General features: G+C 41.3%; 4 protein-coding genes, 1 non-coding gene and 1 pseudogene across 5 annotated transcripts; 4 read left to right on the top strand and 2 right to left on the bottom strand.

Moving 5' to 3' along the window:
* The first annotated feature begins 9,702 nt into the window (after positions 1–9,702).
* Positions 9,703–10,565, top strand: LOC149401744 (uncharacterized). The gene is made up of 2 exons (XM_089610865.1): positions 9,703–9,837; positions 9,900–10,565. Exons 1-2 carry the CDS (start codon positions 9,703–9,705, stop codon positions 10,563–10,565), a joined length of 801 nt encoding a protein of 266 aa, XP_089466991.1.
* Positions 10,566–28,572: 18,007 nt separating this feature from the next.
* On the top strand, positions 28,573–31,522 carry CPFTSY (signal recognition particle receptor protein, chloroplast (FTSY)). The gene is made up of 12 exons (XM_089613020.1): positions 28,573–28,955; positions 29,038–29,142; positions 29,244–29,317; positions 29,405–29,463; positions 29,577–29,614; positions 29,758–29,878; positions 29,979–30,047; positions 30,144–30,226; positions 30,460–30,528; positions 30,628–30,690; positions 30,776–30,923; positions 31,234–31,522. Exons 1-11 carry the CDS (start codon positions 28,671–28,673, stop codon positions 30,887–30,889), a joined length of 1,080 nt encoding a protein of 359 aa, XP_089469146.1. The 5' UTR covers positions 28,573–28,670; the 3' UTR covers positions 30,890–30,923; positions 31,234–31,522.
* A 775-nt stretch (positions 31,523–32,297) lies between these two features.
* On the bottom strand, positions 32,298–35,666 carry LOC149401742 (uncharacterized). The gene is made up of 8 exons (XM_089610864.1): positions 35,612–35,666; positions 35,371–35,427; positions 35,078–35,285; positions 34,771–34,837; positions 34,515–34,568; positions 33,484–33,630; positions 33,379–33,384; positions 32,298–32,441 (listed from the first exon to the last, which is right to left on the bottom strand). The coding sequence occupies exons 1-8, from the start codon at positions 35,664–35,666 to the stop codon at positions 32,298–32,300; spliced, it is 738 nt and encodes a 245-aa protein (XP_089466990.1).
* Positions 35,667–37,835: 2,169 nt separating this feature from the next.
* On the top strand, positions 37,836–40,149 carry LOC149401740 (uncharacterized; annotated as a pseudogene).
* Positions 38,337–38,440, bottom strand: LOC149401741 (small nucleolar RNA R71). Its single transcript, XR_016296869.1, has one exon. It is a non-coding gene; the product is annotated as a small nucleolar RNA R71 (small nucleolar RNA).
* Positions 40,150–40,175: 26 nt separating the features above from the next.
* LOC149401739 (uncharacterized) lies at positions 40,176–45,563 on the top strand. The gene is made up of 5 exons (XM_089610863.1): positions 40,176–40,358; positions 40,806–41,067; positions 41,623–41,685; positions 42,076–43,130; positions 44,241–45,563. The coding sequence occupies exons 1-5, from the start codon at positions 40,176–40,178 to the stop codon at positions 45,561–45,563; spliced, it is 2,886 nt and encodes a 961-aa protein (XP_089466989.1).
* The last annotated feature ends 25,615 nt before the right edge of the window (positions 45,564–71,178 follow it).

Here is a 71,178-nt window from a genome sequence, read left to right as displayed (position 1 = left end):
ACTATATCGTCCACATACACACTAAGAATGGTGTGCTTGCCTTGTGTGGAGATTTTTTAGAAGAGTGTTGGATCGGCTTGACTCTGCTCATAGTCACAACGTTTGAGCACATTGGTGAATTTTCCGAACCATGCTCGAGGGGACTGTTTTAGTCCATATAGTGACTTCTTGAGTTTGCAGACTTTGTTGGCTCCTTGATCTTTGTCAAATCCTGGTGGGAGTTGCATGTAGACTTCCTCTTCCAGTTCGCCGTTAAGAAAAGCATTCTTCACATCGAGCTGGATGAGAGGCCAATCTAAGTTGGCTGCTAGTGAAAAGAGGATTCTGATGGTATTGAACTTTGCAACTGGAGCGAATGTTTCTTGATAGTCAATGCTATACGCCTGCGTGTATCCTTTTGCGACAAGTCGGGCTTTGTATCTCTCCACTGTCCCATCTGGATTGTGTTTGATGGTGAAGAGCCATCTACATCCAACAGTTCGCTTGCCTGGTGGTAGCTCGACGATATCCCACGTATCATTCATTTCGAGGGCTTGGATCTCAGCATGACTTGCGTCTCGCCACTCGGAACTTTGAAGGGCTTCCTCGATGGAGTTCGACACTTTTCCTTCATCTAACTTCGCCACATAGGCTTGGTAGCTCGTAGATAAATTCCCATAGTACACGTAATCTGCCATCCTATATTGAGCACACGACCGAGGAGGTTTTCTCAATGCAATGGGTAAGTCTAGAGATTCGATGTTACCTTGTTCAATAGTGTCGTGGTTCAGGTTCGGAGAGACATCTTGGTCGCGAGCTTGTACCGGACTCTGGGTGATATTTAGTTCGCATGGAGAGGGTTCAGAGGCTTGCGAGCTGGGAATTTCTTGAACAGGTGAGCTAGGACTTTCTGGAACATGTGAGGTCGGATTTTGAGGCGAGCTGGGCGAGCTGGGAATTTCTGAGACAGGTGAGGTCGGATTTTTAGAGGTCGGATTTTGAGGCGAGCTGAATTATGGGTTTATGATGAGCCAATTTGGGAAGTCATTTTCGTCATTCTCCCCCTGACGAGCTGAATTGGCAAAGTAAGGACTGAACTCATGAAAAGATACATCCATTGAGACTATGAATTTTTGTGATCGGGGTTCATAGCATTTGTAGCCTTTCTGGGTTGCTGAATAGCCAAGGAAGATGCATTTGAGCGATTTTGGTTCAAGTTTACCTTGGCCATAAGAATGGGTGAAGACTGAACAGCCGAACACTTTTGCAGGTAGGGTTGAGATGAGTCGACAGTGAGGGTATGTCTCTAGAAGGACTTGAGATGGGATTTTATAGCCAAGGACACGAGATGGCATTCTGTTTATGAGGTAGGTGGCTGTGAGGACAGCTTCTCCCCAAAAATGAGATGAGACGTTTGAGGAGAACATGATGGCTCGGGCGACCTCGAGAATGTGTCGATTTTTCCGCTCGGCTACCCCATTTTGTTGCGGGGTATGAACACACGAGCTGGAGTGAATTATGCCATGTGTTTTGAAGAAATCGCCGAGCTCAGAATTAAAGTAATCTCGAGCGTTGTCAGTGTGGATAATTTGAATAGATGTGTCGAATTGTGTTTGGATCATTTTGTGAAAGGTTTTGAATAGATTGGATGTTTCAGATTTTTGTTTCATCATGTATATCCAACTGAGTCTAGTGTGGTCGTCAACAAAGAGAAGGAACCATCGAACTCCAGTGATATTGGAAACTTTTGAGGGCCCCCATATATCACTGTGAATTGTGGCAAAAGGGCGAGATGGTTTGTATGAGGTGGGGTGATACGAGCTTCGAGAATGTTTGGCGAACTCACACATGTCACACTGAATGGAATTGATATTTTTATTGATAAACAAAGAAGGAAACATTCGTTTGAGATACATGAAATTTGGATGCCCTAGTCTAAGGTGATTGAGCATGATCTCTTTGTACTGGGGTGAATGTTGGGCGAGCTGACATATGGCGGGCTGATCTGGCTTGATGACATAGAGTCCGGTGCTTACCTCGACATTACCAATCTGTCTCCCCGTGACCTGCTCCTGAAACACACGTGAACTTCCATCAAAAATAGTTCGGCACTTGGAGTCTTGGTTGATCTTATGCACAGATAAGAGATTGCGTTGTAGTTGAGGCACAAAGAACACCGAGTCTAACCTCATGGACTTCGTCAAGACAACGGTACCAATACCAGTGACTTGAGTTTTGGCTCCGTTGGCGATGGTGACTGATATGCTTTTATTGCAAGCGGAGTAAGTTGTGAACAGATTTCTATTACCAGTCATGTGATCAGTAGCACCGGAGTCGACAATCCATGCTGTGGGATTCTCTGAGCTTACATTGAGGGCTCTAAGAGAGTTACCTAGAGGGCCAATGCCCGAGTGTTCTCCACTGAGTTGGACTTGTTGAAGAAGCTTCTGGAGAATAGCGAGCTGGTCGTTGCTGAAGGGAGAGGTCGAGGTCGAGGTCGAGGCAGCGGACGAGGTGGATACTAAGTTTCCGAATGAGTTAGGATCCTTAGTATCTTGGGTAGACTTCGAGCTCGGTGGTTTCCCATGCAGTTTCCAGCAAGTTTCTCGGAGGTGTCCAGGTCGTCTGCAATGATCGCAGTAGGGGCGAGGTTTGCGAGGTTTCTCTATTGAGACGCGGGCTGCAAGAACTTCGTCTCCATGTGTGGTGAGGGCGGACGAGTCTGAGGATGAGCCCGGAAGTGAGCTCGATTTGATAACTCCCAGCATGAGTTTCCTCCTGCTTTCCTCGTGTCTGACCGCGGAGAAGGCTTCACGGAGAGATGGTAGTGGTTTTGTACTAAGTATCCGACCTCTGACCTCATCAAGGTCTTGGTTGAGGCCGGATAGTAGTTTAAACCAAGGATCGAAATACCGTTACCGTTACCGTTCCGAGCTTTCGAATTTACTGGTAACCCCCCGTACCGTAAAGGAATACCGGGGGAAGCAGGAAAAAAAAGGAAACCGGTACCGTTGAACTTACCGTTACCGTAGAGGAATACCGTCAAATACCGTATTTACCGAGGGGAATTCAGAAAAAAAAATATTCAAAAAAACATACAAAGTACGTAGATTATATAATTATGTGAAAAGATTTAATTGTAATAAAAGTTAATGATTATTTTTCAAAATTAACAAAATCTTTGTTATTTAGCAAAACACAAATTTGTTCATGACCAACCCAAATTAATTGGGCCCATGGGCCAAAGACATAAAAGAAAAACTAAACCTAGTTGCTTCCTACTCTCTCTCTCTCTTTCCTCTGCGCTCTCCCTCTCCTCTGCTCTCTCCCTCTCCTCTACTCGCTCTCTCTCCTCATCCAGATCCTGTCACCACCACTCACTCCCTCTCGCCGCTCCCTCTCTTCTCCTCTCCTGCGCGAGCGCCGAGAGCCCAGCCGCGCCGAGACCCCGCGAGCGCCGAGCGCCGAGAGCCCAGCCGCGCCGAGACCCCGCGAGCGCCGAGCGTCGAGACCCCACGAGCGCAGAGCGCCGAGCTCCTCTCTCCTGTGCCGAGCGCCGAGCGCTAGACCCCGCGCGCGCGCCTCGGCTGGTTCGCGCGACCAGCCGCCGCCGGTCCGGTTTCCCCGGAACCACCGGAAAGTTCCGGTTTTGGTGGTTCCGGTGCCGGGGAGCTCCAAAAAGGGGGAACCGGACCGGTTCCCGTCCGGTTCCCCCGGTTTTTAAATCCTTGGTTTAAACACACGTTTGGTCTCCACTATCCTGCGGTAGATTTTTGAGTCTTCGGAGCTGGTCCACTGGTGCTGTTCGTAGAGGTCGATCTTCTGCCACAGATGTGTGAGCGAGCTGAAGAACTGAGTAACAGACATCTCTCCTTGACGTAGGTCGTGGAGAGTCTTCTCAGTTTCAAACAGCTCGGACATATCTTCTGAGTTGGAGAAGATTTCTCTAGCTTCTTGCCAGATTTCTGCTGCCGTTCGGTAAAGGAGGAAGGTTTCTCCGATTTCGGGGAGCATAGAGTTTATGAGCCAGGACATCACCATGCTATTTTCGGCCTTCCAACTCTTGAACGTCGGATCTTCGATCACAGGAGATGTGGCCACGCCTGTGAGGTAGTCATCTTTACCTCGTCCCGATATGAACAGGAGCACAGATTGGGACCACTGTAGGAAGTTGTGGCTATTGAGTTTGTGGCTCGTGATATGTTGGGAGAAGGATTCAGATTGCGACTGAGTGGGCGTGGTCTAAGTGGTGTTCATGATGGTTGATTTTCCCTGCTCTGATACCATGTTGAAGTTTAGAGATAGAAGGTAAAGAAAGAGAGAATCGGAGAAGAGATAGAGTGTTCCGAGACTTTGAATATTTCTTGTATTTAATATTAATTTGTATCACCTATTTATACATAAGGTGGGTACAAGAGAGAGTGTAATAAATACATGTGTAAAAACTACTTCTAGGAAAGAGAGAATAATAAATATACACAGAGAGCAAGACATCGGAAATAGCATGAGAAATAAATGCGACGATTTCCCATGAGGAATGAGTTCCAAGGAGAGGACTTCCGAGGCAAGCTCGACACGGAAGGGCGAGCTGACGAGCTCGACGCGGAAGGGCGAGCTGACGAGCTCGATTTCAACAAATACCTTGCACACCAAATAGGTTGAGGAATCCCAGATTCTAGACAAACAGAGTGCTCTTATTCTTTCCCTGACAGAAGATAAGGCAAGGCTCCTAGAGACGATTGTGGATCTGAAGAAGGAAGTCAGTCGGCTAAATGGCGAACTCGATCACATGACAAAAACTGTCAGAATGCTGAACTATGGGACTGACAGCCTTGACAAAATCCTCACCATTGGCAAACCTGCGACGTACATGAAGGGGCTTGGATATACCCATGGAGCTTCATCATCCCAGACTACGTTCGTTCCCCAAAAGCAGACTAGCCAGATGTCGCGAAACATGCCTCAACCATCTGGTAACAACAATTCTCATGATCTTTCTCGGCATCATCTCTCTGGATCAACCAGGTCTCATGTCAACAGACCTCGTTGGGTATGCCATTATTGTGGTAGGAAGGGCCATATCCGTCCTTTTTGCTATCGGTTGTATGTGAGAAATTTCCGTCAGCAAAGGTCCATCCACAGGAATATCCCATCTCGTCAACAACCTACTACTCGGCTGGAATTGAGAGTGAAAAATGCCTCCTATCGTGCCAATATTGCCTACACATCTCTGAGTGCATCCACCGGGAATGACTGATATTTCGACAGTGGTTGCTCTCGCCACATGACTGGTGATCACACCTTCCTGACCAACGTGAAACCTTATTCTAACTGTCATGTTACCTTTGGAGATGGAGTAAAAGCCAAAATTGTGGGTAAAGGTCAATTAAACTATCCTGGTATGTCTTGCTTGACTGAGGCTTTGTTGGTAGAAGGACTTACTGTTAACCTTATCAGTATTAGTCAGCTTTGTGATCTAAATTTGCATGTCAACTTTACTTGTGATAAGTGTGTTGTGATTAATGAGGAACAGGATGAACTTATGCGAGGAAACAGATCTCGTGACAACTGCTATATGTGGTCTCCCGTACCAAACAGCAATTGCCTCTTGACCAAAGTTGACGAAACCAAACTCTGGCACCAAAAGCTTGGTCACCTGAATCTAAGAAGCATGCAGAAAATTGTCTCTGAGAAAGCCATCATCGGTGTCCCAAACCTGAAGATTGTAGAAGGAAAAATTTGTGGTGAGTGCCAGATTGGGAAACAGGTCAAGAAGTCTCAGAAGATGGTGCAACATCTTACCACATCTCGTGTTCTGGAACTTCTTCACATGAACCTGATGGGACCGATGCAGGTCGAGAGTCTTGGAGGGAAGAGATACGTGTTCGTGTGTGTGGATAACTACTCCAGGTACACTTGGGTTGATTTTATTCGTGAGAAATCTGACACTTTTGCTGTTTTTGAAGCTCTATGTAAGAAGGTTCAGAGAGAAAAAGGAGAGCGCATAGGCAAAGTGATCAGAATCCGGAGTGATCATGGAAGAGAATTTGAGAACATGAGCTTTGCTAAGTTTTGTACTGCAGAAGGGATAGCCCATGAGTTCTCTGCTCCAATCACACCACAACAAAATGGAATTGTTGAAAGGAAAAATCGAACCCTCCAAGAGATGGCTAGAGTGATGATGTTGGCCAAAGATATTCCACCACATTTCTGGGCTGAAGCTCTCAATACTGCCTGCCATATTCACAATAGAGTTACTATTCGTCTAGGTACTTCCAGCACTCATTATGAAATATGGAGGGGGAGAAAGCCGAATGTGAAATACTTTCATGTCTTTGGTTCTGTTTGTTATATACTTGCTGACAGAGATCCTCGGCGTAAATTTGACCCGAAAAGTGATGAAGGTATATTTCTTGGATATTCTAGAAATAGTCGTGCCTACCGTGTTTTTAACAAACGCACTAAGACTATGATGGAATCTATAAATGTGGTGGTAAACGATGATCATGATGTTACTAACAGTACTAATGATGAAGATGAAGTTTTTCCTAGTAACACAGATGTCAGGACAGATGCTGAAAACTCTTTGGACGACATCTCTACTGGAAATCCAAATGGCAGGACTGATGCTGATGACAAAGTAAGCGACATTGTTCAAGATGAAGGATCTCTTCCTGAGACTGAACAGAGAATTCCTTCCCAAAGAATTCAGAAAAATCATCCGGTTCATGAGGTGATTGGCGAAATCAGTGAAGGAATAAAGACTCGTCCAAAACCTCATGTTAACTACCGGGAGATGATTGGTAATCTCTGTTTTGTCTCTAAGATTGAACCTAAGAATGTTAATGAGGCTATTGATGATGAATACTGGGTTAATGCTATGCAAGAAGAACTTGTTCAATTTGAAAGAAATGAAGTCTGGGAGCTGGTTCCTAAACCTGACAATGTGAATGTCATTGGAACTAAGTGGATTTTTAAGAATAAATCTGATGAACATGGTAATATAACTCGGAACAAAGCTAGACTTGTGGCGCAGGGCTATTCTCAGGTGGAAGGCGTAGACTTTGATGAAACCTTTGCCCCTGTTGCGAGACTTGAAGCCATCAGACTCCTGCTTGGCATCTCTTGTCACCTGCACTTCAAGCTTTACCAGATGGATGTTAAGAGTGCTTTTCTCAATGGGTACCTGAACGAGGAAGTCTATGTAGCACAACCAAAAGGGTTTACAGATCCTGGCTCTCCACAGCATGTCTACAAACTCAGAAAAGCTCTCTACGGCCTTAAGCAGGCTCCTCGTGCATGGTATGAGAGACTGACCCAGTTTCTTGTGCAGAATGGTTATACCCGAGGTAGAGTTGACAAGACCTTGTTCGTGAAAAAAGAGAATGGCAATCTCATGATAGCTCAGATCTATGTTGACGATATCGTTTTTGGAGGAATGTCAAACAAGATGGTGGATCTTTTTGTTCGACAAATGCAGTCTGAATTTGAGATGAGTATGGTCGGTGAGTTAAACTACTTTCTGGGCTTTCAGATCAAACAAATGAGTGATGGTATCTTCATCTCCCAAAGTAAGTATGCCAAAAACTTGGTGAAGAAGTTTGGCTTGGAAAAATCTTCTCACAAGCGGACCCCTGCCGCTACTCACATCAAACTCACTAAGGATGAGCATGGAGAATCTGTTGATCAAAGCCTCTACAGGAGTATTATTGGCAGCCTTCTTTACCTCACCGCCAGCCGACCAGACATAGCCTACTCGGTAGGTGTATGTGCGCGCCATCTGGCTCAAGCTAAGCGAATCATAAGGACATCTCAGGAACTGCTGATTTTGGTTTACTGTATACCTATGATACTTCCTCTACGCTTGTGGGATACTGTGATGCTGACTGGGCAGGTAGCACGGTTGATAGAAAAAGTACTTCAGGTGGATGTTTCTATCTTGGAAACAATCTCATCTCATGGTTCAGCAAGAAGCAAAACTGTGTATCCTTATCCACAGCTGAGGCTGAATATATCGCCGCTGGGAGTAGTTGCATTCAACTCCTCTGGATGAAGCAGATGCTCGCTGAATATGATGTTGGACAAGATGTCATGACATTGTTCTGCGACAACATTAGTGCCATCAACATCTCAAAGAATCCTGTTCAACACAGTAAGACCAAGCACATTGAGATCAGACATCATTTCATTCGAAATCTTGTAGAAGAAAAGAAGATCAAACTCGAATACATTCACACCGAGAAACAGCTTGCAGATATTTTCACCAAGGCTTTGGATGCTAACCGGTTTGAAAATCTCAGATCCTCTCTTGGTTTATGCGTTATTAATCAATAGCAATTACTGTTTATCGGAGGAATTTTTGGTTTTAACTTCTGTGCTAATCCTTCGCTGATTCTTGTTGTGAAATTTCTCTCATGGGCCCATGTATCTGGTTGGCCCATTCGACTGGTTTGCCGGGCTAAAATGCCAATTATTGTCTCTCTGGGCCTAAGACCGATCAAGGCCCACTTTAACTTTAAGTCACGACGTCGTTTTACTCACTGCACGGTTACATTCTCGAGAAAGAAGGGGAAGTTACTTCTTGTTTGAACTTTGAAATTTCCCGTTTTTCTTCGGTATTCTTAAGCTTTGTTTCCCATATTTGCTCACTTACCCTCTTTGACAGTTACCTGTGTGGCAGTTTCCTTAAAATTCTTTTCAAAATGGTTGGCACAAGAAGCGGGATCAGTACCACCACTCCCTCTGAAAAGGTGAAAGCGACAATGAAGAAGAAAAATGTCGTGACAAGAAAGCTAGGCGCTGAAAGCAACATGCACGGAGTTAGGGTTCGAGGTCTTCGACCCAGTGTACGCGCCGATGGTCAGGCCGGAGGTGCGATCGCTGGGTCATCGGTTCCTCCTGAGAATCCATCTCTCTCCGCCGCCAGAAGCGCAATCCTCAAGAAATCTGCTCTTTCCATCACTGAAATCACAGGAGAAGCAAGTTCCAGCAGTTCGTCTGAGGAAGAAAGAAAAGGTGACGATGCTCCAGAAGAGGAAACCGTCACCGGTAGATCCCCTATCGAAAGCCCTCACAAGGTTGTGCTAGGTATTCATGTTGCCTCTGTCTCTCCTATTGTCAATCCTAGGGATAGGGATTCGCTGCCCCATACTCAAGAGCCTACTCCTGAGGATGCCATTGGAGGCATGTTGGGCTTGAGTAAAGAAGTCGCGAAAGATGTGCCTACATCTTCTCAGGGGCAAGAAAGAACGACTGACCCTGTCCAGGATGTTGGAGAGGATATCCTTGCTTCTTTGAAAGAGAAGGTTCAGAAAGATGACGACATGTGCCTAGCCACTCTTCTGCCAGAGAAGAGAAAGAAGAAAAGAAAGCTGGTGGAAGAAGCTGCTCCCACTACCATCCCTGCTAAAAAAGAAGATGAAGAAACCGGTGAAGATGGGCTTGAACAAGAAGAAGCTTAAGGGAAAGTCTGTTGAAGAGACGATCCCAGATGTCCTGAAGGATTTGGAAGAGGAAGAGGATGTTGCCCGTCCTGAGGCCGTGCCTCTCATCTCCAGGAAATCTGTCGGAGGCCAAAAGTTTCCCAAGGATGTCCTCGCCGCTCCTCTGGATAATGTCTCCTTCCATAAGGAAGATCGTGTCAGAAAATAGAGGTATGTCTATCACAGATCTATTTTTCCGGAAAAGGAACTGTCTAAAGAGGCCCTGAAGATTGATGTGATCATGGAACTTTTGTTCGATGCTCAACTTGGGAAAACTGTCTCTGGGATCGAGCCTTATTATCCTAGACTGGTGAAAGAGTGCATTGTGAATTTATCCTCTGAGATTGACCAGCCTCATCACCCTGAGTTTGGGAAGGTCTTTGTTCGTGGACATTGCTTTGATATTTCGTCCACTGCCATCAACGAGTTTCTGGGAAGAGGAAAAAAATTGTCACTGCTGATCGGCTTCCATCCTTGGATGAGGTTGCCAAAGAGCTCACTAACGATGAGAAGAAGACTTGGCCCACCAAGGGTTCTCTGCCTTCCTCAGATCTCTCGACGAAGTATTCTGTTCTGTACAGAATTAGGATTGCGAATTGGGCCCCTTCCTCTCACGGCTCAAGCATCAACTCCGACCTGGCATGCCTCATTTATCAGATTGGTACTCGGGCGTCCTTCGACTTTGGGGAGTTTATTTTCAGCCACCCGGCAAAGCATGCTAAGTCCTATGCAGTGAAGCTTCCTATTGGCTTCCCTTCTCTCCTGTCAGGCATGTTGGTAGCTCAGAAGAGGGATCTGCTCAGGGCTGACGACATTGCAGGTAAACCTCCCAGTGAACTCTCCTTCAATCCTAAGTTGTTTGAAGGGAAACATGCCAGGGATCTTGTCATGCCATCTGTCGCAACATCTGTCTCACTTGGTGGTACCATCAAAGTGGCTCCCCTGTCAGAAAGTGCCAAGAGCGATATTCTCAAGGGTTTGATGGAAGAAGTTGCTGCTCTTAAGGAAGTCATTGCTATCTCTACTCGAAGAAAGACTGCTTGTGAGCGTCGTATCTCTGTCATGACTCTCTCCTCTACCACGCATGGTGCTTCCACATCTTAACCAAGTCCCTCTGCGTGTCCTGATGAACAAGAGACATAGGATGGTGTCAGTAGCGATTCTCAGGGTTCTCATGCCAACAATGTCTCTGATCCCTCTGGTTGATGTTTATTTGTTCTGGTCTGTAACATCTAACATCTTTTTAGACATCGTTTTGGTTTCTCGCTACTTTTCTCTCTGGATGGTTTGTAAGACAGCTTTCTCGTATTTTTTTCTGATGAATGTCATGCTGTTATTCTAGTTCTCATTCCTTTACAGGCTGTTGTTTCCTCCCTCTGTGTTGGTCGATCCTTGCCTTTGGTATTATTTTGAGGCAATCAGGGGGAGAGGCGTCATGAGGTCATTTATTTTGACTCTCTTCTCTGGTCATGACGCTTGTATGAGAACTGGTCCTGGAAGTGCTTGCCTAAAAAATTAGCCAAAGGGGGAGATTGTTGTTACGTTGTTTTGTTGGCTTTATTTTTTAGTGCAAGTTGTGTGGAAAGATGTCGGTCGTTTTGTTTTCACTTCTGGTATGACATCTTTCCTCCTCTGTGCAGACTCTTTTTCTGGCAAGTTTCCAGTTTTGACAGATTGTTTCGCTGGTGACTTATTGCTGAGTTATTGCCTCGCTGCTGTCTTCATTGCGAGATATCTGCCTCGCTGGTGCCTTCATTGCAAGATATCTCTCGCTGCTGTCTTCATTGCACGATATTCGCCTTGATGGAGTCTTTACTTTGTGATATTCGCTTGAGGCCGGGTAAGGAAACCCGAGATAACTTCCAGGATTGTTAAGCTGCTATAAAAGCCATGCGTTCCCCCTTAGCAGCGTTGACACTTTTTTATCAAACACTCAGAGCTCTTAGACGTGCAAGACCGGCGGACTGGGAGGCTGTGTGTTTTGGTTATAAGTGGTGTATTCTCTCAAACACCTTTCCACAAAGATTGAGTGTATGTGAGAGTTGGGTTTTGTGTTCTCGTGATTGAAGGCTCACGTACTGTTGAAGACTAAAGGTCATCCGAGCCAGGAGGTTGTCCCTGTCTTATTCACGGAGCTCAAATTCAGGGGGAGTCCCTGTCTAGGTGATCACTGGTAGTAATAGTCTCTAGGTTTTATTGATTTGTTGATTGTAATCAGATATAAACCTTGTGTGTACTATTGACTACAAGATAGTGAAAATCCTTTCCACTGGCAGCGTGCCCCCAGATGTAGGTGTGTTTCACCGAACTGGGTAACCATATCGTGTGTACTTTGTTTTCTGTACTGTTTTGTTGTTTATCCATATCTGTGTTCAAGCAAGTTGTCAGACACATTGTCAACACATTGTGTGCGACATCTTGAGCTAAATACTTGGACTCAAAAGTTCACAAACCTTTTCCAAGTTTAGCTTAATGTCAACTGACTCCACTAAAGAGTTGACACTGAAAATCTCTCGGTTCAAATGAATTTATTTTCTACTCAAGAATTCAACCTAATTGTAATGAGTGGATCCAAAGAATATTATCAGTGTTTACCCTTCATGAATATCATCAGCTAGTCGGGATTTACAAAATTACCATTTTACCCTTCTAGCTGTTATTTCCTCAACTCCTTTGTCGCTTGTGAATAAGTTAGAAACAATGTATTGACGAGGAGCTAACAAGTCACATTGTTTCATCCAAAAGAGTCAAGACTCAATTTGGACATTGGCCAGTTCATTTATTCACACTCCAAGGAACAAAGCATGATGCGATATACATTGCATTTCAGCAATCTTTGTACACGAATTCCATATCTATGAGAACTTCACAAAGTTACTCATGACATTCTCACAACTTAGTACTTCATCAATAGGCCTTGTTCGGAATCACATAGTGAGTCCGAACTCTGAATTTCTCAAATGAGAATACGTAAGGTGTGAAATGGCATGTCTCATTTCAGGATTAAGGTAAGCACGCTGCAATTCATACGTAGTGATTTTGAGAAATACGAGGTTAAATAGTTTGTTCTTATCTTGTCTCTAGAAGTGCACTAGTCAATTCAGTACCTTCGGAAGATACCTAGAAGAACTATAGAGTCTCCAACTCTCAATGCCTCATAACCAGACATCATAGATTCTTCTAACAATCATACTGAGGTCAATAGTCATTTGACCCTTAGATTGCGAATATATCGTTTTAAGCAAACTACGAAGAGTTTGTTCATGCAAATCTACATTTGTCTCTTCGTAAGTTATTTAGTTTGTTTATGGACTAAAGACTATGTTTTATCATAAAGCTTCGAACAGACAAGGAAGAATGAATGAACGTTTCAACTTTTTACTAATGAATAAGCAATTACAAGCAAGAGTCTTCATGAGACTTTATTACATCAAATGTACAATATAAAGACTACAACTCTTCTTGTGGGCACCATTGACAACATGTGTCTGGTTCACGTGGGCTAGGAGTGACACCAAGTGGATGATGTGACACAGTGAAAACTTTGGGCTTATAAATTCTAGACGTAGACCTAGTATGCATGTAGGTGGGGAGAGTGGGAGAAACTTGGCTTGGCTGTTCAGTTGACATCTGGTTGATTGACTTGGGTTGAAATTTCAGGATTGGGCAAAAATTCAGTCTTTGGTTGGTTGGTCATTTTGAGTTGAAGTTGCAGGAATGATAGAGATGAGGTTATAGGAATGGGTAATGTAGCAGTGGGACCAGATAACGTGCCAGGGTCTTGGCATGCTTCGTGAGGGGATGTGGGACCACATCTGGTGTCAATTTGTGGTATAATAGCTATTTCTAACTCACTTTGAGGTGAAGTTGGCGGTATTACACTAGGGACATGTTCAGAGTAAGGTAATACTATTGTTGTTGACTCATCAATGAGGTATGGCTCATCTGAGAAAAAGGCTAGTATAAGGAAAATCAAATTCATCAAATTTTGCATTCCTAGTGATGTAGACTCTACCAGAATGGTGAAGGAATTTGTACCCTTTGTGTACAACACTATATCCTAGGAAAAGACATTTTGCATACCTAAACTTAATTTTGTGATGGCTATATGGATATAGATGAGAATAGACACTATAACCAAACACCTTGAGAAACTTATAGTCTGGGACTCTATTGTACATTTTCTGAAAAGGACTAAGATTCTCTAACACAAGTGTAGGAAGAGTATTGATAATGAAAATAGCTATAGTGAATGAGTTCCACCAGAAACTGAGTGGTATGTTTGCATGTGCTAGCATTGCAAGACCAAGCTGTATGATATGGCGATGCTTTCTCTCCGTTCTTCCATTATGTGTGTGCACCTGAGGGCATGGGTGACGTATTTCTATCCCATGTTTTGCCAAAAATGGATCCAGTGGTTGATACTCCCATCCCCAATCGCATTGCACACAACAGATTTTGGCATTGAGAGATTTCTCAACAAAATTTCTGAAGCTCTTGAACACAACCAAACAGTTCTGACTTTCCCTTAAGGGGATAGATCCATGTAAACCTGGTATAGTCATCAATGAAATAAATATAGTACTTATGTCTCTGACTTGAGACTATTGGCGATGGTCCCCATACATCTATGTGAATAAGTTGTAGAGCTCGTGTGGACTTTGTCTGAGATAAGCTAGATGGTAGTACATGACTCCTAGCATATTGACAAGCAGAGAAAAAATCTGTTGCAATTCTTTTTCAGCCAGAAATTTTACACTTATTCAAGACATTGTATACAACATTTTCAGAGGCATGTCCTAGTCTTTTATGCCATAGTTGTCACTTATTACTACTATCAACTGTAAAACAGGAATGTAGATTACTGTCTTGATCAATTGAGTTGCTAAGATGACACTCTCGACCAAAATATGTTTGTATTTGAGTTGATTTGGGAGAGACGCCTATAGATTGAGGCTTGCAGCTTGTGACAGTAAGACTGAGAGGAGTAGATTTAGCGCTATTGCCATATTTGGAGCTTTTGAGCAAGTAGAGATCATTCTCAATTGTTCCTCAAAGAAGAGGCACTCATGTCGTCTTGTCCTTAACAACGCAATAATCAGTATAAAATTCCATAAAGACATCATTATCTGTGGTTAACTGAGATATGCTTACTAATCTCTTCTTAATCTCAGGCACTCTTAGGATATTTTCAGCCTTATCTCACGAGTTTTGTTTTGAACACTTTCACTAGGTTTTCCAGTTATGTTTGAATGTCTTAGATGAGTAATGGTTAGAAAATTACCATTCCCAACCGTGAGCTTCTCTTTTCCTTTTTAGTTTGAGCTTACTTGCAGATTTTCCATCTCCGACGTGACCTGGTTTGTTGCTGCAGAGTCTTCATACCACGATGTACCATACACTGTCTCTGGCCATGCATAGAACGCTGATGGTGTTGAAGCATCTCCCTACTGAGTTGGTGCTGCTTACTGTGGTGGTGAGGCCTGGAACGGCTCATCAAGATGATACCAAAACGCAATCGATGTGTGGCCTTGTTTATTGCAGATCTGACATGTCGGTCTTGAGTTTTTGTTAGATCGTTCCATTAGTCCTGCCTCTTCCACATCCACAAGTACTTCCTCGTCATCGAATTTCAACATGATTGACCATAGTTGCATGAACATGATTGTCCACACTGCTCGCCAAATGTTCGATCCTTGTTTCTTGAGAAAGAGCCATGGCTAAAACCTCTTGAACTGAGATCTTCGTGTTGTTCAACTCATGAACTTGTATTTTTTTGTTGACCATGGCCACGAGAATGTCGTACTCCGATGGTGATCCCATCAGAATAGCCAAGATCAACTCATCATCATCATTTGTAATTTCACTACCAGCAAGAAACAGAGAGTCTGAAATACTCTCCACTTTGGAAAAGAAATCAGAGATGGATTGTATTTCAGACTCTCCACTTTGTAATTTCTCCATCCATCTCTGATTTCTTTTCCAAAGTAGAGTCGTTGAGGAGAATTCCTCGCCTTTCACGGCTCAGATATTGGCCGAGGTTTGTACGAAAAATTTCAAACTCCCGAACCTCGCTCCCTATGATGGAAAAGCGGATCCTGCTTACCACATCCAACACTATGAAACCTGGATGACAATGTAGAGTGTCTCTCCAGGTGCCATGTTCCAAGCCCTTAGTCTTACCCTCGCCGGACCCGGTTTCGAGTGGTTCAAGAACTTAAGGCCGGGAAGCATCCACTCATTCAAAGACCTGAATGACATATTCCTAGCACGGTTCGCCACATCTATGGTCCAAAAGAAGACCAAGATGTACTTGTGGTCAATCAGGCAAGAAAGTGGCGAGTCTCTTAGGCGATACCTCGCCCGATTCACCGAAGAGTCGAACAAGGTCGACCGCTTTGACGACGGTGACGCAATTTCCGCTATCATTGAAGGCTTGCGCACAAATGACTTCCTCAAGTCAGTCGTTGGCCGTGTACCTTCTACCATGACCGAGTTGATGACTCGAGCTAAGACTTTCATGTGAATCGAAGATTACCTCGACGGCCGTAAGAGCAACAATCCAAGCTCTCGTCGTCGAAACGAACCTAGCCACGAACAAGGCGAATCTCGTAAAAGACGAAATAAGGGGAATCAGGCTTCCAACAGCCAACCCCTTGCACCCCAGAAGCAGCGACTTGCGGAAGACTTTAAAGGGTATTCGTCGTTCACACCATTGAACACGATGTTAGGAATCCTTGCCCACGAGAAGATACTTATGTAAATTCTCGTTGAAATTATTAATAAAATAAAGTTTGACATTTATTATCTATTTGAATTGAAAGCGTTATTTCTTATTTAATGAGATTTATTAAACATTCATTATTCCATAGCCTCCGTATCTAACTGAGTCACGTGTTGGGCACCTGAGTTCGGGCGGTGTGCTAAAACATGGTCGATGACTGATATACGCCTGGAAAACTATATCTAAAGTCATATATGTGGAACACATAGGTGAAGGCTGATCACTATATGTGGGAGCATTCTACACTTGTGGTAAGTGTACGACTTGGACAAGTCTTGGTGTAGATGTGTCGTTTAAGGACCGTTACGACACACTAACCGAGGCCACTATGATGGTCACAGTGAGACTTGATCTAAATCTTGAAGTGATCATGGACACTGGGTTATGTTTCTAAAAGGTTATTCATGCTAATCATAACTTATGTCTTGGGAGTTTTCTCAGAGCATAATTCGAGTAGGAAATGATTTACAGATACGGAATCCAGCCTTCCTGAAAGAAGGTTAATGTTCTCTCACCTAAGGGTTGATTCCAGAACCGATAGATTGCGTGCACTTTCGAAGTAAGTAACGTTCGAAAGAATCTTACGCTAGGGAAGCAACAATGCTTAGGGCTGATATGTATCAAGGGAAGTATAACGGAATAAATTGACTTCTCTCGATACGGGTTGAACCTGGAGGATCTTGATCACGAACTGACTATATCAGTGGACACTCGTCACGATGAGTAAATATAATTATAGTATTAAATGAGAGTTCAGTCTTGGCTTACAAAGTGGAGTATTTGACCAAGATTAGACGAATCGATGGAAAAAGATAAAGGACTATTTCGTCTTTTTCATCGGATTTGTTAAGCTTCTATTACTAGGTCCATAATCCCCGATTTGGCTCTGATAAAGGCGGATAAGAACTTTCGTATAATAATGTTTATCATTATTCATCTCACTTGCTGTAATTATGATTGACAGCATTAATTCTGGAAAACAGGTATTCGCAGAATTAAATAAATATTTATGGTAGAATTGTTTATTTATTGTTTGATCAAGTAAATAAACAATTATTAATTATTTGTTTATTGTTGGACCAAGTAAATAAATGATTAATTGAGTTTTAAGCAATTGGGCCTTGCACACATGGAAAAGTCGAAATAGGGTTTATGGCACTAGGATTTGTGCACATCTCCTTGGCCGTGTGCCATCATGTTCGACAATTTCAAATTGGTATTTACCAATATTTTCTCTTTAGTTGTTTAAATAAAGGAGAGAGAATAATATAAGATATTGTCCTATATTCTCTCCTTATTTAAAGGAAAGTATTTAGGAGAATATATGAGAATATATTTAAAGGGAAATAATATATTATCCTTTATTATCTCACTAAATAAAATATTATCTATTTAAATAGAGAATAATATCTCATAGATATTGATATGATGGATGAGAGAAAAAGTAGGATTCACTTGTTGAGATCCAAGGGCCTAGATTAAATCCTCTAGTGTGAACACAATAAAAAGAAATAAAATATTCTGGAATGTTCCATGAATATCTCCTTTTACTACTATAAATAGGGGTACATGAGAAGGAAAAAAAAAGCAATTAATTTGAGAAAAATTCGTGCATTCTAGCCTTCCTTGGCCGTGCACTTCTGCTTCTCATCCCCTCGGAAATTCGTTTCCATTCTGAGTAAAATAAGAGCGAGATCTCGAAACACCTAGTTTCGTGATCTAGTGAGATAAAGACTGTGCCCACTCATCTTTCTTATTCGTCTCGGAGATAACGTTTCGGAAGACTGAAGTGTCATCATCGAGTCCTTCATCAAGACGACGCAAGGAGTACGCGATTGGTTTAGGAGCGTTCTGTAGCTGAACCGAAAATCAATGTAAGTATTCGTTTACTCTTAAATCGGTTGCTTGACATATATGCTCTCGTATAAAATTAATTAACGTAAATCTAGATCTTGTCATATAATCAATGAATTAATTAGCTCATGATTAGCGTAATTAATTATTTTTCCGCATTAATATGGTTATATGGGGGAATCATCCCCAACACACGACGCCGGAACGGATCCTCGCAATTAATTTCAAAATACCAGAAATATCGCAATTATTTTAGTAAATACCGCATATATCCTACAAATTAATTTAGTTATTTATGTAACACCTCGTGATAAACTTTCGACACTTACCACAGTATATCACAGAAAGTAAGCGGTAAACCAATTAAATAGAAGTCGCGGTACGGTAATTGTAAGTAATGTAATAAACTTGATAATATTAACATAAATAAATGCTAACATCCATCCGCAAACTCACTATACTACAACAATGAACATCGAGAGTTATGTCCGATAAAAAATAGAAGCACAAAGTAGTGTGAGCCTCATGAACAAATGAACAATCTGTATAGAAGAAAGAACAAAATATAGTGCACTTGTGCGGAGCTGTAGATGGTGGCGAGTGATCTGACAATCATTATCAATATGTTTGAGCATCTCATAATAAACTGAATTGCGTGTGATGACAAATTTTTCGCTTTAAAGAAAACTATCACGATGCAAGCGCACATGTCGTCATATGATAAAGCGTGCTAGAGCAAGAGTATCAAATCCCACAAGAAACACATTCTATTTATAATGTAAACTAATACAGAATGTCTTTGAGCTGTGTAAAATTAAAAAATAGGGGTTTTTTATTTACAACTAATTAAAATGCAAAAGTGAACAAAAGCAAACAAACAAGGATTTTACAAACGATAATGAGAGCTATAACAAACAAGAGCTACCTTATTATAGCTCATTAAGTTTTTAAACATTTTTATTTAGTTAATTTATTAAAAAAAAAAAAAAAACACATTTCACCAGTTTGTTTACTTACAAATGGTCATCTTTATCTACCCCAGTTTATTTTAAAAATAATTTCTCAAATTTTTCATTTATTTAAAAATAGCAATAAACGTTGGTGCTTTTTAAATGAAAATAATTATTTTTTGGTTTGTTTTGATTTACAAATAATTTCTAAATTATGTCGCGTTTTAAAATAAAATCAGTGTGTAATTGCTAGTTTTGTTTAAAAAAAAATAATTTGTGTGTATTGAATTTTTATTTTTCCACATAAAAATTTTCAAATCAATTGAATTTATTTTTAAGAAATTATTTTCGAATTTATTTGAAAATTTAAAATAAACATGTAAGTAAAAAAAAACGTATAAATAGACTTCCATAAGCTATTTCTGAACTAATTAATAATATCTCTTTCAAATTATTTAGATACATAGTGATTTTGAATTTTATTTTTTATCTAAATCAATTCTTACTCTAAAATCTTAAGAAATCTTAAGAGCAAATTAGACAAATTATCGTAATTGCTCACTGTCCTTAATTATATTAGCGGTGATAGCTAATTATATGTACTGTGAAATTTAGAACAGAGTCTTGGATTACAATACCATTACTTTGTCCTAAAGCCAGTTATATGTTGTGTATCGTTGGGGAACGCTTTCGTGGATCGATACGTTGACGAGGTTGGTGTTGTCAATGGCGCCCACAAGAAGAGTAGTAGTGTCTATTTATGTACATTTGATGTCATGTAGTCTTACGAAGACTCTTGCTTGTAACTGCTGAATAATCAATAAAAGTTGAAACGTTCATTCATTCTTCCTTGTCTGAAACTTTATGATAAAACCTTAGTCTTTAGTCCTTAAACAAACCTAACAACACATGAAGAGACAAATGTAGATTTGCATGAACAAACTCTTCATGGTTTGCTTAAAACAATATATTCGCAATCTAAGGATCAAAGGACTATTGATCTCAGTACGATTGTTAGGAGAATATATGATGTCTGGCTATGAGACATTGAGAGTTGGAGACTCTATAGTTCTTCTAGGTATCTTTCGAAGGTACTGAATTAACCAGTGCACTTCTAGAGACAGAATAAGAACAAACCATTTAACCTCTTATGTCTCGAAGTCACTACGTATGAATTGCATCATGCTTACCTCAATCCAGAAATGAGACATGTCATTTCATAGCTTACGTATTCTCATTTGAGAAAGTTAGAGTTCGGATTCACTATGTGATTCTTAACAGAATCTATTGGTGAAGTACTAAGTTATGAAGATGTCATGAGTAACTTTGTGAAGATCTCATAGATATGGAATTCATGCACAAGATTGCTGAAATGCAATGTACATCACCTCATGTTTTGTTCCTTGAAATGTGACTAAATGAACTGGCCAGTGTCCAAATTGAGCCATGACTCTTTTGGATGAATCAATGTGACTTGTTAGCTCCTCGTCAATACATTGTTTCTAACTTATTCACAAGCGACAAATGAGTTGAGGAAATAACAGCTAGAAGGGTAAAATGGTAATTTTATAAATCCCGACTAGCCGATGATATTCATGAAGGGTAAACATAGATAACATTCAGTGGATCCACTCAACAAAATTAAGTTGAATTCTTGAGTAGAAAATAAATTCATTTGAACCGAGAGATTCTCAGTGTCAACTCTTTAGTGGAGTCAGTTGACATTAAGCTAAACTTGGAAAAGGTTTGTGAACTTTGAGTCCAAGTATTTTATGACAAGCTTTGTTCATTTGGATCCATGAGGTCACTATCACAAATCATATCGAGTAGGAATAGCTAAACTAGAAGCTAAGTCAAAACAAGAACGAGACAAGTTTTACGAAAATTGTCAAAATGGTATTTTTGTCTTTTTGGACATAGGATGAAATGAATGTCAATAAATTTTTTTGACATTGTCATATGATGACATATTATCACTCGGCCATAACAAGTTCATTGGGCCTTGTGGATTAATTTCATTTCATGGAATTTTACTTGAAAAGTCTTAATGGGCTTTTCTTATGTTGTCATGAGCAAATAAAAAAGCATCTAGAAGCCCACTCTAGATGACTTGGCCGCCCAACATAGCTAGAAAAAAAGAGATTATTTTGTGCATTGATGTATGAAGATATTTGCCAAAAGAAAAAGAGGAAACAAATTTCCTCCATGAGGAAAGAGGGAATTCGGCCAACAAGGCTAAGGGAGAACAAAAGAGGAAACAAATTCAAGGCTTCTAGAAGGAAGCTTGGCCGTGTGACTCTAAGGAAATAAGGGTAATATTTTGCTCATGAATATGTGATATTCTATAGAAGAGGAAACTACCTTATTGAAGGTAAACCATCTCCTATAAATAGAGCCCTCATTCCCTTCATTCTATTCATTCCACATAAGTTAGAGATTGAGAGCTTTTCTCTCTAGACATTGGGGTGGTCGCCCTCTCCCTCTTTCTCTCTACGTTCTTTTCGTTTTTGTTTTGGCACGTAGGTCCACATTTGACCTAGTGGTTTAGCTCTTCGACTTTAAGACTTGTTCTTGAGTTTTCGTGTTTAAAAGTGCCCACACACTAATTCCTTTATTTCTCGAGTGATTCATGTGATAGAAACTTTCGTGGTTGCTCGAGTTCCCGAAGAAAGAAGAAAGACGAGCTGCGTGGGGAGACGAACATTTCAACCTTCCTAAGGCTTCTCGACGTTCAAGCTTCACAAAAGTTAGTAAACAAGTAATTCTTGTAATAGTGTTAATATGAACATGTACTTGCTCTTTGTCTAGGTTAGTAAAATCATTTTACTTGTTTGAAAGAAATTTTTAAATTCTACCGCTTGCTCGAAGCGTTAAATCTTTTCTTAACCCATCAATTCCAACAGTTGGTTCAACTCTTGCCGCTAGTGACCGAACGGCGGAGCTCGAGAAGCAACTCCTTTTGAGCTTTGACGAGAAGCAACTCCCATCAAGATTAATGTTTGAAGATCGAAGAGGAATCGCATATCAGAGGAAGCAGGGACCGAAGGAGGATCTATGTAGTCTTGTGATAGTTAATTTTACAGTTAGAAAAAGCTTTTAATAAAAAAATGTTTTCATTTTATAAATGATAACTTTTTTTATCGATATTAATAGACGAAATAGTGTGTTGTGGATGAGAGAAATGTAAGCGGGAAAGAGTCTCGCATGGAACAAACACCAACCAATTGACCTCCTCATATATGTTCTAATTAACTAATAACCTTATTAAATGCTACAGAGCTTAGAGAGTGTCACTTGTCACTCTCTCGTGTGCGCAAACAAGCATGGACGCGATGTCGCCGTTGGGCTCGAGCGTAGGGGCTTTAGTGGCTCTTTGTAGGCACAATTAGGCACTTCAGCACAACGCCATATAGGCATCGTGGCGAAACGACACGGTTCGCAGGCTTTCTCGCTGGAATTTTCGCTGGAATTCTCGCCGTGGCGATTGCCTTACCAACGGTCGCGTCCTCTGACATGGTGATTATTTTTTACTATCCGTTTGAATGAACAGTTGTGTCGTTTGGAAACTAACAGTCCTTTGACCAACGGTCGTGTCGTTTGCGACTATGACTATTGTTCAAACGAACATGTACGACTATTCGTCGTTACCTTTCGGGAACATATACGAATTCTTATATAAACACACTAGATTTTTAGAATTCGTCACTTGGTTTTGATTTATCTCTCTCCAAAACACGTTCTCCAAAAAATCGTTCTTGTTTACATTCGGATTTCATTGCATCTTGCTACAGTCCGAATTCAGGCTTGGCATATCCTATTCTATTCTTGTCTATGACAATAAGATATTTTCGAGGTGCAATAGATACTATAAAAAGGGCATTTCATGCATGATTCAAGCCCAAATGTCTTCAACTACGAAGAATTGCACAATATATACTAACGGTGATAGTTAAATATATTTACCGTCAAGGTTTGTTATATATAGTGTGATAGTTAGTAAGTATAAACTATTAATATGATACGTTCGCTTATATGCAATTCTATTTTGGCTTATGATTTATAATTTCTCTAATTATATTGCAATTTTTTCATGCATATTTAATGTTTACGTTCTCGGATAATGTATTTGTCAATTTTTATGTTTATAAATAAAATGTGATTTGTGCTCTTTAAATTTAATTTCTGTCTGAACAAATATTTAAGAAGAAAGATAACTTGCAACACACACATGTATTCTTTTTTTAATCCTCTTGGACCGTAATTTATGTTGATATATTATGTAGGAGTACTCACTTGGTGTCCGTAATTAAGTCGAATGCGAGTTGACTTTGTTAGTTTGTAACATTTTAGAACAATATATCATATATATATATATATATATATGATTTTTTTTGCTAGTATATTACAATTATACCCAGGGCCAAGGTATTTATTTTCAGTCCAGCCCCCAAAACGTGTGTATATATATATACCACTTGATTGTAATCCCCAAAAAAGGAAACAAGAAAAAGAAAACGGCGTGTTTAGATCAGAGTGGCGATTGGAAGGCGTGCGATGATGACGATGAAGATGGAACAACAATCAAGACAACGACATCGAATAGGGATTGAGGAGTGCATGTGATCAGGAAAATATGACGAGGCGAGTATTCGGAGAAGAGGGAGGTGAAGATGGTATGCCCATGTGGACCCCACCTTCGTCCTAGTGTTTCTTCCATGAAGCCTCACTAATGTCCTTATCACCTCAGAACGCTGCGACGGAGGCCCAGATTGAGGTGGCCGCCGACAAAGTGGACGGGATATTGAGCAGAGACGAGGCTTCCTGTCACACCAAACTCACGGTGGCAAGCTTGATGATATCACCGTCGTTGTTGGTCTCATTCTACCACACTCCACCATCAACACTTCTGTTTGTATAGCAAAACTACTCCTACTAATTTTACAGTATTTTATAATGCCAACTATCCAATCCAAATATTGGACCTTGTTGTTCATGTTATGCAACCATTATTTTGTTCATTAATAAATGGAAAATGTAATACCCGTTTGATTGGAGCAAGATTCATGTCTTTGAGGCTAATACCATGTGTTGTTTTATATTTACTGTCTTAATTAGTTATATGCATTATTTATGACAATGTTTTCCAAGTCCTGCCATGCAGCAGGCATTATAAATCTCTAACCAATTAATCATTGAGCAATTCTTCCTATTTTGATTTTAATAAAAGGCGCTTCTAAAACCGTGCCATGTAACATACTGACCGTATTTGATGCAAATTTTATTTATATATGTATTTATGTTTGTACTAAAAATATAACGAGACACACTAGTTTGTAATAAATTTGTCATGAAAATGGTAATTTTCATGCATTACTCTATTTTAAAAACATATATATATATATATATATATATATATATATATATATATACAAAAATGGGATTTTTTTATTGAGCTATAAGCAAATACTGCATTTTATGTTAAATGTAAAAACTAAAAGTAGTAATAGTCTTAGATTTAAAAAAAAACATCAATACATAAGTCTCGAATTAAAAGTAAACATATAACATTCTCATATTAATAGCAAATGAAATCAAACATTAAAACAGAAAATATTTTGTCCAAGTTACAGACTAAACAAACTAGTCATAAGCCTCATTGATGATGGAATCAGATTGTGGAAAGTCTGGTGATTGTGGCCTTCACCTCCATATTAATTGTCTTTTGGGGTTGACACAACATTAAATTCTCCTCGAGAATGAATCTTTATCTTCCCAGGTTTATTGGCAGGACGAGCTAGGAAGTTAGGAAGATTGACTTTAATCTGTTTTATTTCTTTGGAATAGACCACGATTCTACAATTCTTTGAGGATGTATCTACACTTTGTTGTGTGTATGGAGCTATGAACAATAGCTCTCAACACATTGGTAGCAAAGGTGGCAAGCCGCAATCGCACTGGCACAAATAAATGAATCTGTTTGAAATTTTCAGCATGTGCAAGTCTTATCAGTCAAGTTCACAGAGAAACTTGAAGTCTTGAAGATAAAACGTCCCCCACTTCATTCACAAGGTACATGTATATTCTTGTGTTTTCCCCCATCACTTGCAATAACTTTTCGCAATCGAATTCAGTGTACGTTATATCTACACCGTAAAACTTCCCGTTTGCCTAAAGTTGTGAATTCCTCCTTTAATGTATTTTTCACAAGATATGCGCAAAAATCATATTCTAATATTGGAAATTCTTCATCATCACGATGCTAATGATCTTGGTATGTCAAAAATTCTCTCTCTCTCTCTCTCTCTCTCTCTCTCTATCTACTTATCTATCTATCTATCTATCTCTCTCTCTCTCTCTCTCACTCACACACTCTCTCTCTATCTATCTCTCTCCTAAATCCTCCTATAATTTTTTAAGAAATACAATCAGAATTTAGCACTTTATGACTCACCAAGAGCAAAGACGAGCAGAATAATATGCTCATTCGCATTGATCGCACACACTAATACACATGCTGACAATACTTCAATCCCTCTATGAGAGGGGTCAAAGACATATAGAAGTACATGAACAATTTATGATGATCAATGATAGGATCAAATAGAGAACTTGGATAATTTTGCTCCATCAATTATTTCAATTTCTATAAGATAAATCGTCACTACCGTATAAGCACCCTAATTCCGTCCTTTTTTTTCTCCAGACTTTTCTGTAAGATACACTGCCTTAGACCTTTCGTTTGTATGTAAGTAACAAAATGTTTTGCAACAACTATGTAGACTTAGATAAACAAATTTGTGTTTCACGACCTCTTCAGCCAAAGTTGATGTAACTTGTGGTTGACCTTTTTTTTACCTATTGTGATATCTTTGTCACAAAATGTAGACTGATTAGTCACAAAATCAAAGAATTCGTGACATAGTCATCATGAAAATCTTGTATTTAAAGTAGGAAAAACTTACGTTTGCAAATGATGTTTACCTCCATTTTTGAAAAATGTATATCTTCTTCAGTTTAACTGCCTAACATTGCATCGACAATTTTTACGCGGGCAAACGACATGGATAAATTTTGGAATAAAGTTCTTCGTTATGTAACAAAAATGATTGTTTGGCACTGACGTTGTTGATTTTGTAAATGAAAAAAAATTAACACTTGTTCTTGTTGCATCTTTGACCTGTGTATGGTTCATATCCTTCAATTCCGAAAGTTCTCCACAAAATATTTCTAGAGGCCTTTAATACAAAAGTTGGTTCAATGACAAAAGAAATCTTATTCCAAAAATGTAGTATGGGTTGACTGAGTATGCATTTAATAGGGAGTGTGCATAAAAACAAAACAAAAAAAAAACTGCAAACCGGACGGCCATTGGTTTTTCAAATTGCCAGTCCAGTTTAATACGATTTTATCTAATCTAGTCCGGTTTAGTTTTTTAGACCGGTCTAAAACAATTTGGTCTGATTTTAAAATTTTAGACCGTGGTTTAGACCGATCCTAATTTTTTAAGTTTTCTTATATATATATATATATATATATATATATATATATATATATATATATATATATTTTAATAATTCTAAGACACTATACCCAACTAATTTGGTCTTATTTATGTTAATATAGAATTTCTTTTTTTGTCATTATCTAATTTTTTTCGTACAAAAAAAAAAAAAATCAAAACAGTTTGAAATGGTTGACACTAAACCAGACCGGTTTAAAACGGTTTTGATTTGATTTATTCTCTTAAACGGTCGAGTCATGTCTAAAAATTTCAAAACTGTTCAAAATGCTCCAGTTCAGTTTGGAGACCGATTTTTAGGCCAAATTGGACCATGCACATTCATAGCATTTGAGAATTTATTCAGCTCTAAAGAAAATGCTAGAACAATGGAGGTAAGAAAAACCTAATTGTTACATTACCTTTTAGTTAATAAGTAGACATAATTGTTAAATTTAGTTTATATATTAACCTGCTAATGTGCATGCTTTTGAGTCAAAAGTTTTTGACAGATTTTTATTATTATGGATGCCAGTTTTTATTGAGATATTTCATATTGTAAGCCTTAAAAATATAGAAATATCGTGAATGGACCTCTTACTTCAAAAATATCTAAAGTTGGACTTTTTTTTTCTTTCTATTTATGAACAAATGTCCCTACAATCAATTTTACCTAATTTCTTTTATTTATTTTATCGCATATCTCTTTCACTAACCATCTCTAATCCACAATAATCTCAAACCATCCCTAATCATCCCAAACCATCTGTGACAGTCCCTAACCATCTCTAACCATCCCTAATCATCTTTAGTCATCGCAAACAATCCCTAGTCATCACTAACCATCACAAACCATTTCTAACCATCGCAAAAAGTGTTCGAATTTTCATCGCAAATTTCGTTGAAATTCATCATGAGTCATCGCAAATGTTCATAAAATTTCACAATTTTGAACGCTCAATCTAATCCTAAGTCAAAATAGCAATTTAACCTAATATAATCTAATTCGAAATGAATAAACAAGTGATCTTACTCATTCTCTTGAACTTCAACCCACGAAATCCACATTTTTTTTGTAAGAGAAATCGAGATATAGAGTGGGAGAAAGTGAGAAATAGAAAAAAAAAAAAAAAAAAGAGAATATGATGTTTGAAGACTTCAAAATGTATTTTTGTCTAAAAATGGACAATACAGTTTAAGATATTTTTTAAACATCAAGTCCAATCACAATATTTTACGAATTTGAAGGTATAGAATATGAAATTCCTCTTTTTTATTTGTGGTGCTATACATAAAATATTTATTTATATTGCAAATAGAACATGTACTTGTTGCGTTTGATAATTTCCATGCTCCCATACGCCTACCACGTTGTATTGTAGGAATTTGAAGTCAAATGACTTTGTTCCGACCTGCTACACTAGAGAAACATTTGCTTGTTACTTATGCTCAATATGTTTTTTCTATAGATCGTGATGGCCGTTTGAAATTACGTGAGGATGCACATGTTACTTTATCTTTTATATTAAAACGATAAAGTTGAAGGCTTTAGAGATTAATCTAAGTTGTGATCAATATGAGAAGACGCGTCTCAACAGAAGATCATGTAAGATATTTTTTTTTGGCATATCTAACTGTTTTATTTTTTTCGCATGTTTAATTAGTTCCATGAACTAAATGGAGTGGATCATGTTCATTTATCGATTGTAATCTTAATATTTATTGGTTGTTCTTGAACAAAATTCAATTATTTCATACATTTCTTTCATCAATTAACGAATATTATCAGTTACTATTTAGCAATAAACTTTTAAATTCATGTAATACTAGTTGTTCGGAGTCATTTTGATCCCAAAAACAGCAAAATAATATCTTAAATAAAGATTAATAAATGATTTTATTTTTCTTTCTTTCTAGTACCATGTAAGAATGAAAATATTAAAAATAAAATAAAATAAGAGACTTGCTTTAAAACGACGATAGAAAGAGTGTTTCTTCTTCAATGAGAATCATAACGAACTTTCATGATTGAAACGACGACGCATTAAGTATATTCTAAACTAAAAATAATCAGTACGTTATCCAGTCTCTCTCTATATCGGTGGTGGAAGAAGAAGGAAGAAATGGCAATTTCTAGTCCATCTTTTCTCTCGAACCTCTCTCCTATCCGGTCGAACCCTAGCCGAGTCACTCTGAGCCAAACCAGAAACTCTCGGATCATTTGCAGCGCCGGTCAGACCGGCTTTTTCTCGCGGCTCGGCCGACTCATCAAAGAGAAGGCCAAGAGCGACGTAGAGAAGCTCTTCTCGGGATTCTCGAAGACCAGAGAAAATCTCGCTGTCGTTGATGAGCTCCTACTCTTCTGGAACCTCGCCGAGACCGATCGTGTTCTGGATGAGCTCGAAGAGGTAATTTTGCGTTTTTTTTTTTTCAGGCTCTTTTTCGTCATTTTTTTTTCGAGAGTCGAAAGTGAGTTTAATTGATGTACAGGCTCTCTTGGTTTCGGACTTCGGGCCGAAGATCACGATCAAGATTGTTGAGGGCTTGAGGGATGATATTCTGGCCGGCAAGCTTAAATCAGGAGGTGAAATCAAGGTCTGATGAATTTGAACAGTTGTGCATTTTTTTGTTATTTTTTATTTAATTAAAATTTGAGAAAGTGAAGAGCGTTTTGGTTTTGAATGTGGATATTTTAGGCAGCTTTGAAAAAGAGTGTACTGGACTTACTGACTACCAAAGGGAACAAAACTGAACTCAATCTGGGTTACAGGTTTTTTTTTATTTTTTGGGAAACTATTTGAGTTTTGGAGTTCTATTTTTCCGTTGTTTCTTGGGTTTTAAAAAGATGGTTCATCAGGAAACCGGCAGTTTTGATTATCGTCGGTGTTAATGGAGGTGGCAAGACAACATCTCTTGGTAAGTTAGATAATGAATAATTTCCTTTTGATGCATTCTTAATATGAATTATAATCGGGTTGGCCGAAGAGCCTTTTCCGATCAAACAATCTGTTTGTTCCTTCCTCTTTCAGGAAAGCTGGCTAATAGACTCAAGAATGAAGGGGCAAAGGTAAAATATATTCGTTGAATTAAGAACAAGCAAAGTCTTCATTTGACTTGTTTTGGTTCTTATTTGTCAATGAATAAAAAAACATTCTTTTTTGGAGGCATAGTTTCTGGTAAGTCTCTTCTCACTGATGGGACTTGTCACAGGTATTATTGGCAGCCGGGGACACATTTCGAGCAGCTGCTAGTGATCAGCTTGAGATATGGGCCGAGAGGACTGGTTGTGAGATTGTAGTGGCTGAAAAAGAGAATGCCAAGGCAGCAACAGGTTGTTATTACAGAAAAAAAATAAAATGAGTGTTTCTGTTATACGTACGTTTTATGGTAATAAAGACTGATATGTGATTTTTTAAAGTTCTTCCTGGTAGTTCTTTCACAGGCCGTGAAGAGAGGGAAAGAAGAAGGTTACGATATTGTCTTGTGTGATACCTCAGGACGTAAGCTCTCACTGTACGAGTCGCGGTTGTTTGATTGTTTGTTTTTCTTTTTCTTTAATGTTGGTTTCACAAGGTGTACTTGTCGTGTTTTTCCAGGTCTGCACACAAATTACAGCCTTATGGAAGAATTAATTGCTTGTAAGAAAGCTGTAGGCAAAGTTGTTCCCGGTGCTCCTAATGTTAGTTTATCAACTCGTTTAGATGATGGAAATCAACTTCCTTATGATCTGTGGAAGTCTAGCTCTCTTGCTCTTTTTTCTTTTAGTCCAAGATACAAGCCAATGCATTGTATTTGTCCATATTACCATGAACTAAAATGGCTGCTGTGTGTAACAACTTTAAGAACCAAGATTGTGAATTGCATTTCTTTTTCTGATATGCGGTATCAAATATGAACTGTGTGTGTGTGCAGGAGATCCTGCAAGTTCTTGATGGAACCACTGGTTTAAACATGTTGCCACAAGCTAGAGAGTTCAATGACGTAACTCCCTCGTCTTCTATTAGCTCTACGTAAATATACATGTGTGATTCAGCAGATGTAGAGTTCTAAACCTTAAGCCATGTTACCTCTCTGCAACAGGTTGTTGGAATTACTGGTTTAATATTGACAAAGCTTGATGGCACTGCCAGAGGCGGTTGTGTGGTATATATATACAGTGATTCCGGTTTCAACTTGTGCATACAGGTGTTGAAGTCTTATGAGAAAAATTAATATGGTTGCGTTGCAGGTAAGTGTGGTTGATGAACTTGGGATACCAGTGAAGTTCGTTGGCGTCGGTGAAGGTGTTGAAGACCTCCAACCCTTTGACCCAGAGGCATTTGTGAATGCCATATTTCCCTAGGTCTGAAAAACGTGGTCAGACTAACTCGTCTAGGGTAAGAACTAGCTTCTTCCAGATGTTCACATTCGTCTTTCGGTTTATGAATTCCCCCCGGATGTTTTGGTGATGATGATGTGATTTGCAATTGTGCATGTTTGTTTCTTTTTTGAAAAAAGCTTACTGTTATGTATATTTTTATTATAGATAATTATAAGTTGTAATAGTCTTTGAAAATTATTTGGGAAATGTTCTTGGGAAAGCATTGTGTTGTTTTTATCAAATTCTACACCGAGTTATCAACCATCTCAGATCAAAACTCATATCACATTCCCTTTATACCAAGATCCATTAAATCAATTTTTCAGGGTTATCTTCGAAGCAAAAGTAAGCTGTCAAAAGGATCGGTGAATCATGAAAAGCCCGGAATAAATCGAGATCGTCTAAAAGCTCAAAATCTACCTCATTGTGGACTGCAAAAATATTTACGTGGAAGCTTCAAGTCGCCGGCGAAGAAATTCAGGAGAGATTGTTAGACAAAATCACATCTCCACTTTTACGAATATTCTTGCCAATGCCAATCTATTTAACACGAAACTCTGTTTACAAAGTGTAATGCAACATTCTTCTTTAGTGCAAACAATGTTTTGTTTTTTTTGTTTTGTTTTGTTTTTTTGTTTTTGTTTTTGTTTTTGTTTTTTTTTTTTTTCAACTTGAAGAGTAAGGTCGTATCTGAAACAGTCTTTAACATGGAATACTTTCTCCCGAACCCAAGAGATGAGGTTCACAGTAGGGCGGCGCAAAAAAATCCGTAAAATCGTAAACCGGACCGGATTGTTTGTCCGGTTTTAAACGGTTTAAAATTTCATCGGTCCGGTTTGGTTTGAACTTTTAAATGGTGCGATCCGGTCTAAAAATTTTAAACCGTGATTTGGACCGGACCGGACCGGTTAGTATTTAAATAAAAAAATTAATAAAAAAAGTATGTCTGAAACGGTCCGATCTAAGACGGTCTAGTCTAAAACGGTCTAAAAGTGAGCCGGACCGGTTACTATTTAAAAAATAGGTTTAAATTAAACGGTCCGGTTTAAAACGGTCTAACGGTCCAAAACAATCTGGTCTAAAACGATCTGAAACAGTTAAATCGGACTGAACTGTTTTAATCGGTTTGGTTCGGTCCAATTTTTTTCTTATTTGGTCAAGTCCGATTTGTTTTATTTTTTTTATTTTTAAAAAACTGTTTAAATTGGTTTGGTAATATAGCCCATAGGGTATGTCCTACTTAGTAATTTCCACGCAGACTGGTAATTTTCATGCTTAACCTTGCATGGTAATATAAGATAATACAATAGTTGATTAATTAAAGTCGTAGTTCCAGTACAAATTGCAGTAAGAAAATAAAAATGATAAATAATCAGGTAAATGAAAAAGTTCATAGTTTCGAAGCAGGCATGTTGTATAAAGTGGTACGTGTCTGATAAACCAATTGCTGAGTTTTGTTCAGCCTGAAGTCAACGCCCACAACACTCACATTCATTCCTTTCCTCACTACTTTTGCTTCAACAATTACCTCAGCCTACAATTAGCACAAAATACCAACGTCAAGAGGATTAGTTCAAAATTTGAAAAAAAATGCTTTACAAAATTATCAAACTAATTAGGATCCATTAGAAAAATAACTAATAAAAATGTTTAAAATTATTAAATAGCCAACGTTTGGTAAATCGTAGGTAAATAACCACTATCATATAACAAACATTGGTTATTTATATAAAATTTAAGTCTAAAAGTGACTATTTATCTAAAATTTAACAAACATTGACTATTTAGCAATGTCAAACGTTTAAAGTTACTATTTCTTAATGTTCTGAACAAACTAACACATTATAAATTACATGCTTTAGTTGCCTTCTGAAAACACTGAAAGAAAAAAACATAATATTCCCTTATACTGTGTGCTTTGAATCCATTACGTGTACGAGCAAGTTTAGCATATTCTTAATTGAATGTTTTTTTTTCTATTAATTTGTCGACCATAAGTACTCAATGATATGGATTTTAATCTAAAAACTAGACTTATCAAAATTTATAATGCTATATATATATATATATATATATTATATTCTTCATATTAAGGGACGGAACCAAGAATGTGAAGTATGGGACTAAAGTGTAAGAAAAAAGTTTAAGGAGAGGTTAATTTGCAAATTTTTAAAGTAAATAAATTATTATTTTTTTAAATGTATAAAAAAAAAATTTGAAGAGGGGTTTCATCAACCCACCCTAAGCTCAAACTTGGCTACGTCCATGTTCATATTGCAATAACCAATTTTAGATAGAACCACTTGATACTATTATAGTCAAAATCTACAATGTGCAATTGACTATAATATAAAATTCAACTTAAAATTAAGAGCGATCACGTGAAGATATATTCAGATTCATACATCAAAATTATAAAGGACTCGACCAAATTGATTAGATGAGTAAACGAACTTTGCAAATATTATTACAAGGTCCTGAACAATGATCATTATTTTCAATTACTTTTTACAAATAGAATCCTATTTGTTCTACTGATCATAAACAAAATGTGGAGAAAAGAGTTTAGATCTCACATTCGATGGAGCTCTAGAGAGATAAGATGCGCTTAGTTGGCCGAGGGTAATCTCTGTATGCTCTGGGAAAACCGTTCTCACGCGAGCTATTGAGACGGCCTCGGATATTGCTGCAACTACTCCTCCGTGAAGTGTCTTATACGAGTTCTAAGGAATTATGAATAGCACACATATATAATCATTTTCCGACTAAACTAAAAAAAAATTGAACTAGAAACGTTTTATGTTACAATAAACTCAAAAGAAAACCGTCAGAATCAGTCAGTCAATTTTGAGTAAATGGGAAAGCAGTTATGTATTTTGGCATATACTATACCAAATTAAAACCCTTCGAGTCTATTTTGTAATGGCGACATATTCAAATTGTATGGAGCTCCGAGGAATAAGTTATATCCGTTTAGTAACTGGTTGTTAGGAATAAATGTTGCTGAAATAAATTGTTTTTATTACTTAGTAATGGAATAGTAATTTATTGTTCATGCTTAACCATCACTTAGTAATAAAGATAATTTAAACATTGATTAATAGAGATAATTTTTTCATGCATAACTACAATGCAGAGTGATTATAAGAAATTGAGAGTGACAAAAGCGTCATATGAACAGAAGATCATAGTTTGGAAGCAGGCATGTTGTAGAAAATGGCACGAGTCTGATAAATCAGTTGCTGGGTTTTCCTCAGCCTGAATTCAGTTCCAACAATGGTCATATTTCTTCCTTTCCTCATTACTTTTGCTTCAATATTCACCTCATCCTGACAAGAGGATAAAATTCCAAGGTCAAGAATTTTCACTCAAAAAATTGACAGAAATAGCTTAAGGAAATTAACAAACAAAAGTGCCCTACAAAAATACAAAAATATGAGACATTGCTCTTATTATCTGTTAGTTCTACGGAACTCTTTTATTAACACACATAAACAGAACGTCAAAAAAGAATTTAGAGCTCACATTTGCTGTAGCGCCACAGAGATAAGATATGGTCAACTTCCCGAGAGTAGTCTCCATATCCTCGAGAAAAAAATGTTCTCACACAAGCTATTGAGGCGTCAGCGGTTATGGCTGCAATTGCTCCTCCGTGAAGTGTCTTGATCCAATTATGAGGAATAATGAATTAACACACAAATATATTTTCATTGGTCTTCGTAGCTATTACTGCTTAGTATGTGGTGGACCAAGCTAGAACAAGAAACATTTATAGCTTAGAATATGCGCAATTTCGTATCTACCAAAATAATAGCAAATATATAAATAAATCTCTTTTCATCCTTGTATTAGAACAAAATAACCAAATCAATCGTATTCAAATTCATCAGCAAAGGAGCAAAGATGTTCCCCATTATATATCCATGTATCCTATAAGGAAAAATGGGATATAATGTTAATTAATTTTTTTCATTAAAACTAATTTTAGTTGAAATCACATCGAAAATAGTTATATATATATATATATATATATATATATATATATTTGTAGACTAAAATATAATTTTGATCGGTTATAAATTGGATGAGAGCCGAGAAAGGAAAGTTACGAGAATGGAAAGCCTTACGGTGAGGTTGTAAGACACACATCCGGACTCAGTTTTTATCTACTTGAAGACTCTAGTGATGACATCATAGAAGTCCTTGGCATTGTACTCGTCAGAGAGAGCGACATCAGCTATGAATTTGGCTAGCAAACGGAGGATTAAATCGACACGCTCCGGCGGAATCTCCGTCGAAATCACAAACGTGGGAGATAAAATCTTCAACTCCTCAGCATCGGTGGCTGCTCTACCCATATTTTCTCCGAATCTCCAGTCTTTCAGATAGAATGTAAGTATTTTTTTCCTAGGTGTACGAACAACTAAATAACAATTTAAATGAAGAAGACGAACTAAACATACTGCCTGATTCGGCATCCTTCATCAATTTTGGACGGGAACCGGAGTTTTGAAGAGTCCCTGCACCGATTCGTACAAAACCGTGTCATTCCCTAAAAATCGTGGTAAACTCGGCTTGGTTCAATGTTTTTTTTCTTTAAAAAAATTGTGATATTTAAGTGAAAATCAAGACTGAAATTCAGAAAGAAGTCGAGATTCTAGAGTTAGCTTCTCGACACGACTGTGAGGGATTTTCACTGTTTACCGTCGAATCCCGTGGAATCCTTCATTTTTCTGGCAGTCGGACATCGAATCCTCATTGCGTACCGGCGGGAAGCTCATGAGCATGGATAAGAGTCTGGATTCCGACAATTTTGAGGATTTAATGGAAAATTGTGTTTTTCATGAGTATTTTTGTTGGTTTTTGATGTTTTAGCTCAATGTATTAGATTGCTGCCATCACATGATTTGACTATGTTGAATCTTTATGACATAGTTTATTTGGCAAAATAAATTGTAACGGAGTTGTTCAAGCCGGAGTGTCAACAAGTTGATCAAGCTATTGAGGCGTCAGCGGTTATGGCTGCAATTGCTCCTCCGTGAAGTGTCTTAATCCAATTATGAGGAATAATGAATTAACACACACATATATTTTCATTGGTCTTCGTAGCTATTACTGCTTAGTATGTGGTGGACTAAGCTAGAACAAGAAACATTTATAGCTTAGAATATGCGTCAATTTCGTATCTACCAAAATAATAGCAAATATATAAATAAATCTCTTTTCATCCTTGTCTAAAACAGAATAACCAAATCAATCGTATTCAAATTCATCAGCAAAGAAGCAAAGTTCCCCATTATATATCCATGTATCCTGATAGGTGCGTTTATCACGCGTAAAACTCCTATTTCCCGAACCGAAAACCGACGAGTCCTCAAGTATTTTAATGGTTTTTAGTAGATTTTTGAGTAATTTCAGGTTCAGAGGAGCATTAGAGCATCTACAAACAATTTCGTGAAAAGATGATGAGATTCGGAGTGAAAATGGTCAAAATGGAGAAGGGCAAGAAATTTGGCGAAGCCGCGCGCCGCGCGCCCACCACCGCGCGCCGCGTGAAGACAGGATCCGAGACCGCGCGCCGCGGGACTCGAGTCGCGCGCCGCGCATACTGAGACTCAAACAACGAAATCGCACAGAGTCTTATGCGCGGAGCGCGCATAACCTGAAGCTGAGACCACGCGCCGCGCATTGACTACCGCGCGCCGCGCGCCCGCGGATTCCTGGAATAGGAAATTAGCGATTTTTTAGGATTCTTGACCCTTGGATCGAATTGGAAGGCTCAGATCACTCCGAAAAACACACACTCAGGGCTAAAAACACCTTTTGTAACCTAATTAACTCATTCTAGTTAGTTTTTAGTTTTTTCTACTTTTGGCTGCACTTTTGTTTTGAGAGCTTTTGTTTGGGAGCGAAGTTGAGTCAACAATCCGACGAACGAGCAACCGTGAACTCCCGTTTTTAATAGTTTTTCTTCGTTTCCCTTACTCTCTATTACGTTTATTTCTGAATTAATTGATAGTTTCATTATTCCCATCATGAATTTCATAGAGTTTTGCTTATTGATGATTATGTTGATTATTGTTTTGATCACCATGTTGTTAACTATGGACTCCGTTAGAGGCTAGATTTTTAGTGGGGTTGCGATGTAGCCGGATTAAATTGGGTTAGGGGGTTTCGTTAGGGTGAAATTATGCTTTGATGTACTCAATTATTCATGCTTGTGTGGATGTGTTCTTAATGCGTTCTTTGGGTTGGCCACCTTTAGGATTGTTTTTAGGAGTTTCTATCACTCGAGAGAGGGCGAAAACTCATGCTCATAATCCATGCTTCGTTTTGTTCTTAGGTTGCTAGACGGCTTAAGCTTAATGTAATCGTTTGAATTCTCATGTTTATTGCTCGTGATTGTTTTAATAGGATTAGAGGCCGAGAGGATATATAATCCGTCAATTGCGTAGGTTGCTAGATCACTCGAGAGAGGCTAGTAATATGTTAGGGAGAATGAGATTAGCGTGAGTAGAGTAGGTCTAGTTGTTGGAACCCGAAACCCCCGAATCCTAGTTTTCCGGTGAAGTCGTGACCCCCATTTTCTCGTATTTGAAGTTTCGTGTTAAATTTCCGTTGTTTTCAGTTATTTTTATTATAGTTAATTATTGCACCTCCCACCTTAATATAGTGAAATCAATTTGCTTTAGATTGTTTAACGTCGCTAGAGTAACTAGTCTCTGTGGGATCGATATCCGTTACTTACGTAACACTATTACTTGTTCGATACGTCCACTTGCGTGCTAGTTATAAAAATATCGCAACAAGTTTTTGGCGCCGTTGCCGGGGACTCTTTACAATAGCGTCGAAAAACAATCTTATCTGCCATTTGATTTCGTTACGCGTTTCCTAACTTTGCGTGTCATTTTCTCTGTTTTGAAGGTGCATGCGGAGTGAGGGAACATCAAACCTCGTTCCATTAAATCTTGAAATCGAAAAGTTTTGCAAGACGAACAGAAAGCAAACAAAGGAACGAGCAATGGAAGATAGAGCGAACAACGCGGCGAATGAAGGGCCAAAGACCTTATTTCAATATGGGTTACCACCAACCGACGCCGCGCAATCGGCAATCGCTCTCCCGGCTCTTGCGGGTAACTAGAATTTCGAGATCAAGACCGGCATAATTCACATGGTCCAAGCTAATCAATTCGCTGGATCACCTGCCGAAGACCCGCAGGACCATCTGACGAACTTCGTCGAGATTGCAAACACGTTCAAGCTCCACAACGTGTCCGACGAAGCCATCCGCCTCCGCCTCTTCCCGTTTTCACTACGGGACCGAGCCAAGACGTGGCTAAACTCCCTCGCACCGGGTTCCATCACCTCGTGGGCCGACCTGCGCATCAAATTCATCTCAAAGTTCTTCCCGTTCGAGAAGATGCACAAGAGACGCAACGAGATCCATTCGTTTGCCCAATACGACGGGGAGTCTTTGTTTGAAGCATGGGGGCGCTTCAAGGAGTTAGAGAGGAGGTGTCCCAATCATGGCATCCAAGGGTGGATGATGGTGCAGATTTTCTATGGCGGTCTCTCACCATCGTCCCGCACCCTAGTCAACACGGCCGCCGGAGGGTCGTTCTTTCAGAAGACAGAGGAGGAAGCTCACAGCATTCTCGAGGAGCTGGCCTACAACAACGATCAATGCCCGTCCGAGCGGCGCATCTTGAAGAATATGCCAGTCACTCCCGAGATGGAGCTGATGAAGGCACTGGCAGCACAAGTGGCGGATCTTACAAAGTCAGTTCAGGTACAGAAGGCCTCCGTTCAAGCCGTGCACACCTCTGAAGTCTGTTTCTGGTGCAACGGGCAGCACAATAGCGACGAGTGCGTGTATGGGGACAACGGCCAACAGGCCAACTTCATCAACAACAGGCCGCCCCAGAACAACTACAATCAAGGCCCAAGGAACAACTACCAAAACGGGGGATGGAGAGGCCCCCAAAACAACATGCCTATGCAGCCCGCGCCTCAAGCTCAGCCTCGTCCACAACAGAATCAGCCCCGACCACCGCCGTACCAGCCTCCTCCATTTCGGGCATACAAGGGCGAGACCAACTTAGAGGAGCTCATCGCCAACTTGGCCACGTCAACGACCGCCTTCATAAACTCCACCACCGAGTCTATGCACGAAACGAAGACGTCTCTCTCGAACCAATCGGCGCAGATCCGAAACCTTGAGACGCAAATGGGGCAACTGTCGACCGCGGTGAACTCACGACCTCAGGGAACGCTCCCGAGCAACACCGACATCAACCCCAGGTCACAGGTCAATGCCATCACACTCAGAAGCGGGCAAGTGATTGACAACTCCAGCAAGAGGAAAGAGAATGTGGAGAAAGACGAGTCCCCCGTGCCGCCGCCCCAAGCCACACCACCGCCGGCGAGCGTTCCAGCTCCAACAAGCACGCCAAAGCTGCCGTTTCCTCAGAGGCAGAAAGAAGGGAAACTCGACCACCAATTCAGCAAGTTCCTTGAGGTATTCAAGCAACTTCAGATAAACATCCCGTTTGCTGACGCTCTTGAGCAGATGCCGACGTACGCCAAGTTCTTGAAGGACATCCTCTCGAAAAAGAGGAAAATAGAGGATTGCAGCACGATCACTCTCACCGAAGAGTGCTCCGCCATCATTCAGAGGAAGTTGCCGGTGAAGATGAAGGATCCAGGGAGTTTCACCGTCCCGTGTGCCATCGGGAACACCTTCTTCGAGCGAGCGCTATGCGACCTGGGCGCGAGCATCAACTTGATGCCGTACTCTATATTCAAGAAGCTCGGCATCGGAGAGGTGAGTCCGACCCGAATCACGCTCCAAATGGCGGACAGGTCCATCGTATACCCGCGAGGAGTGATCGAGGATCTCTTGGTCAAAGTCGACAAGTTCATCTTCCCGGCCGATTTCGCGGTGCTTGACATGGAGGAAGACCGCGACGTCCCAATCATCCTAGGGCGGCCATTCCTCGCCACCGGAGGGGCTCTTATCGACGTTCAGAAAGGAGAGCTAAAATTGAGGGTGCAAAACGAAGAAGTGGTGTTCAACGTATTCCACGCCATAAAATACCCGCGGGCCAGCGATGATGTCTTCCGGATCGACGTTTGTAATTCCATCATCACCGACTTCTCTCACCGATCCGAGGATCCTCTCGAGGTAAGTTTGCTAAACTCTATTGATTTCACTAACGAGTTTGATGAATGTGAAGCTTTAGAGCACGTGGAGTACATGAACGCAGCCATGCCATACCGACGCAACTCGATCGAGAGTTTGGGGGAGAGCCAACCTCGAGTGCCTCCGTCCATTCAACAGCCCCCTAAGCTCAAGTTAAAAGAATTGCCGGCCCACCTCCGCTACGCATACTTAGGCGTAGAATCGACCCTTCCGGTGATCATCTCGAATCACCTCAACAAGGGAGAGGAAGAAAGGCTGCTCGTGGCGCTACGCAAGCACAAGGGAGCGATCTGGTGGACACTCTCGGACATCAAAGGGATCAGCCCCTCCTATTGCGTTCATCGCATACTCTTGGAGGACGGGCATCGTCCCTCGGTGGAGCACCAAAGACGCCTCAATCCGGCAATGAAGGAGGTCGTCAGGAAAGAGATCCTGAAATGGCTAGACGTCGGGGTCATTTACCCGATCTCCGACAGCGCATGGGTAAGTCCGGTGCAATGCGTTCCAAAGAAAGGTGGAATGACGGTGGTGAGAAACGACAACAATGAGCTCATTTCCACTCGGACGGTGACCGGGTACAGAATCTGCATGGACTACCGCAAGCTCAACAACGCCACGCGCAAAGACCACTTCCCACTTCCCTTCATCGATCAGATGCTCGACCGTCTCGCAGGGCACATGTATTATTGTTTTCTCGATGGATATTCAGGTTATAACCAGATCACGATCGCACCAGAGGATCAGGAGAAGACCACCTTTACATGCCCTTATGGCACTTTCGCCTTCAAGCGAATGCCGTTTGGGCTATGTAACGCACCAGCCACGTTCCAAAGATGCATGATGGCCATCTTCTCCGACATGGTGGAGAAAACAATTGAGGTTTTTATGGACGATTTTTCCGTATTTGGCCCTACATTTGATCAATGTTTGGAGAATTTGTCTCAGGTGCTTAACAGGTGTGAAGAAACTAACCTCGTGCTTAACTGGGAGAAGTGCCATTTCATGGTACAAGAAGGCATCGTGCTAGGCCACAGAGTTTCGAAGGACGGGTTAGAGGTGGATCGGGCAAAAATTTCCACAATCGAGAAGCTACCACCGCCAACTTCGGTCAAGGGAGTGAGAAGTTTCCTGGGGCATGCCGGCTTCTATAGGCGCTTCATCAAAGACTTCTCCAAAATCACGAAGCCGCTGTGTGGGTTGCTCGAGAAAGATGTCAAATTCTCCTTCACCAACGAATGCCTAGAAGCCTTCACAGCCCTCAAGCACAAGTTGAGCACAGCGCCAATCATCACCGCGCCAGATTGGAGTATCCCATTCGAGATCATGAGTGACGCGAGCGATCATGCGGTGGGTGCGGTTCTTGGGCAACGTAAAGATAAGGCTTTCCGGGCGATCTATTATGCAAGCCGAACTCTTAACGCTGCCCAACTGAACTACACAACGACGAAAAAAGAGTTATTGGCCGTGGTCTTCGCCTTCGACAAATTCCGACCATACGTCATCGGCAATAAAGTGATCGTCTACACCGACCACGCCGCGATTCGATATCTCATGGACAAGAAGGACGCCAAACCCCGCCTAATCCGTTGGGTCCTTCTCCTCCAAGAGTTCGACATCGAGGTCAAAGACAAGAAGGGCACAGAGAACCTCGTAGCGGATCACTTATCGAGATTGGAGACTCTCGAGCACGTTCCAGACAAGACGACACTCATCAACGATGACTTCCCCGACGAAAAGCTTTTGGCCGTCCATCAGGCCGCCCTCCCATGGTATGCCGACATCGTAAATTACCTCGTAGGCAAGGTGGTGCCTACCAACCTCAAGACGTACCAGAAGCGGAAATTTCTTTCGGAGGTCAGGAGATATTACTGGGAGGAGCCGATTCTCTATCGGCAGTGTGCAGACCTGATTGTGAGGAGGTGTGTCCCCGAGGATGAGATGGAGTCGGTTCTGCGACATTTCCATGGCCTCAAATGCGGAGGTCACTTCGGTCCGAACCGCACGGCAGCGAAAGTCCTTCAAAGCGGCTTCTATTGGCCAACGCTCTTCAAAGACAGCCGAGACTTCATCATTGCTTGTGACCGGTGCCAACGAACGGGTAATATTTCTAACCGAAATGAGATGCCACTCACTAACATTTTGGAAATAGAACCGTTCGACGTTTGGGGAATAGATTTTATGGGCCCATTTCCGTCTTCCTACGGAAACAAGTACATTCTCTTGGCGGTGGATTACGTATCCAAGTGGGTCGAGGCCAAAGCTACTCCGACGAGCGACGGGAAGGTGGTCTTAAAGTTCTTAAAGACTATCTTCACCCGATTCGGCACAACACGAGCCATCATCAGCGACGGGGGAGCACATTTTTGTAACCGACAGTTCGACGCACTCCTCGCCAAATACAGCGTCACACACCGGAAAACATTGGCGTACCACCCTCAAGCCAACGGACAAGCGGAGGTCTCTAACCGGGAAATTAAGCAAATCCTGGAAAAAACGGTGGGAAGTTCTCTAAAAGACTGGGCCGCCAAGCTCGACGACGCACTATGGGCTTACCGCACAGCCTACAAGACGCCAATTGGTATGTCCCCGTACCACCTCATTTACGGAAAAGCATGCCATTTGCCAGTCGAGCTAGAGCACAGGGCACTCTGGGCGATGAAGAAGCTGAACTTCGACTACAAAGCTTCGGGCCAACAGAGACTCCTTCAACTGAACGCCCTCGATGAACTCCGACGAGAAGCGTACGAGAATGCCAGAATCTACAAGGAGAAGACCAAGGCATGGCATGACAAGCACATCGTCAGGAAGGACCTCAAGCCGGGCCAAAAGGTACTACTCTTTAATTCCAGGTTGAAGCTCTTTCCCGGAAAGTTGAAGTCGAGGTGGTCCGGGCCATTCGAGATCGATCAAGTCTACCCTCATGGTTGGGTTGAATTGACAAACCAAAGAGGCGAAAAATTCAAGGTTAATGGCCAGAGGGTTAAGCCCTATTTTGGAGGCGTATTCGAAAGCGAAAAGGCGGTTACTCACATCACCGCAATTCCATGAAGAAAACACGGTACCCCGTCAAGCTATTGACGTTAACTAAAGCGCTAATCGGGAGGCAACCCGACTTCCTTTCGTCGCATTTTCATATTTTTTTCACTTATTTGATTAAACCCAGTTTTGTTTTAAATTTTTGATTTGTGTGTTTAGTTTTCCAGTAAAAAAAAAAGAAAAAAAAAGGAAAGGCGCGCGCCGCGGGACACACACTGCGCGGCGCGCAGACGGAAACTTTCGGCTTTGGCAATCACAGAGTCTTATGCGCGCTCCGCGCGAAGGCCGAATGACGGTATGCGCGCCGCGAGGAATCAGACGCGCGGCGCGGGAAAAACACGAAGGCGCGCGCCGCGGGCTCCACCATGCGCGGCGCGACCCCAACACATGCAAGCGCGCGCCGCGAGATCCAGTATGCGCGGCGCGCGAAACGAGGAATTTTTTTCGTCGAAGTCACATAGTCGTAGGCGCGCTCCGCGCGTATGCCAAGACCCAGGTCCGCGCGGCGCGCAGAACTAAGCGCGCGGCGCGCGGACCCGCGTAAGTTGCTGTAAATAAAGGTTTTTGGCAGTTTTTTTTTTAAAAGAAAAAAAAACCTTTTCCTCTCCGATTTCCTTCAAACCCTAACCTTTTTCCCCCAAATTTTCGACTCCCACAATCATATAAACACGAAATTTTATCATCACTCGTCCTACATTTGATTTCTCTTCATCAATTCGTGTGTGTTTACTTCGTTTTTTGGGTGTTCACCATCTTTCCATCCTCTCACTCTCCTACACTTCAAGGTATGACTCTAAATCTCGATTTTTTGGTGTGAAATGGTGATAATCTCGTGTTGTTAGCAAGTATTTGTGAGAATGTGGCTATAGGAAGGGTTTAAACACTATTTATGACTCACGCTTTCATGAAAAAATGGCACGCACTCTAGGTGTTCGATGAAATACCCGAACGAACGTACAAGTGAAAATCGAAACATTTACTTACAATTACTGGTCAATACGTACGGGGTCTAGTTGTGAAAATGTTTGGGGGGGTAAAAAGGGTAGTCGGCGTTCATCATAATATCATCGACTCATTTTCTGTCGTGTTTTGCAGATGCAACGAGCTTCAACATCGAGAGTCAACCCCAAACGTATCCGACGATCGGGAGCGTCGTTGCCTCGGCCATCGACGCTATTGGAGGGTGCCGGCGAGGTTTGGGACACCATATCAAAGAATGGACTCATCGCTGAGCGGGTACTTGCACCAAATCAACTGTGCGGGAATATGTTGGCACAAATCCGGGGTTTACACTGGGAGAAGCTATGCAACATCGAGACGCCGGCATCACCGAAGTTGGTGCGCGAGTTCTACGCCAATCTCTCCGTCACGGAGGGAAACTTTGTCAAGGTGCGCAATGTGGTCGTCAACATCTCCGCACCGGCGCTCAACGACTATCTCGGGATTCCAGAACCCGAGAATGATGACTACGCCGACATGTGCCTGTATCCTCAATGGGAGGAGTGGATTCGCATTCTCGCCCACCCCGGAGCCACCTACAAGACGAAAGTGGTGCATGTCCAGGTCGTTCCGAGCCACCTCCCGATATCGAGCTTGAACCGTTACGCGAAGGCGTGGCAGCACTTCATTTGCGCCACGATCCTTCCTAACTTGCGGGAGCACACAGTGGATCTCCAACGCCTGGCTTTATTGGTGTGCATCGTCACCGGGAGAGGCGTCAACATCGGGAAAATCTTGAAAGAGAGATTCGTTTTCTGTGCAAATCGTGACACCGATGTCACGCTTGGCAATGGGGGGCTCATCACACAGCTCTACCTCAACGAGGGACTGCGAATCCCGGCCTCCGAGACGCGAGAAAAACTGGGGGACCCTATCGACGACCGAAAGATCATGAGCCTAAAGCAGTGGAAGCACGGGGCCGCACATCCGGACGGGCGCGGGTTCATCGACATTCCCGAGCAGTACCAAGGCATCCCGGGAGCCCCCATTTTAGACGCCCCTGACGACGCTCCACCCCCGGTCGAGACCAACGACGCGCCTGCCACCGGTTACAACGAAGCACACACCTCCGGCTACACCGAAGTGTTAGCCATGATGAACCGGTTCGACCACCACTTGGGTCGAATCGACCGGAGCATCGAGACATTGGGCCAGCGCTATAACGCCATGGGGAGCTTCCTCACCGACTTCGGCCAACGGCAGCGCGACAGAGACGAGTTCCACCAAAACGTCTACAACACGTGGACGTCGCAGCAAAGCTTCCCCGTCTCTCAAGCCGGAGCACAACATGACGCCCCGATCTATCCGGCATACCCACAGCACCTCATGGCGCCATACCCGGCATATCCTCCGTGGGAACCCAACCTCTACGCCCCCCGCGATCCCGACGGGGACGATGACCAAGGCCGCGACGAGTAGGGGCGCTCGACCACCCCCGCAAAGGTACGTTCCTCCACCCCTGTTTTTGCATCGATACATTGAGGACAATGTAGGTTTTGAGTTTGGGGGGAAGGGGGGGGGGGGGTTTGCTTGTTTTGCGGGGGTGTTTTTCTCTGTATACTAGTAGTTAAATTTTTGGTTTTCATGTTTTTTTTTAGGGTAATTGGTAGAAATTGGTGTTTTGACTGCTTTGATTGACTCATTAAATGTTTGCCGATGATATGGATAGTCTTGAGCTTTAGGCATTAGAATAGATCTGTGAATTACCAAGTGAAAAAGAATTTGATTGAGTTTGTGGCCTAAACCCGAATAATGTTTGTCTCAATGCTTAGCTGAACTTGAGTAGTCGCCTAACTAGTCCTAAGAAATGACCACCGAACACACTAAGAACCTTTTCGGACCCCTAGTCGAGGCGAAATTGAGCGCATACTGATCTGGTGAGAGTGATATAGGCATTAGGAATAACCCTTCGAGCCAAAAAGCCAACCCGGAAACAGGTATCAAGTAGAACCCGCTCACAAAAAGCCGAACATTTTATCCTCTCTCGATACTTAGTCAGAAAAAGCCGAGCCAATAAGTTTGAAATCCCACAAAGAACCCACATTAACTTTAGCGACTCCTGAGTGATATCTTTGCGTGAACCTTTTTTTGTGATCCTTGTGTGATATTTGCTACGACTCCACTCCTTGTGTTTGTTAGGTTGCCGTTCTAGACGCCACGCCGGTGATTTATTAGGCTATGTCTCAAAAAGAAAAAAAAAAAAAAAAAAAAAAAAAAGAGGAAGAAGAAAAAGAAAAAGAAAAAAAAAAGAGAGAGAAGAAAAAAAAAATTAATAATAATAAATAAATAATATAATAAAACAACGTGCCTATGTGAGTATTTGTAGTTACGGCGTGGTGGTCTATGGTATTTGGAAGAGTGTGGTTGTGGTCGAGTCAAAGTTTGGGGGGAACTTGGGGAAGAAAGGCTAAAGAGGTATGATGTTCTAGATAGGCATTTTCAAAGCCAAGAACAATGGGAAAAGTGAGTGAGTGAAGACAAAGGGGGAAGTTTTGGTGAGAATGGAGTCGCTAAGGGTAATGTCAAAACCACTAAAAATCCGTTTTCCCACCCGAACCTAAGCCTGAACATTACAAGCCGCTAAGACCTATTGACAAGCCAGGAATGACGTGTGTGCATTAGTGGAGATCAAGGGGGAAGAGAAGGCGTATGGTGTGTCGAATCGAAGTTTTTGTCTAGACAAATAAAACGATTCTTGTGGTTGAATCTGAGGATTGGGAGGGTCACGAGACTTGGGAAGCTAAAGTTACTTGAGATAAGATAACATTGCAAACGGTGAGGGCTAACACGTATTCGCGAAGATTCTTTTAAACTTGGTAGTTAACTTTGAGTTTAAAACCACAGATGTCTATGTCAATGTAAGTCTAGAGGTTAGAAGTTGAGGCAAGCATGAGTCGATCAGTGTAGTCAAGGCATTGAAATTTACCAACTTTAGTCGGGTTAACTTTTTTTGCGTAATTTTAGGTTTCTTTTTGTTTCTTTTGTTACTTGAGGACAAGTAACGGTTTAAGTTTGGGGGGATTTGATAGGTGCGTTTATCACGCGTAAAACTCCTATTTCCCGAACCGAAAACCGACGAGTCCTCAAGTATTTTAATGGTTTTTAGTAGATTTTTGAGTAATTTCAGGTTCAGAGGAGCATTAGAGCATCTACAAACAATTTCGTGAAAAGATGATGAGATTCGGAGTGAAAATGGTCAAAATGGAGTCAAAATGGAGAAGGGCAAGAAATTTGGCGAAGACGCGCACCGCGCGCCCACCAACCCGCGCCGCGTGAAGACAGGATCCGAGACCGCGCGCCGCGGGACTCGAGTCGCGCGCCGCGCATACTGAGACTCAAACAACGAAATCGCACAGAGTCTTATGCGCGGAGCGCGCATAACCTGAAGCTGAGACCGCGCGCCGCGCATTGACTACCGCGCGCCGCGCGCCCGCGGATTCCTGGAATAGGAAATTAGCGATTTTTGAGGATTCTTGACCCTTGGATCGAATTGGAAGGCTCAGATCACTCCGAAAAACACACACTCAGGGCTAAAAACACCTTTTGTAACCTAATTAACTCATTCTAGTTAGTTTTTAGTTTTTTCTACTTTTGGCTGCACTTTTGTTTTGAGAGCTTTTGTTTGGGAGCGAAGTTGAGTCAACAATCCGACGAACGAGCAACCGTGAACTCCCGTTTTTAATAGTTTTTCTTCGTTTCCCTTACTCTCTATTACGTTTATTTCTGAATTAATTGATAGTTTCATTATTCCCATCATGAATTTCATAGAGTTTTGCTTATTGATGATTATGTTGATTATTGTTTTGATCACCATGTTGTTAACTATGGACTCCGTTAGAGCCTAGATTTTTAGCGGGGTTGCGATGTAGCCGGATTAAATTGGGTTAGGGGGTTTCGTTAGGGTGAAATTATGCTTTGATGTACTCAATTATTCAGGCTTGTGTGGATGTGTTCTTAATGCGTTCTTTGGGTTGGCCACCTTTAGGATTGTTTTTAGGAGTTTCTGTCACTCGAGAGAGGGCGAAAACTCATGCTCATAATCCATGCTTCGTTTTGTTCTTAGGTTGCTAGACGGCTTAAGCTTAATGTAATCGTTTGAATTCTCATGTTTATTGCTCGTGATTTTTTTAATAGGATTAGAGGCCGAGAGGGTATATAATCCGTCAATTGCGTAGGTTGCTAGATCACTCGAGAGAGGCTAGTAATATGTTAGGGAGAATGAGATTAGCGTGAGTAGAGTAGGTCTAGTTGTTGGAACCCGAAACCCCCGAATCCTAGTTTTCCGGTGAAGTCGTGACCCCCATTTTCTCGTATTTGAAGTTTCGTGTTAAATTTCCGTTGTTTTCAGTTATTTTTATTATAGTTAATTATTGCACCTCCCACCTTAATATAGTGAAATCAATTTGCTTTAGATTGTTTAACGTCGCTAGAGTAACTAGTCTCTGTGGGATCGATATCCGTTACTTACGTAACACTATTACTTGTTCGATACGTCCACTTGCGTGCTAGTTATAAAAATATCGCAACATATCCTATAAGGAAAAATGGGATATAATGATAATTAATTTTTTACATTAAAACTAATTTTAGTTGAAATCACATCAAAAATAGTTTTATATATATATATATATATATATATATATATATATATTCGTAGACTAAAAGACAATTTTGATCGGTTATAAATTGGATGAGAGCCGAGAAAGGAAAGTTAAGAGAATGGAAAGCTTGACGGTGAGGTTGTAAGACACATATCCGGACTCGGATTTTATCTGCTTCAAGACTCTGGTGATGACGTCATAGTAGAAGTCCTTGGCGTTGTACTCGTCGGAGAGAGCGACAACGGCTCTGAGTTTGGCTAGCAAACGGAGGATTAAATCGACACGCTCCAGCGGAATCTCTGTCGAAATCACTGAGGTGGGAGATAAAATCTTCAAGTCCTCAGAATCGGTAGCTGCTCTACCCAAATTTTCTCCGAATCTCCAGTCTTTCAGATAGAATGTAAGTCTTTTTTTTCCTAGGTGTTCGAACAACTAAATCACAATTTAAAGGAAGAAGACGAACTAAACGTACGGCCTGATTCGGCATCCTTCATCAATTTTGGACGGGAACCGGAGTTTTGAAGAGCCCAACACCGATTCGTATAAAACTGTGCCTTTCCCTTAAAATCGTGGTAAACTGGACGAAAAACAGTCCGGTTACCAGTTCGTGAAACTCGGCAGTGTTTTTTTTTTCTTTAAAAAAATTGTGGTATTTAAGTGAAAATCAAGACCAAAATTCAGAAAGAAGTCGAGATTCTAGAGTTAGCTTCTTGACACGACTACGCGGGATTTTCACTGTTTACCGTCGAATCCCGTGGAATCCTTCATTTTTCTGGCAGTCGGACATCGAATCCTCATTGCGTACCGGGGGGAAGCGCATGAACATGGATAAGAGTCTGAATTCCGACAACTTTGAGGATTTAATGGAAAATTGTGTTTTTCATGAGTATTTTTGTTGGTTTTTGATGTTTTAGCTCAATGTATTAGATTGCTGCCATCACATGATTTGACTATGTTGAATCTTTATGGCATAGTTTATTTGGCAAAATAAATTGTAACGGAGTTGTTCAAGCCGGAGTGTCAACAAGTTGATCAAGCAAGTTAAGGTCAGGGCAGCTACGTCTTTTCCTTATGCGGGATAAAGTAACTAACTGTTTTAGTTATTTACCCGATTTACTTGGAATCATAATCTCGGATTTGATGGATCTGATTGATTTGACTTTCTGCGTAGGATTCAGAACCAAACCTTATATATATATAATATATATAATATATATATATATATATATATATATATATATATATATATATAACCTAGGGTTTGCGTAAAAGGTTGGTTGTTTGGTTCTTTGTTTTTGGCGTATACATGGTGCGTAGTTCTTTCTTTGTCTCTCTAGTTGTTCAAAGATCTTCATCGACAACAAGCTTGAGTGATAGAAACTTTCGTGGTTGCTCGAGTTAACGAGGAAAAGAAGAGAGACGTGCTGCGAGGGAGACGAACGTTTTCAACCTTCCGAAGGCTCATCAACGTTCAAGCTTCTAAAAGGTTAGTAAATTAATTATGCTCATAATAGTTTTTATTTACATGTGCTTGCTCTTTGTCTAGGTTAGTAAAATCGTTTTACTTGTTAAAAGAAATTTTTTAAAATTCCGCCGCTTACCGAAGCGTTAAACTTTTTCTTAAACCCTAGATCAATTCCAACAACCGTTTCATAATCCCGCTACGCCATAGCCCTTAGATGGTTTAGTTCATGATGATGAGAAGAATAAAAATAGAAGAAGAAGATGAACAACTCAAAAAAAAAAAAAACCAACGACATGATTTTCATTAATAAAAAATGGAGTTCAAGAGATTAAAGGAAGGGGATTGGAATTGTGAAAATAACGATGAATGAAATCGATGAAGATGGCGCTTTAATCTCTGTCTCTCCAAAAAGCTCTGAGTAGCCAAACAACCTAAGCAAAATAATAACAAAACAAAAGATGTCTTTCTAGGTTACAAAGGTAGGATTTATATGTTTCTAGCCTAATTTCGGAGTCATCTGGGCCACTTAATGAGATCCAATGGTCCAGGTTTAATAAAAAACGCGTAATCAGTTTCCCAAATCGCATCCATCGCGCCGCCACAGTCAAGTGTCGCGGTATATCGCGGCGCTATAAGTATCCGTCGCGTCGCGATTCTGAACGGAAATGACCGCCATCTGTGACGGGTTTTTCTGGCGCCGCGCTGGTATCTCATGGCGCTGCTCTGATTATTACCGCGCCGCGAGTAGTCAATATCCAGCGTTGACTTTCTTTATAAACCTCAATTTTGCTCCGTTTCGACTTCCGTTTGCTCCGAAAATGACTTCTTAAGCTTCTCTGCTCCTTTGTACTTGTAAATCATCAAAAACACACTAGAAACTATCAAAGACACTTGAGAACTCGCTCGTTTTAAGCCGAGGGATAGGAGTTTTATGCGTGATTAACGCACCTATCAAATCCCCCCAAACTTAAACCGTTACTTGTCCTCAAGTGACAAAAAGAAACAAAACACAATCTACACCTAGGTGAGACTTTATACTTACAAACTTCGACTACTAATGCTTGCCTCAATTTCAAGTCTCTCGATTAACAATGACACGGAAATCACGATTTCAAACTTCAAGCTAACTACCAAATGTGAAAGACCTCATACACGTGAATGTTACCCTAAACCGTTTCAATGTTTCCCCATCTCAACAGCATTCGGACAATCAGGTTTCGTAGCCCTCTCAACCACCATCAAAAGAACACAAAAATCAATCAATGAATGAGAGTTTATTTCGATTCGACACACCCATATGCCCCCTCATCTCCCTTGATCTCCACTAATGTGCGCATATCCTCTCTAGCTCGTCAATTAGGTCTTAAAAGGCTTGTAATGTTTCAGGCTTGGGTCAAAGGTATAGAGTGGAATTTTTGAATGGCTTAAACACTAACCTTAGCGACTCAATTTCTCACCAAAATTCATAACCCTCATACAAAGCTGACTCACTCACTTCATCATTTAGTCTTACTCTTCTCGTGTTTTCCCCCAAACTTCAATCACGCTCACACAAGTCTCTAACTTAACTCACAAAACACCATGCCAACACAAAATTAAACAAAACACATGCATTTTTATTATATATATATATTTTTTTTTTTTTCGTTTTCTTTCTTTCTTTCTTAGCGCCGCGACGATGGCGCTTTTTTTTAACGATAATAATCACCGGCATGGTGTCTCTGGATCTAATGAACATGTAGAGACTAGTCAACGAACATGTCACACAATCGTAGAAGATTTCACTCATTTCACTCATATTGACACTCAAGAGCCACTAACGTTAGTAGGGTTCTTTGTGGGATTTCAAAATTATTGGCTCGGCTTTTTCTGACTAAGTATCGAGAAGGGTAAATTGTTCGGCTTTTTTGTGAGTGGGTTCTAATTGATAAATATTTTCGGGTTGGCTTTTTGGCTCGACAGGTTATTCCTAATGCCTATTTCATTCTTACTAGATCAATGTGCACTCAATTTCGCTTCAACTAGGGATCAGAGAAGGTTCTAATGTGTTCGGTGTTCTCATTTCAAATAATTGGTCGGGCTACTCATCTAGATTCCCTAAGCTTCGAGACATACATCATTCGGGTCTAACACAGCAACACAACTCAACAAAGTTCTTTCACACCCGATAGCTCATGCGTTAATTTCCACAGTAAAAAACTTAAGACTTTCTAGATCATTGGCAAGCTAAACAAACTAATATACAAAAAATTCACCTAAGATTCACCTAAACGCACAAACTAAACAAACTCTTACTAATATACAAAAAATTTCCCCCCGCAAATCATTAAGAAATATATACTCCCCCCCAAACTCAGAACTTACATTTCCCACAATGTAATCGAGAAAAGAAAAACAGGACAGGGGACTTACCTTTGTGGGGGTTGGGGATCGCCCCTAATCGTCTCCGCCTCGCCGAGATGGCTCGGCATGGAATGTGTCCTTGAAGCCCGGTGGTGGTGTTTGGCTATAGTGATAGCTCGGCGGTGGCTGGAAAAATGACGGCTGACTAGGCTGATATTGCGGAGGTGGATATTGTACGGGCGGCGCATGATAAGGATCGTGGTGATACGGCGGTGGGAACGGGTCCATGAGCTCCGTTGGGTAGGTGGGGTAGAAAGGCATGTCTGGCTGAGATGGGTGGTCTTGACGTGCGGTCCATGTATCGTAAACAGACTGATGGAATTCGGCTTCAACAACGTGTCGTCGCCCATAAGCTTCTTGAAACGCCATGATTGATGCTTGGCCTCGACCGAGCTCGTTGATGTTGTGTCAAACTTCGGCTTGAAAGGCCTCGTATGCCCCGTGTCGTGAGCGCATCTATGTTCTGAACGCCTCGCCTACCACTCGCTCTGCTTGCATCTCACCACGGAGGGATTGAAATTCGTCGGTCATCAGATTCACCAACTCGTCGTAGTTGGCTTGGCTTTGCGGCACGTAATCGTCATCCTCCTCGTCTTCTTCTTCCGCTTCGGGCTCGTCTGGGTCTTCCTTCGCAGGCTCCGCTTGTCGAATGTTGATGAAGCCCCGCCCGTTCGGTTCGGGGTCGCCACCCTTCCAGTTCGGGAATTTCAAGAACTTTATCGGATCAATTGACCCCATCAATGCAATCAACTGCCCATTCGCTAAAAATTTGGCGCCGGCTGATCCGCACAGTGCGGTGATCAGACTCCCATGACCGAGCGACCCGATCTTGCCCCGATTTGCCGTTCGGATGATGTGATCATGAAGAATTCGCCCAAGATTGATGCCTCGACCTGTTGCAATGCAGTATAGTAAGGCGAGTCTCTCAAATGTGATGTGGTGCTCGTGAGTGCTCGGCAGTATCGAGGCGTTGATCCAATATATCCATGCTTTGGCGAAGCGATTCACTTTCTTGATCGAGAGATGCTTCGGAGACTCTCGATGCGTATAGCGGCTCGATTTGGAATCATAGACCTCACCGGGCTTACAAAGTGTGGTCAACATCTTCAGGAGTGGAGGGTTCAACACCATCGGTGTGTATGAGTCGGCATGTGGAGGGGTGATCCCGAGGAATGTGTTGATTGTTGTCAATGGTGCCCACAAGAAGAGTTGTAGTCTTTATTTTGAACATTTGATGTAATAAAGTCTCATGAAGACTCTTGCTTGTAATTGCCTATTCATTCATTAATAAAGTTGAAACGTTCATTCAATCTTCCTTGTCTGAAGCTTTATGATAAAACCATAGTCTTTTAGTCCATAAACAAACTTAACAACTTACGAAGAGACAAATGTAGATTTGCATGAACAAACTCTTCGTAGTTTGCTTAAAACGATATATTCGCAATCTTAGGGTCAAAGGACTATTGACCTCAGTATGATTGTTAGAAGAATCTATGATGTCTGGTTATGAGGCATTGAGAGTTAGGAACTCTATAGTTCTTCTAGGTATCTTCCGAAGGTACTGAATTGACCAGTGCACTTCTAGAGACAAGATAAGAACAAACCATTTAACCTCTTATGTCTCGAAGTCACTATGTATGAATTGCATCATGCTTACCTTAATCCTGAAATGAGACATGCCATTTCACACCTTAGTATTCTCATTTGAGAAAGTCAAAGTTCGGACTCACTATGTGATTCCGAACAAGGCCTATTGGTGAAGTACTAAGTTGTGAGTCTGTCATGAGTAACTTTGTGAAGTTCTCATAGATATGGAATTCATGTACAAGATTGCTGAAATGCAATGTATGTCACCTCATGCTTTGTTCCTTGGAGTGTGAATAAATGAACTGGCCAGTGTCCAAATTGAGTCCTGACTCTTTTGGATGAAACAATGTGACTTGTTAGCTCCTCGTCAATACATTGTTTCTAACTTATTCACAAGCGACAAAGGAGTTGAGGAAATAACAGCTAGAAGGGTAAAATGGTAATTTAGTAAATCCCGACTAGCTGATGACATTCATGAAGGGTAAACATAGATAATATTCAGTGGATCCGCTCATCATAATTAGGTCGAATTCTTGAGTAGAAAATAAATTCATTTGAACCGAGAGATTTTCAGTGTCAGCTCTTTAGTGGAGTCAGTTGGCATTAAGCTAAACTTGGAAAAGGTTTGTGAACTTTTGAGTCCAAGTGTTTAGCTAAAGCTTTGTTCATTTGGGTCCATGAGGTCACTGTCACGAATCACATCGATAGGAATAGTTAAACTGGAAGCTAAGCCAAAACAAGAACGAAAATAGTTAAAAGGGTATTTTTGTCTTTTGAGACAAAGGATGAAATGAATGTCAATAAATTTTTTGACAAGGTCATTTTGTGACATGTTTCACTCGGCCATGACTTGATCATTGGGCCTTGTGAATTAATTTCATTTCATAAGAATTTTATTTGAAAATTCTAAATGGGCCTTTTCTTATGTTGTCATGAACAAGTGAAGAAAATTCTAGGAGTCTTTTCTAGAAATGTTGGGCGCCCATAATACCCAAGAAAGAGAGAATATTTTGTGCATAAATGTATCAAGATACTTGCCAAAAGAAAAAGAGGAAACAAATTTGCATGAGGATGCTTAAGGGAATTCGGCCAAGTGAGTCAAAGGCAAGGCAAGGAACAAAAAAGGAAACAAATCCAAGCCTTCTAGAAGGCTGCCTTGGCCGAGTGACTCATGAGGAAATAAGGCAATATTTTCTCATGAATATGTGATATTCTATAGAAGAGGAAACTACCTTATTGAAGGTGAGACCTCTCCTATAAATAGGAGCCTCATTTCCTCACAATTCATTCATCCAAGTTTAAGAGATTTGAGAGACTCTCTCTCTAGAACTTTGGCCGAAAATCCTCTCTCTCTCTCTCTAGTTTATTTTCGGTTTTCTCTTGTCTTGGCACCTAGGTCCTCACTCGACCTAGTCTTTAGCTCTGCGACTTCGAGACTCGTTCTCAAGTCGTAGTGTTTAAAAGTGCCCACTCACTGATTCCTTCTTTTCGAGTGATTTAGTGATAGAAACTTTCGTGGTTGCTCGAGGTGCCGAGGAAAGAAAGAGAGACGTGCTGCGAGGGGAGACGAGCGTTGCAACTTTCCAAAAGCTTCTACAAGGTTCAAGCTTCAAGAAAGGTTAGTAACTTTAATAGCTCATATTAGTATTTATTTACATGCATATGCTCTTGTCTAGGTTAGTAAAAACTAGTTTTACTTAAAAAGAAAATTTTTAAAATTCCGCCGCTTAACGAAGCGTTAATCTTTTTCTTAAACCCTAGATCGATTCCAACAAATGGTATCAGAGCTATGGTCAAAGGAATGCATGTGCATGTTTTTAAATTATGAGCTTGAAAATCGTTTTCGAAAGTTTACTAATTTTGTGACAAGTTAGAATTGTAATCTTAGATTTTTTTTAATTTATTGCTCATGCCTTTAAATTAAAAACCATGTTGATTTTCTATGAGTTTGGGATGATGTTAAAACACATTAGAATCAGTTCTAAAAGTTTTTATTTTTTTTATATTGAAAAACGTGTTTTAAAGGTTTGAGATTTTTCGAGTAAATTTTGTGACTAGTTTTATTTTCTTGCTAGTTTCGTTTATTTACTTGAATCGTTTTATGCATGTTGTTATTTCTTTTATTATATGTTATTACCCTGCTAATAAAATACAAATAAAAGCTTTAAACAACTTCATAAAACGTTCCGTTACACTCGATTCTTTTTCGCACCTAAAAGGACAAAGCTTTAATTTATTTCTTTTTTCTTCGAGCTGGAATGTAAACCCGCATTAAAAGCGGCATAACTCTCTGCTCAGAAATCGAAATTTAATGATTCTTGAATCAAATTAAAGCTCTGTCTGTCCTCTGTCCAATGCCACCGGTTTCGGCTCAAAAGGACATCGGAGCCGCCAGTTATGGCGATTTTACTCCGAGGTGCGCGGCTGTCTGAAACTCCAGTTTTTTAGAAATCCGGATTTTCAAACCCCACTACCATGAGTTATATAACTCTAATGAGAAAACTTTCTTGAGCAAAAATGTTTTTCATATGATTATAAACATGATGTGTAAGATTAAAATGTTTTGATTTTTGAAAGTTTAATTGAAATTGAATTTTTACAAAACTAGTTTGAATTTTGAAAAACCGTTTTCACTTTCAAACTTGAAAATATTTTGTCATCCAAATCAAATAAGTTTTCAAAATGTTTTCAAAACTATATCTATATCACATATGTTCAAAATCTATATGCTCTTGAAATTTTGAGTGGGAGGTCTCTTTGTAGACAAAACCGAAAAATAAAAAGATGTGTAATCTCAAACTTTCAAGTGTTCGAGTGAGTTGAAGTTCACACTTCCCTCACGCACTTTCCCGAAATAGAAAATAGGAAAAGATCGAGTATGTCCCTTGTGCCTTTATGCACTAATACTGCTCTGAACATGTCGATCTAGGATTCTCTTCTAGTTGTCCGCTCTGTCGCTCTCTAACTAGGAAATCTGTTTCCGAACTTAAAAGAGTCGATGAACCAACTCCAAAAACTAAGTGGGAGGGTTATATTCGTTGTTTGTAACCCGCGATCCCCAACACTAGTGAAAGATGCAATAACGTGGGACTAAGAGCCGCTCTTGTGACCCTCACTTAAATGTGAGTACTCCAAGGCGTTATTGCTTCGATCATTGCTCAATGAGCTACGTCCGAGAATGATGCAATGATGGCAAGGCCTCCCCTTGGGGGATTGTTTTTCAAAGCTGATCTTTTGGACTAAGTGGTTGGTTGCACACTTAGGCTCAATCCCTAGTATCCTTCCTTAAGGCTCTGCGAAAGGATATGAGTGATCAAACCAATTTACAAGGTGGCTAGTCAAAATAGATGTATTGACATCTTGGCTTAGCATTAATGATGTGTCATTTACTTATAAATGGAGATTTTTTGCGGCCTTCTCTTGAGGGAGTAAATTATCGTTTGGTTTATAACACCTTTGGGTTTTACAAAAGTCTTAATGAAACTTAAATCCTAAACCAAAGACTAATCACAAACTTGTTTCAACTGTTATAGGCAATATGTCTCTCAACCCTCTCTCAACAATTCTTTCCTCGAATAAACTCGAAGGCGACAATTACGTCGACTGGAAACGTAACCTCGACATAGTCCTTACTGTCGACAAGCACAAATGGGTTCTCACCACCCTCTGTCCTCAAACGAATGATGATTCGACGCAAGAGGAGAAAGATGTCCTGGCGGCCTGGCTTCGATCCGATGAGATTGCGAGATGCTATATTTTGGCATCGATGAACAATGTGTTGCAACAACAACATCGTGATTATGAAACTGCCACCGATATGCTCTACAATCTCCATGAGATGTTTGGAGGGCAAGGACGTCAAGCTAGGCAACAAGCGGTCCGACAATTCATGAACTGTCGTATGAAGGCTGGAACTCCCGTTAGAGATCATATGATGCTGATCATTAGCTATCTCAACGAGATGGAGATTCTTGGATCTGAGATTGATGGGGAGACCAAAATAGATATGATCTTGGAAACTCTCCCCGAAACCTTTGATACCTTCAAGTTGAACTATTCCATGAACAAGCTGGAGTACACTGTTACCGAGCTCATGAAGGAACTTCAAACCGCTGAGGCACTCACTAAGAAAAAGAGGGCTCAAGGAGAAGTACATGCTACTGCCTCCACCTCTGGATCTAAGAAGAGACCTCGCAACGCCGAGAAGAAGAACCAACCTAAGGTTCAAACGAAGAAGAAGGCGCCAAAGGCTCCGAAGGTGGACAAGTCTAAAGACAAGTGCCACCACTGCAACGAGCCTGGTCACTAGCGTAGGAACTGTCCCGCCTACCTCAAAACCAAAGCTAAAGGTATTGTACTTGTTACTGAAGCATGTTTAGTAGCTGATAATGTATCATCGTGGATTATTGACTCCGCTGCTACTAACCATATTTGCTGCTCCTTGACTGGTTTTAGGAAAAGCAAAAGCTTAGAGGATGGCGACTTCTGCTTCAAGTGGGGTGATGAAAGCGTGGTGTCTGCGAAGGCTGTGGGATCCGTGACGCTATCTTTTGAAGATCGAACTTTAAATTTGAATAATATTTATTATGTTCCTTCCTTTGGGAAAAACCTAGTATCTGTTGCTCAACTTTTCGAGCAAGATTATTATTTAAAGTTTATAAAGAATGGAATTCGTATTTCTTTTTCTAATTCTTTTGTCACTGATGCATGTATGAAGAATGGTCTTTTTTACATCTATCCCACTCAACCTTCTCTCTTAGACACCGAAATAGATAACGATCTAATTAGGGAGCCAAAGAGGATCAAACTTTCTGAATCCTCCGATCTAACAAAATTAACATACCTCTGGCACTTAAGACTTGGTCATATCAGTCTAGATAGGATTAAGAGACTTGTGAGGGATGGTCCACTCCAAGCCTCTGCAATAGGTTCACTACCTACTTGTGAATCCTGCATAGAAGGAAAAATGACTAAGCGACCTTTCTCCGATAAGGGTCGAAGAGCCACTGAGTTGCTGGAACTAATACATTCTGATGTATGTGGTCCGCTCAACCAACAGGCACGTGGAGGATACGAATACTTCGTTACCTTCACTGATGACTACTCAAGATATGGGTTTGTCTATTTGCTTAAACACAAATCCGAGACCTTTAACGTATTTAAGGTCTTTAGGGCTTTAGTGGAAAAGCAAACTGGCAAAGTGATCAAAACCCTTCGATCTGATCGAGGTGGTGAGTATATGTCTGGAGAGTTCGATGACTTTCTTAAAGAAGAAGGTATCGCTTCTCAGCTTACCGCGCCTGGCACACCTCAACAAAAAGGAGTGTCAGAGAGAAGAAACCGAACTCTTATGGAGATGGTTAGATCAATGATGAGTTACTCATCACTCCCGCTTTCCTTTTGGGGATATGCCCTCGAAACAGCCGCCTACATTCTGAACCAAGTTCTGTCCAAAACGGTTCCTGGTACTCCTTATGAACGATGGACTGGCCGTAAAGTGAATCTTGGCCGCATCCGAATTTGGGGTTGCCCTGCACACGTGCTGAGGCAAAAGACTAGCAAGTTGGCTAGTAGGTCAGAATTGTGCCTGTTTGTAGGATATCCGAAGGAAACCAAAGGTTTTACTTTCTATAGTCCCGAGGACGATAAGACTTTCGTTAGCACGAATGCTCGTTTCCTTGAGGAGGACTTTATGAAGGATGCGAAACCTAGAAGCAAAATTGTGCTTGAAGAAAAGTTGGGTGAGGAAGCTTCTAACTCGTCTGTAAGAACTGTTCTTACCCCAACTGAAACACAACCTAACTCATCAGAATCTCGTCAAGTAGTACTTCGACGTAGTGGGAGGGCTATTCAAAAGCCTGACAGGTACATGTCTTATGGAGACTCTCTTGTAGCCGTCTCCGACATGGATGATCCTGTTTCCTATAGCCAAGCAATGGCTTGTTCTGAATCAAACCTTTGGCTTGACGCCATGAAAGTTGAGATGCACTCGATGTATGTCAACAAAGTCTGGAAACTTGTAGACCTTCCTGAAGGGATTAAACCCGTAGGGTGTAAGTGGATATACAAGAAGAAAATGGGTCCTGATGGGAACGTCGAGACGTTCATAGCACGACTTGTGGCGAAGGGTTATACCCAACAAGAAGGGATTGACTATGAAGAAACCTTCTCGCCAGTCGCGATGCTTAAATCCATCCGCATACTCCTATCCATAGCTGCAGCTCTCGACTATGAGATCTGGCAAATAGATGTCAAGACAGCTTTTCTGAATGGCAATCTTGACGAGCGCATTTACATGGCTCAACCAGACGGTTTCGTGGATAAAGGTCAAGAGACCAAGGTTTGTGAGTTGCTTAAATCCATTTATGGACTAAAGCAAGCATCTAGGTCATGGAATATTAGATTCGATGAAACTGTAAAGAGCTTCGACTTTGAACAGTCAATAGATGAGCCTTGTGTTTACAAGTTAATACACGAAGGCAAAGTTGTGTTTCTGGTACTATATGTCGATGATATACTACTCATTGGTAATGACGTGGGTAAGTTATCTGAGGTTAAGGTCTGGCTAGCAAAGCAATTCGATATGAAGGATCTAGGAGAAGCCGCGTACATTCTGGGAATCCAAATCTTTCGAGATAGGAAAAACCGGACCCTGTCGCTCTCTCAAGCATCTTATATTGATAAGGTGATGGATCGCTTCTCGATGCAAGACTGCAAGAGGGGTCAAACACCCTTTAGGCATGGAGTTTCACTCTCTAAGGACCAGTCTCCCAAGACTGCACAAGAGATTGAAGACATGAGGAAAATTCCTTACGCCTCTGCCGTAGGAAGCCTCATGTATGCTATGCTTTGCACCCGACCTGATATATGTTTCGCCGTTGGCGTAGTTAGTCGTTTCCAATCCAACCCTGGACCCGAGCACTGGATTGCTGTTAAGCATGTTCTTAAGTATCTTCGAAGAACTAGGAACTTGATGCTTACATACTCAGGTACTGACCTGACTATGACGGGATATACCGACTCCGATTTTCAAGCGGATAAGGATTCCAGGAAATCCACTTCGGGATCTGTGTTCATCCTTAATGGTGGAGCTGTTGTGTGGAGAAGTATTAAGCAATCTTGCATTGCTGACTCCACAATGGAAGCAGAATATGTGGCTGCTTGTGAAGCATCCAAAGAGGCTGTATGGCTTAGAAAGTTCCTTAAGTATTTGGAAGTTGTTCCAAACGTCGACGAGCCCATGACCCTTTATTGTGATAATAGTAGGGCTGTCGCTAACTCAAAGGAACCTAGAAGCCATAAGCGCTCTAAGCATATTGAGAGGAAATACCATTTGATTCGAGAGATCGTGCAGCGCGGAGACGTGGAAGTGAAGAAGATCTCAACGGTGGACAACCTCGCAGATCCATTCACCAAGGCCCTAGCGAACAAGGTCTTCGACCAACATCGTGAGGGATTAGGCATGAAGGACTACACACACCTTCTTTGAGTCAAGTGGGAGTTTGTTGTCAATGGTGCCCACAAGAAGAGTTGTAGTCTTTATTTTGAACATTTGATGTAATAAAGTCTCATGAAGACTCTTGCTTGTAATTGCCTATTCATTCATTAATAAAGTTGAAACGTTCATTCAATCTTCCTTGTCTGAAGCTTTATGATAAAACCATAGTCTTTTAGTCCATAAACAAACTTAACAACTTACGAAGAGACAAATGTAGATTTGCATGAACAAACTCTTCGTAGTTTGCTTAAAACGATATATTCGCAATCTTAGGGTCAAAGGACTATTGACCTCAGTATGATTGTTAGAAGAATCTATGATGTCTGGTTATGAGGCATTGAGAGTTAGGAACTCTATAGTTCTTCTAGGTATCTTCCGAAGGTACTGAATTGACCAGTGCACTTCTAGAGACAAGATAAGAACAAACCATTTAACCTCTTATGTCTCGAAGTCACTATGTATGAATTGCATCATGCTTACCTTAATCCTGAAATGAGACATGCCATTTCACACCTTAGTATTCTCATTTGAGAAAGTCAAAGTTCGGACTCACTATGTGATTCCGAACAAGGCCTATTGGTGAAGTACTAAGTTGTGAGTCTGTCATGAGTAACTTTGTGAAGTTCTCATAGATATGGAATTCATGTACAAGATTGCTGAAATGCAATGTATGTCACCTCATGCTTTGTTCCTTGGAGTGTGAATAAATGAACTGGCCAGTGTCCAAATTGAGTCCTGACTCTTTTGGATGAAACAATGTGACTTGTTAGCTCCTCGTCAATACATTGTTTCTAACTTATTCACAAGCGACAAAGGAGTTGAGGAAATAACAGCTAGAAGGGTAAAATGGTAATTTAGTAAATCCCGACTAGCTGATGACATTCATGAAGGGTAAACATAGATAATATTCAGTGGATCCGCTCATCATAATTAGGTCGAATTCTTGAGTAGAAAATAAATTCATTTGAACCGAGAGATTTTCAGTGTCAGCTCTTTAGTGGAGTCAGTTGGCATTAAGCTAAACTTGGAAAAGGTTTGTGAACTTTTGAGTCCAAGTGTTTAGCTAAAGCTTTGTTCATTTGGGTCCATGAGGTCACTGTCACGAATCACATCGATAGGAATAGTTAAACTGGAAGCTAAGCCAAAACAAGAACGAAAATAGTTAAAAGGGTATTTTTGTCTTTTGAGACAAAGGATGAAATGAATGTCAATAAATTTTTTGACAAGGTCATTTTGTGACATGTTTCACTCGGCCATGACTTGATCATTGGGCCTTGTGAATTAATTTCATTTCATAAGAATTTTATTTGAAAATTCTAAATGGGCCTTTTCTTATGTTGTCATGAACAAGTGAAGAAAATTCTAGGAGTCTTTTCTAGAAATGTTGGGCGCCCATAATACCCAAGAAAGAGAGAATATTTTGTGCATAAATGTATCAAGATACTTGCCAAAAGAAAAAGAGGAAACAAATTTGCATGAGGATGCTTAAGGGAATTCGGCCAAGTGAGTCAAAGGCAAGGCAAGGAACAAAAAAGGAAACAAATCCAAGCCTTCTAGAAGGCTGCCTTGGCCGAGTGACTCATGAGGAAATAAGGCAATATTTTCTCATGAATATGTGATATTCTATAGAAGAGGAAACTACCTTATTGAAGGTGAGACCTCTCCTATAAATAGGAGCCTCATTTCCTCACAATTCATTCATCCAAGTTTAAGAGATTTGAGAGACTCTCTCTCTAGAACTTTGGCCGAAAATCCTCTCTCTCTCTCTAGTTTATTTTCGGTTTTCTCTTGTCTTGGCACCTAGGTCCTCACTCGACCTAGTCTTTAGCTCTGCGACTTCGAGACTCGTTCTCAAGTCGTAGTGTTTAAAAGTGCCCACTCACTGATTCCTTCTTTTCGAGTGATTTAGTGATAGAAACTTTCGTGGTTGCTCGAGGTGCCGAGGAAAGAAAGAGAGACGTGCTGCGAGGGGAGACGAGCGTTGCAACTTTCCAAAAGCTTCTACAAGGTTCAAGCTTCAAGAAAGGTTAGTAACTTTAATAGCTCATATTAGTTTTTATTTACATGCATATGCTCTTGTCTAGGTTAGTAAAAACTAGTTTTACTTAAAAAGAAATTTTTTAAAATTCCGCCGCTTAACGAAGCGTTAATCTTTTTCTTAAACCCTAGATCGATTCCAACAAATGGTATCAGAGCTATGGTCAAAGGAATGCATGTGCATGTTTTTAAATTATGAGCTTGAAAATCGTTTTCGAAAGTTTACTAATTTTGTGACAAGTTAGAATTGTAATCTTAGATTTTTTTTAATTTATTGCTCATGCCTTTAAATTAAAAACCATGTTGATTTTCTATGAGTTTGGGATGATGTTAAAACACATTAGAATCAGTTCTAAAAGTTTTTATTTTTTTTATATTGAAAAACGTGTTTTAAAGGTTTGAGATTTTTCGAGTAAATTTTGTGACTAGTTTTATTTTCTTGCTAGTTTCGTTTATTTACTTGAATCGTTTTATGCATGTTGTTATTTCTTTTATTCTATGTTATTACCCTGCTAATAAAATACAAATAAAAGCTTTAAACAACTTCATAAAACGTTCCGTTACACTCGATTCTTTTTCGCACCTAAAAGGACAAAGCTTTAATTTATTTCTTTTTCTTCGAGCTGGAATGTAAACCCGCATTAAAAGCGGCATAACTCTCTGCTCAGAAATCGAAATTTAATGATTCTTGAATCAAATTAAAGCTCTGTCTGTCCTCTGTCCAATGCCACCGGTTTCGGCTCAAAAGGACATCGGAGCCGCCAGTTATGGCGATTTTACTCCGAGGTGCGCGGCTGTCTGAAACTCCAGTTTTTTAGAAATCCGGATTTTCAAACCCCACTACCATGAGTTATATAACTCTAATGAGAAAACTTTCTTGAGCAAAAATGTTTTTCATATGATTATAAACATGATGTGTAAGATTAAAATGTTTTGATTTTTGAAAGTTTAATTGAAATTGAATTTTTACAAAACTAGTTTGAATTTTGAAAAACCGTTTTCACTTTCAAACTTGAAAATATTTTGTCATCCAAATCAAATAAGTTTTCAAAATGTTTTCAAAACTATATCTATATCACATATGTTCAAAATCTATATGCTCTTGAAATTTTGAGTGGGAGGTCTCTTTGTAGACAAAACCGAAAAATAAAAAGATGTGTAATCTCAAACTTTCAAGTGTTCGAGTGAGTTGAAGTTCACACTTCCCTCACGCACTTTCCCGAAATAGAAAATAGGAAAAGATCGAGTATGTCCCTTGTGCCTTTATGCACTAATACTGCTCTGAACATGTCGATCTAGGATTCTCTTCTAGTTGTCCGCTCTGTCGCTCTCTAACTAGGAAATCTGTTTCCGAACTTAAAAGAGTCGATGAACCAACTCCAAAAACTAAGTGGGAGGGTTATATTCGTTGTTTGTAACCCGCGATCCCCAACACTAGTGAAAGATGCAATAACGTGGGACTAAGAGCCGCTCTTGTGACCCTCACTTAAATGTGAGTACTCCAAGGCGTTATTGCTTCGATCATTGCTCAATGAGCTACGTCCGAGAATGATGCAATGATGGCAAGGCCTCCCCTTGGGGGATTGTTTTTCAAAGCTGATCTTTTGGACTAAGTGGTTGGTTGCACACTTAGGCTCAATCCCTAGTATCCTTCCTTAAGGCTCTGCGAAAGGATATGAGTGATCAAACCAATTTACAAGGTGGCTAGTCAAAATAGATGTATTGACATCTTGGCTTAGCATTAATGATGTGTCATTTACTTATAAATGGAGATTTTTTGCGGCCTTCTCTTGAGGGAGTAAATTATCGTTTGGTTTATAACACCTTTGGGTTTTACAAAAGTCTTAATGAAACTTAAATCCTAAACCAAAGACTAATCACAAACTTGTTTCAACTGTTATAGGCAATATGTCTCTCAACCCTCTCTCAACAATTCTTTCCTCGAATAAACTCGAAGGCGACAATTCGTGCTCAAAGTGAGAGAGAGTGAGAGAGTTTGAAAAAAATTGAAAACACACGAGTTTTTCTTTTAAAACCGCCCAGATTTTTCAAAAATCGCGAATCATCGCGGCGTGCAGATAGTTATCGCGCCGCGATTCCATTTTATCGCGCCGTCACAGTGAACGCTTAGTAGCGCCATTTGTTTCTGGTTTTTATCGTGGCGCCATGATTTCCATAGCGCCGCGACGATGGCGCTTTTTTTCGGACAAACCAAGAAGAAAGAAATGAGAAAGGAAAAAATAAAACTGAAAAGAATAAATGCGATGAAAGAAAACATGGGTTGCCTCCCACGGAGCGCTTTAGTTAACGTCAATAGCTTGACGGGGTACCATGTTTTATTCGGTGCTGTTCAGGTACGCCACGACTCTCTCGTTTTCAAATAATCCACATTAGTACGGCTTCACTCGTTGTCCGTTCACCATAAATTTCCCGCCGTTGATATCTTCGAGCTCAAACATTCCCGATGGGAATGCTTGTGTGACTGTGAATGGCCCGGACCACCTTGATTTGAGCTTTCCGTGAAAGAGTCTCAACCGGGAGTTGTAAAGAAGGACTTGTTGTCCCGGGTTGATCTCTTTCGGTATGATGTGCTTGTCATGCCATGCTTTCGTCTTTTCCTTGTAGATCCTCGCGTTCTCGAATGCATCTAAGCGGAACTCATCGAGTTCGTTGAGTTGGAGGAGTCTCTGTTTCCCGGCTGCCTTGTGGTCGAAGTTGAGGAGTTTCACTGCCCATAACGCTCTGTGCTCAAGTTCCACTGGGAGGTGGCACGCCTTGCCATAGACGAGCTTGTATGGCGACATTCCCAACGGGGTTTTGAAGGCCGTCGTGTAAGCCCAAAGTGCGTCGACGAGTTTGTGCTCCCAGTCCTTCAATGAGCTTCCCACCGTCTTCTCCAAAATTTTCTTTATCTCTCGGTTGGAGACTTTAGCTTGGCCGTTGGACTGCGGTTGGTAGGCCAGAGCTTTCAAGTGGTTAACACTGTACTTCGCGAGGAGCGCAGAGAATTGGCGGTTGCAGAAGTGAGAGCCTCCGTCGCTCACGATCGCATGTGGTGTGCCGTGCCTTGTGAAGATGTTTTGCTTAAGGAAGTGTATCACCACCTTTCTGTCGTTTGTTGGAGATGCCTTTGCCTCGACCCACTTTGTCACATAGTCGACCGCGAGGAGGATATATTTATTGTCATATGAGGATGGGAATGGTCTCATGAAGTCGATTCCCCACACATCGAACGGCTCTATTTCCAGAATATTTTTTAACGGCATCTCGTTCCTGTTGGAGATATTTCCTGTTCTTTGGCATCGATCACATGTCTCCACGAAACGCCGACTGTCTCTGAAAAGGGTTGGCCAGAAGAAACCACTCTGAAGCACCTTTGCTGCCGTGCGGTTGTGCCCGAAGTGCCCTCCGCACTCTAAAGAATGACAGTGTCTGAGAATAGAAGGAATCTCATCGTCGGGGACGCACCTTCGGATTATTGAGTCTGCGCATTGTCGATAGAGAATCGGCTCTTCCCAATAATATCAGCGCGCGTCGGAGAGAAATCATTTCTTTTGGTGGTGATTATAGTCTGGTGGCATCTCGTTGCTCACCAAGAAGTTGATGATAACGGCATACCACGGCGTTGCGCTTGCTTCAACTGCCATCACTTTCTCATCTCGAAAATTGTCGTCGATGGGCGTGCTTCGATCGGGTACGTGCGTGAAGTCTTCAAGACACGAGAGATGATCGGCGACGATGTTCTCTGTTCCCTTTTTGTCTTTTATCTCCACATCGAACTCTTGAAGAAGGAGAACCCTTCGAATGAGCCTTGGCTTTGAATCTTTCTTCTCCATTAAGTACCGGATTGCCGCGTGGTCAGTGTAGGCGATGATCTTATTGCCGATGACATAAGGCCGGAATTTGTCAAAGGCAAAGACCACGGCGAGGAGCTCTTTTTATGTGGTAGTGTAGTAGACCACCTTTCCTCGTCGTTGCCCAAGGACTGCTCCAACGGCGAAGTCGCTGGCGTCGGTCATGATCTCAAATGGCTCCCCCCACTCGGGTGCGACTATTACCGGGGCCGTGCTCAACTTCTCCTTGAGTGTGTTAAACGCCTCCATGCACTCGTTGGTGAAGATGAATTTTGCGTCTTTCTCGAGGAGACCACAAAGAGGCTTTGTGATCTTCGAGAAGTCTTTAATGAATCTCCGATAAAACCCCGCATGCCCCAGAAGACTCCGCACGCCTTTTACTGAGATGGGTGGGGGTAACTTCTCAATCGTTGCAATCTTTGCTCGATCCACTTCCAGCCCTTGTGATGATACGCGGTGGCCTAGAACAATCCCCTCCTTCACCATAAAATGACATTTTTCCCAATTGAGGACGAGATTTGTCTCCACGCATCGATCTAAAACCTTGGACAAGTTCTCGAGACAAACATCGTAAGTGGAACCAAAGACAGATAAGTCGTCCATAAATACCTCAATCGTGGGCTCGATCATGTCCGAGAAAATGGCCATCATGCATCTCTGAAATTTCTCCGGTGCATTACACAAGCCGAAGGGCATTCGCCGAAAAGCGAAGGTGCCGTACGGACATGTGAATGTCGTCTTCTTGTGGTCCTCGGGCGCTATAGCGATCTGGTTGTATCCGGAGTAGCTATCAAGGAAGCAGTAATACTCATGGATGGCGAGCCGATCGAGCATTTGATCGATGAAGGGAAGAGGGAAGTGATCTTTCTGAGTGGCGGCATTGAGCTTCCGGTAATCCATGCAAATTCTGAAACCGGTGACAGTTCTCGTCGGGATGAGCTCGTTGTTGTTGTTCTGTATCACCGTCATTTCACCTTTCTTCGGGACACATTAGATCGGGCTGACCCAAGAACTATCAGAGATGGGGTAGATCACTCCAGCGTCAAGCCACTTCAGAATTTCTTTGCGCACCACTTCTTTCATTGCCGGATTGAGCCTTCGTTGATGCTCTACGGAGGGCCGGACATTGTCTTCCATAAGGATGCGATGCATGCAATAGGATGGACTTATTCCTTTGATGTCGGAAAGAGTCCATCCAATTGCATGCATATGGGCCCGCAACACTCGTAACAATTTGTCCTCTTGCTCGGCGTTGAGGTGATCGGAGATGATGACAGGTAGCATTTTCTTCTCTCCTAGAAACGCGTAGCGAAGGTGACTAGGCAGCTCCTTTAGCTCGAGCTCCGGGGGTTTCTCTATGGATGGCTTGACTGGTTTTGAACTTGCCCCCAATTCCTCGAAATATCTCCTTTTGTTGGCTTCGAACCCGTCCTTGTACATTGCGTACTCTAAGGCTGCACATGTAACAATATTATCAGCAAATTCATTTGAGTTCAGAATGCATACCTCAAGGGGTTCTTCAGGGCGGCATGAATGATCGTTGATGATCGCATCACAGACGTCTACTCGGAAAATGTCATCGCTCTCCTTTGGGTACTTCATGGTGTCGAAAACGTTGAAGACGACTTCTTCGTCTTGCACTCGTAGCTTGAGCTCTCCCTTCTGAACATCGATCAATACACCTCCTGTGGCTAGGAATGGTCTTCCCAGGATGATGGGAATGTTCCTATATTCCTCCATGTCGAGTACCACAAAATCCGCGGGGAAGATGAACTTGTCCACCTTGACGAGGACATCTTCGATTATCCCTCGGGGTGCTTGATAGATCTGTCCGCCATTTGAAGCGTGACCCGTGTAGGCTATACCTCGCCAATGCCAAGTTTTTGGAATATGGAGAACGGCATGAGGTTGATGCTGGCTCCCAGGTCGCATAGGGCTTTCTCGAAATATAGATCTCCGATGGCACATGGCACCGTGAAACTCCCCGGATCTTTCAGCTTCGGAGGGAGCTTTCTCTGGATTATCGCACTACACTCTTCAGAGAGGGTGATAATGCTACAATCGTCGATCCTACGCCTTTAGGAAAAGGATGTCCTTCAAGAACTTTGCATAGCTAGGCATTTGCTCAATGGCGTCGGCGAATGGAATATTGATTCGGAGTTGCTTGAGCATCTATAAGAATTTCCCGAATTGCTTGTCGAGCTTTGCATTCTTTAGTCGATGAGGAAATGGCACTGGAATAGGTGCAGGCATTGGTGGTGGTGGTGCAATCGTTGGTGATAGAGTTGTTGTTGATGCTACTTCACCTTCGGCTTTAGTTTTCCCTTTGTTAGCGTTGTCGACCACCAACCCGCTGCGAAGAGTGATCGCATTACACTGGTCCTTAGGATTGACATTGGTGTTGCTCGGAAGGGTGCCTTACGGTCGCACGTTGAGAGCTTGTGCTATCTGCCCCATTTGCGTCTCAAGGTTTCGGATCTGCACCGATTGATTCTGTATCTGCGTTTGAGACATGGCGATGAACGATGTGAGCAACTCCTCCAGCTTATCTTTAGGGGCGGGCTGATTTTGTTGATGGCGCGGTTGGAACTCATGTTGGTGATGCCCTTGTTGCTGATTCTGGAACGCATGAGGAGGTCCGTTCTGAAGGAAACTTGTTATTGTTGAGGCGTGCTCTCCATCCTTGGTTGTAATGATTGTTCCGGGCTCCATTGTTGTAGTTGTTGGCATTCTGAAATGGGGGCCAGTTATTGTAATTTCCCACGTAATTGGCGTTCTCTGGATGAACATCATTTGCATGAGGGCAATCGTCGGTATAGTGTGGCCCGGTACACCAAAAACACTGCTCCGGTGTGGTTTGGGCGACGTTGGCTGTAGCTCTCATCTCTTGAAACTACTTCTTCAGATCCGCCATTTGAGTCAGCACTTCTTTTAATACTCCTGCTTCGCTATCAGTCGTAGCCGCTTGTGCTATCGCGGGGCCAGCTTTCATGAGTCTCCTCTCCACCGGGCATTGCTCATTGGAGCGTGCTAGTTCTTCAAGAAGGGCGTGGAACTCCGATGGAGTTTTGGTTAGTACCGTGCCTCCCGCGGCGGTGTTAACCAATGTTTTCGTCGATGTAAGGAGTCCGTAGTAAAATGTCTGGAGCTAGACCGGTAAAGTGATCCCATGGTGGGGACACTTCCTCAACATCACTTTGAATCTCGCCCAGGCTTCGGGAAGCGATTCTCCATCCCATTACCCCGAAATTGTGGATCTCGTTTCTCAGGCGAGCAGTCTTCTCAAAGGGGAAGAACTTTGCTAGGAAGGTGTTGCACAGACCTTCCCATGTGTTGATGGAATCGGCGGGCAGGGAATTCAGCCATGCTTTCGCTCGGTCGCGAAGCGAAAATGGGAACATATTGATCGTTCCTGAGAACTGATTTTGAGAACTGGTTCTGTTGAATCATATTGATCGTTCCCGTCTTGATCTCGAAACCCCGGTTCCCATCAATGGCTGGATTGACTATGGCTGAGCGATACCCATGAGTGGTGGGTAGAACGTAGTCAAGGAGCGGTTTCTCTTCTTCAGCCATAATCAATTCTTCG

This window comes from Urtica dioica, chromosome 4 (assembly GCF_054948205.1).
Source record: "Urtica dioica subsp. dioica isolate 48M chromosome 4, U.dioica_male_clone48M_v1_H2, whole genome shotgun sequence".
NCBI lineage: Eukaryota > Viridiplantae > Streptophyta > Magnoliopsida > Rosales > Urticaceae > Urtica > Urtica dioica.
The sequence above is the reverse complement of the archived record's forward strand: the minus strand, read 5'-3'. Positions and strand labels throughout refer to the sequence as shown.

What these genes read in the sequence shown, in the direction of transcription:
- CPFTSY (XM_089613020.1), top strand. Translation starts at nt 28,671, where the DNA reads ATGGCAATTTCTAGTCCATCTTTTCTCTCGAACCTCTCTCCTATCCGG. An exon ending in TTCTGGATGAGCTCGAAGAG is followed by an intron (nt 28,956 to 29,037) that starts GTAATTTTGCGT and finishes ATTGATGTACAG; the next exon opens with GCTCTCTTGGTTTCGGACTT. An exon ending in GAATGCCAAGGCAGCAACAG is followed by an intron (nt 29,879 to 29,978) that starts GTTGTTATTACA and finishes TCTTCCTGGTAG; the next exon opens with TTCTTTCACAGGCCGTGAAG.
- LOC149401744 (XM_089610865.1), top strand. Translation starts at nt 9,703, where the DNA reads ATGGAACTTTTGTTCGATGCTCAACTTGGGAAAACTGTCTCTGGGATC. An exon ending in ATCACCCTGAGTTTGGGAAG is followed by an intron (nt 9,838 to 9,899) that starts GTCTTTGTTCGT and finishes GTTTCTGGGAAG; the next exon opens with AGGAAAAAAATTGTCACTGC.
- LOC149401742 (XM_089610864.1), bottom strand. Translation starts at nt 35,666, where the DNA reads ATGAGGATTCGATGTCCGACTGCCAGAAAAATGAAGGATTCCACGGGA. An exon ending in GAAGGATGCCGAATCAGGCA is followed by an intron (nt 35,286 to 35,370) that starts GTATGTTTAGTT and finishes TCTATCTGAAAG; the next exon opens with ACTGGAGATTCGGAGAAAAT. An exon ending in ATTTGAATACGATTGATTTG is followed by an intron (nt 34,569 to 34,770) that starts GTTATTTTGTTC and finishes AATTGGATCAAG; the next exon opens with ACACTTCACGGAGGAGCAAT.
- LOC149401739 (XM_089610863.1), top strand. Translation starts at nt 40,176, where the DNA reads ATGCCATACCGACGCAACTCGATCGAGAGTTTGGGGGAGAGCCAACCT. An exon ending in CAAGAAGGACGCCAAACCCC is followed by an intron (nt 41,686 to 42,075) that starts GCCTAATCCGTT and finishes GACATTTCCATG; the next exon opens with GCCTCAAATGCGGAGGTCAC. An exon ending in TATTCGAAAGCGAAAAGGCG is followed by an intron (nt 43,131 to 44,240) that starts GTTACTCACATC and finishes CGTGTTTTGCAG; the next exon opens with ATGCAACGAGCTTCAACATC.